Genomic DNA, 72,089 nt, shown 5'->3' with positions numbered 1-72,089 from the left:
TTGTGATAAAATCTATCCATTTTTAATTTAAATTATACTTGGTAAATATCACTATTTCTTTAAATTTATTGTGACACGTGTTTCGATGCATTCCGCATCATTTTCAAACACCGTATTAAGAAATTGTTGTATTTACCAAGAAAAACTCACATAAAAATCTATTTGTAGCTTTAGTTGTAGTTATTTATATTATAGTTTATAAAGGTAATGTACTGAATTTTTAAAGATTTATTTATTTTTAAATGAAAATTAAAATATTTCATGTTCAATAAATTCAAATTAAATTAGATGTAAACAAATCTTATTTTTGTACTTTTACTACTGCTCATAAGAAGCAGAAAACAAATAGTTATTTTTTATGTCGACAATAACTACATAAATATTACTCTTGTACATTTGGGGTTCATTCGAGCCATCTATGAATCAGTAGATTGACGAATAACATTGTATCAAAGTTTCAAACCATTATTTTTCATGGGCACAGAAAATTTGAATGCGCTTTAACATTTCACCCATAGATGTCTTTTTTTATTTATGGAAAACCTAATGATATTTTTACGAAAATTTGACAGATGGCAGTAGTAAAATAAGATTAGTTTATCGTCGTTTTATTTTATTGAGATTATTTGAAGCAAGTACATAATTTTCCAATTAATTAAATTACTACTACCGTCACGCCGTTTCTTGCAAGGGTAGACAGAGAGGATGGAGCGCCAAACTCTTCTTCCCTGATATACATTCCTAGTTCCTTCCATCCATACATCCAGTCATACATACCCTCATAGATTGTCCTCGATCTGTTCTCCCGTTCAAAAACGCCAAATATACATTCTAAGTCATTCTCTTGTTATCCATTCGCTCCACATGTCCACACCACCTTAGAGAACTTTTTTTGTGTTTATAAAAATAATTTATTAGTACTTAATGAAAGCTAATGTGACAAGCCAAATTCTAAAAATCCGATTATGATAAATAATTCAATTTAGAAAATTTTTGTTTGTTTTTTGCGAATTTCGACAAAAACTCTAAAAATCAGTGTTTGATTTTAAAATTTACTATATAAAGTAAGGATTAAATAATATTGAACGTATTATGTTAATATTATTGGTTTTTAACTCTAAAATATATTTATTACTAAAATGGACTACTTACCTAAAGCGCAATCTGATCACCTAACCTTCATGTTATTAACGTCAAGAAAACACTACGTCAATGCGGTGCAGTGCCCTATGCACCAGTGGGTGCGGATACAGGTTAAAAGAAGTAGTAGTAAATCCCTCACAGGAAGCCTCTTCTTACTAAATTATTATATTATCTAAATTGTTTACCTAAAGTGATTCCGTCGATTGCATTTCAGTGATGACGTTTGAATGCCGTGCGTCATATATGCGCAGTGGTGGCGTGACGATATGAGTAATATATTATTAACCACTTCTGTGGTCAACCTGTTGGAAAATGGGTAAAAAAAAGCCACCCTTTTTTCACTATTATGTTTTTTTTATGATATTTTGAAATATAACAAATAAGTAGTTATAAATCATTAAAAAAAAACTTTAAAAAATGATATATCTAGACTGGTTACTGAAATGGGTTTGGGCAAATCACTGTGTCAGCAAAATACCTACCCGAATTGTATTCGGGCAAATCACACAAGGGGTTAAATGATGTTTACCACTTGAAATTCAAATTTAAAAAAGGTATTCACTTGTCCATATACTTGTTTACAAATTTGGGTTTTCTCTCCTTTAATTTAAACATTTTTTTGGACATTTCAACATAGAAGAGGACACTAGATTATCCCTCTTGTTCCCAACACAAATTCAAATAAAAACATATTGAATTAGCTAGAAGAAACAAAAATCCATTAAATGATCCATAAACCTGGCACATAAAAATCAAGGTAAATAAAAAATACAATTCTTATCTAAAAAAACGTAGAAGAAGAAGAATATGTAAGTCTTGACAGGGCTTATGCTCTGTCATAGGCTGGTTAAGTGATAAATTTACACACGTAATTTTACTACACTACTCATATTTTGGAAGTCATACAAATGTATATGATCAATGATTGAGTTCACAACAGCCATCTATGATTGGATTAACAAAAGCTTTCATTTCGCAGACACCCTTCCTTACCATTTGGTTCGGATCTTGCATACATCTAAAAATGGTCTTTGCTGAATAAAAGCTTTCTCAATGCAACATAGATGGCATTTGTGAACACATCGCTCACTCCTTTCAAGAACGTCATAAATAAAAAAAAACTTGATTTTTCAGGAGAACGTTTTTGGAGAATGTATTAAAAATAAATATCAAGCCACTTACTGAACTTTTTACGGTACAACAGATCTTTTTAGGTAAAACCTGAAGGTTTTTTCTCCATTTGAAAAATATTTAGTATATTTAAAAAAATAATCAAACAATACCTTTTCTTCAAAATCCAAAAACAACACTTTCTGCCCCGTAGCGGGAAAATATTAAGTTAAAAATATGCCTCTTTTGCTGGGATATAGTACATTTTCTGCGGATTCAGAGAACATGCACAACTGAAAATTGTAGATTTTTTATTTATGACGTTGTTGAAAGGAGTGAGCGACATGTAAAACGTCATAAGACTAATGATATACTTATGTAGAAGTGTTGTTGTCAATCATGGGTAGAATAGTGAATTTTGCACTTCTGTAAAGTGATCACTTAACTAACCAGCCTATGACAAGTCATAAACCCTGAAAGTACCCCACATATTCTTCCCTATTTATATTGAGATGTAAAAAGTGAAATACTTTTTTTAATTTTTTTTTAATTTCTATTATAAAATATTAAATATTCTCTTCCACTCCAATGGAAAAATAATTCTAATGGTTTATAAATAGGTAAACACGTCAAATTTATTAGACAAGTTACATCTAGAATCCACTTACAAATGGTAGAAACATTTTTTTAAGAAATTCTTTAAATGTGTGTGGGCCACCCTAATGTAAATTCAATCACAAATATATCCAAGTACCATTTTTTATATATATATATATATATATATATATATATATATATATATATATATATATATATATATATATATATTTTTATTACTTTATTATTTGACCTGATGTTATTTCTTTACATAAATTTATGTTGAACTGACTTTGTTCCTTCACTCTAACATTTATTCAATATTACCTTGGACTGGTACCTGAAACGAAGGGCTGATCACCTTTCCTTCATTTGTTTTGATCAAGATAACACTGCGTTTACATGATGCAGTGCCCTATGCACCATCGGCTGCGGATAAGGGTTGATGATGATGAATTTGATTCTGTTTATTTTCGTTTCGCCTTCTTTTGCGTTTTCGAACGACTAGTCGTGATCGGTAGCCTGGAGGTGAAGAGAAGGAGAGGTAGATCCCCACACGTCACGATAGAAGAAATTGCCACGATAGTGAGATACTTCCATATATAAATAAGATCTGATACGAACTACGCACGATGGAATGTTTTTTTTTTCTTTATTTTAAATTCTTTTGCATTACATAAATTCAAAAACAAAAAATATTAATAAAAAAATAAAAATGAATACAAAAAAGATCCCACAAAGGCATGGCCTGTGTGTGGGTATACAAAATAAATAGTCATAGTACAGGGTATAAGGGTATAGGTTTCTAAGTATAATTAGTCAATACAAAATACAAAAAACTTAATATTAAATACAAAAAAAATACTTGACTCTCAGTAAGCAATTTTTTTTTAAAATTAAAACTTAAAAAACATAAAAAAGATTACAAAGTGAAAAAGTAAAAAGCTAGCGATCATGTGCTAAATGAAAAAGGAGCTTAAATCTGTCTCTTCTATAAATAATCCAAGCAAATTTTTAAATTTAAATTTATTTGTTCTTTTGGTGGTTTTATGTACACTTATAGAAAAATGTGTGATTTGCTCCGGGGTCCATAAGAAGACACCCGGCGGGCCGCATGCAGCCCGCGGGCCGCTGGTTGGCCACCCTTGGGCTTCATTTTGAATAACCTACCCTTTACGAAGTCAACCAACTGTCTTGCAAGTTCCTCGCCAATGAACTTGGTATAAGTAAATGACCCCACCTTGTTCTGAGAAAAAAAGATCATTCGAGTCCAAGGCGATTAGGTTTTTTTTTTAAATATTTTGAGAAAAGACCTTCTTTAGCAAATCTAATTCGCGACCCTCAAATTTTTGAGACATTCCTAAAGCACCTACGGTTACCTACGTATAATATGATGTATTCCCATTCCTGTTCCCAGTCTTCCCGGTGGAACAGTGGGATGGATGGCTAGCGACTAATGCATGAGCACGATCCCGTCATATTGGTATCGATATGGCGCCGTCTGGCGTACACACACATTCTGGATATTATCCAGATGCCCTCGGAATGGAAGCGATCTCCGAATGCGCTTTGCTATGGGATAAAATCGATTCTTGTCCAGTTTTTCAACAAGAGTTTTAAAAAATCTCTGCGTAGATTTTTTGATTTTTTAAAAGGAATAACCCCCAAAGCCTGTACATTAAGAGACTTGTTTTCTGGTGTAAGGATAAGGTAGGATAGGGGAGGTAAATATTATGAAGAATAGATCACAAACACCCAGACCAATTGAAAATAAATCTTTCTTGAATTTATTTTGCACTCGGCGGGAATCAAACCCGCCATTTTCGCATTCGAGCGTCTACGTAAATATATTTACGAATTTTAGAATATTTAAAGCACTAACTTTGTGGATAATTGTAATAAATTATTTGCAGAAATAAATCAATGTTTTTTTAAGTGAGTGGATCAAAAACAAAATTATTTTATTTCTCCAAATAATAAAGTAATAAATACTTCAAGTTCGTTGGTTTCATGAGAGCCATTTAAAAAAATATTTTTGCAAAGGCGATGTATTCAAATCATAATTCTACAATATTTTGAGTGCTTCTAAATTTTTGTTCACATATTCGGGTTTGTCCACTAAAGTAATATTTATATTGATATTCTAACAAGGACGAAGAAGAATGTGTAAGTTTTGGTAGGTATACATGTGTAACTTTCACCATTCTACCCATGGTTGAAAATGTATTTATTCTTCTGTTGACACCTTCTTTTTCAAGAGAATTCTTGGTACTATTTATGGTTGAGTTGAGTAAGTTCAAAAATATGTATTATAATTAACATTAAATAAAATCTTGTTTTCAGGCATTTCCTAGTACGTAAAATAATTCGGGGAGAATCTTACATCCATTTTATGGAGTTCTCTGCTAGATGAAGAACATACTTAACTCAACCATACATGGTATTGAGAGCTCGAATGTAAAAGTAGGTATCAAATAAATGATAAAACCTCTGGAACTTGAGTAGTGTAAATGGGTAGAATGGTGAATGTTACGGGTGTATGAAGTGATCACTTAAACCAGGTCGAAAGCCCTGTAAATACCCAGAGATCCATATCCTTCTTCTTCACATTTTGAGACATCAATACAAACTTAATTCTTATTCTAGCTCTCGACAGTCAAACAGACTCCTAATACATCCCAAATACAAAACTTTAAAATTTCGACATAAAATTTGTAACTTTAACAATAGAAATGGATAAAAATATTAACAACAATAAACCCATAATTACGACAATGACTAAAGCCTCTCCTATATTGTCTATGTTCCATGTGATAAAAAATTAAAAAATAAATAAATGAACATAATTAAGTTACAATTCCAACCCAATCTTCATAAATCAACGTCCCAAGGACACAACATACTTTAAAACTTAGACTTGGCTTTACATACAGTATTTGCAAATGATGCAGAATGTATCGAAACACGCGTCACAATAGATTTAAAAAAAATAGTGGTAGTAATCAAGTGTAAGTTAAATAAAAAATGGATAGATATAACCACAAACTGACTACGGAATCAATCAATGAAAAAAATATTTAAAAAATTAAAAACTTCGTTTGAAATTCCTGCCTCACTCAATGCCAGAGTTCAAATTTCTTTAAAGAAAAAGTAGAAATGATTATACTGCCTTACTGTATGTATATTCAATTGATCTGCAAAATGAGAACATTTTTACTGAGAACCAATTATTTCTAATGAGTTCCATAGAATTTTTATGACGAATATAACTGGAATATCACATGTTCAACTTACACACATAAATATGTCGGATTACAAATGAGCGTTGTTTTAAATTTGTAAATTTGATCATAAAAAGCAAGTAATTTTTTTTTTATAATTGGTTGAATTTGTAAACTCAGTTTTATGTCTAATACACATTTCAAACGAACTGTAATAAAATATTGCTATTACATAAAAATGTCGAGATTTTTAGACATATCGCTCACTCCTTTCAAGAACGTCATAAATCAAAAATCGACAATTTTCAGTTGTGCATGTTTTCGGAATGCACAGAAAATCTACTATATTCCAGCAAAAGAGGCATATTTTTAACTTAATATTTACCCGCTACAGGGCAGAAAGTTTCGTTTTTGCGTTTTTAAGAAAATGTATTGCTTAGTTATTTTTTTAAATAAAGTAAATATTTTTCAAATGGAGAAAAAAACCTTCAGGTTTTATAATTCAGGTAATATAATTACCTAACTAAAGCTAACTAACCATCACGCCGCTTCCCCGCAGGGGAAGTTAGGTTCTAAAGGGTCCGCCAAATAACTTTTTTTTTTTGAAAATGCTATAAGTGCTATCGAGTGTAGCTTCGGCTGTGTGGCACGTAGCGCCGTCCTGTTGAAACCAAATGTTGCCAATATCCTCCTCTTCAATTTTTGTGAACAAAAATCCGTTCAACATGGCCCGATAACGATCGCCATTGACTGTAACGGCCACTCCTTGCTCATTTTCAAAGAAAAATGGCCCAATTATGCCTCTGGACCAAAATCCGCACCAAACAGTGACTCGTTTTGGGTGTACCGGCTTTTCAATGTATGCGTGCGGGTTTTCTGTGCCCCAAATACGACAATTTTGCTTGTTTACATACCCGCCAAGATCAAAATGAGCTTCATCCGAAAAGATGATTTTTTTGGCAAAATCGGCATCTTCTGTAAGTCGATCGCAGGCCCACTCAGCGAAGCGAAAACGCATTGGATGGTCAGTTGGCTTCAACTCCTGAACCAATTGGACTTTGTATGGCGTCATACCAAGGTCTTTATGCAAAATTCGTCTCAATGATGTCTCCGAAATGTTCAATTGTTGAGAACGACGGTGAATTGATGTTGATGGCGCTTCACGCACACTTTCTGCCACAACATCGATATTCTCGGGTGTACGCACTGTTTTTGGCTTTTCACGCTTTGGTTTATCGATGAGGATGCCAGTTTCTTTCACTTTTTTCACAAGATAACGAACATACGGAGCTGACGGTGCTTCTCTTCTTCCAAAAACCGTACGCAATTTTCGCACACATTCTGCAACATTACCATGATTTTCAAAGTAATGTCGCAATATTTCCCAGCGTTGTTCAAGCGTATACACAACCATATTCGCTCAGCGGAAGGATAAAACTAATTATCTGTCAAATCAAACATGAGCTAAGTGTTACCATTCACGAAATAAGCACTAGTTGAAAAAAAAAACTTTAGATGGCGGACCCTATAGTTAAGTTGGCTTTAGTTAGGTAATTATATTACGGAGGAATACAAACATTTTGAGCCCGTATCTATTATATTTTATATTAAAATTCTCATTTTTAAAGTCAAGTTGTAGTAAATATACATATATCACCAGCAGGGGAAGGTTAGTAACGTATTCATAGTTCGTTTGTGAACTACACATAAAAATATCGAGTTTTTTCGATATATCGCTCACTCCTTTCAAGAACGTCATAAATAAAAAAAAACTTGATTTTTCAGGAGAACGTTTTTAAAGTAAAGAAATACAATCCAATGTATTAAAAATAAATATCAAGCCACTTACTGAACTTTTTACTATGCAACAGATCTTTTAAGGTAAAACCTGAAGGTTTTTTCTCCATTTAAAAAATATTTAGGATATTGAAAAAAATAATTAAAAAATACCTTTTCTTCAAAATGCAAAAACCACACTTTCTGCCCTGTAGCGGGTAAATATTAATTTAAAAATATGCCTCTTTTGCTGGGATATAATACATTTTCTGGGCATTACGAAAACATGTACAACTGAAAATTGACGCTTTATGATTTATGACGTTCTTGAAAGGAGTGAGCGATATGTTAGAATATTAAGATTTTTACATATCTACTTAGAAAATATAAATTTTAACAGAGTTTTTTCAGAAATGTGTTGTATTCATTGGAATGACCAGACAGAATCCATCAAATAAATACCTAGCCATGAGATTTATAGTGGCGTCTATTAAAATGCCCATAAATATTACACCATGCTTTCTAAGGTTATGGTTATATATGGGTAACTCAATCCCTGAAAGGTCCATTCAAAATATGCGTATCCTTTTCAACGCGCATAAATGTCACAACATGAATTTGTAGTTAAGGACAGGTCACATTACAAATCCCATGTCTGACCCATGGTTTAGTAAAAAAAAACTCTTGGACCCTTAGATAAAAAAAATATTTGGCTATTTGTATATAGCGCTATTTGTATGAAATATCATCTAAAAAGCACATTACATTTTATTTTTTTACTAAAAAAAATAAACAGAAAAATAACTAAAGTCATTGTAAAAAGAAAATAAACCTATCCAAAAAAAAAATATTTTCAATATTCCTAGTCCCAAAAGTAGAAAACATAAAAATACAGCAATTTTCCAACCATCTAATACTTAAATCTGAAGAAAAGTTCATCTTCGTGATACCAACATGACTTTACAATACCAAAATGCAATACCAAATACTTCCAGCAGAACTTCAAATATTTGGGAACCAAGTACTTATTGAAGTACAGATATTAAAAATATTTAATAAATAATAAAAATAAATCCCTTACCGCACCCCAATGGTGCATAGGGGTGCGGTAAGGGACATATAATTATACTTCATATAAACGCAGTGTTATCTCGATCGATTACACATGAAGGAAAGGTGATCAGCCCTCCACTTCAGGTACCAGTCCAGTGTAATATTGAACAAATATTAGAGTGAAAAAATCCCTTATATTTTTTAAACCCCCCTAGGAATCGAACCCGGGACCTCCAGAACGGTAGGCGAGCATGCTGACCATTACACTACGGAGGCGGACAAATATTTAAGACATTTAATTAATTAAATGAATTATATACTAAATTTAATGAATTATGTACATGTCAATCTAAGAAAGAAAGAAAAAACAAACACAAAAAATAGTAAATAATAAGTCTAAGTCCCTCTTCAAGCACAAGAGCTAATTCTTTTTATTTGAGAGAACTGCGTTATTAATTTTAAGATTGAAAAAATAGAAATGTCTAGAAAATGAATATTAATTATTAAAAAACCTTTTGTTACTACATATCGCTCACTCCTTTCAAGAACGTCATAAATCAAAAATCATCAATTTTCAGTTGTGCATGTTTTCGGAATGCCCAGAAAATGTACTATATCCCAGCAAAAAAGGCATATTTTTAACGTAATATTTACCCGCAAAATGTTGTTTTTGCATTTTGAAGAAAAGGCATTGTTAAATTATTTTTTTTAAATATACCAAATATTTTTCAAATGAAAAAAAAACCTTCAGGCTTTACCTAAAAAGATCTGTTGCATAGTAAAAAGTTCAATAAGTGGCTTGATATTTATTTTTAATACATTGTGTTATATTTTCAAACTTTAAAAACGTTCTCCTGAAAAATCAAGATTTTTTATTTATGACGTTCTTCTAACCACAGGACTACAACCCGACACCATTAATTTTTCCTATAACTTATTTTTTAATGAAATAATTTGATTTACTACATTTTGAGTGTTTCAAAATATTTGTTCACAAATCTGGATTATCTGAGTTATTTTTATTACATTTCTTCATCTATGTCGAGACGTCAAAAATGTAATAAAAAGTAGAGATAAATAACTAATAATAATAAAAATAATAAATTTGGATAGCTTATATAGCGCCATTTTCGTAAAAAAAATATTTGAACACCCTCAAAATGTTATTGTGCATGGAAACTAGTACATTAATAACAATGTTGGTACAGTCAATTTGACAAAAATGTATATTTTCACCTGTCAACCTACACCTGTCGTAGTGACACGTTCTCTTTCCTGATTGGCGGAGTTACAGCCAATGAGACGATGTCGTATTCCAAATAAACATATCAACCGTGAAAGGTCCGCCTCGCGTGGATTAATACAACATTCACGACATTTTAGTGTGTCAAAATCCTGGTTAACAAATTTGGATTTCTTAGGAGTTTAGTTTACATTTTGTCATTTCAACATAGATTAATGTGTAAGTCTGGGTATTACAGGGCTTACAACTCGTCATAGGCCGGTTTAAGTGATCACTTTACACACGTGTAACACTCACCAATTCTACCCATGATTGAAAAAACCACAATATTCTTCTTCATCTATGTTGAGATGTTAAAAAGAATATGAAAATTACTCCTTTAATTGGAGATAATCCAGATATCGCTCATTCCTTTCAAGAACGTCATAAATCAAAAAACTTGATTTTTCAGGAGAACGTTTTTAAAGTTTAAAAATATAATACAATGTATTAAAAAAATATCAAGCCACTTACTGAACTTTTTATTAAGTAACAGATATTTTTAAGTAAAACCTGAAGGTTATTTCTCCATTTGAAAAATATTGAGTTTATTAAAAAAATAATAAAAAAATACCTTTTCTTCAAAATGCAAAAACAACACTTCTACCCTGTAGCGGGTAAATATTAAGTTAAAAATATGCCGCTTTTGCTGGGATATAGTACATTTTCTGGGCGTTCGGAAAACATGCAAAACTGAAAATTGACATTTTTTTATTTATGACGTTCTTGAAAGGAGTGAGCGATATGTAAACAAGCATTTGAACACACAAAACGTTGTAAATTAGTCGGTTAAATTACCCTAAAATTCCATGTTTTTTATATGAAAATAATGTTTATATCTTGTCAATTTGGTATGTTTTGTAGGGTGGTACTACGTATGTATTTAATATCCCCGATCAATTAAATGAACACGCCCAGTGTGGGCGAAAGAAGAGGTCAGATGTATTAACCGGGCATTAAGATAAAATGAGATAGAACGCTCGGCTTGTGGGTTTAACTTGAGGAGCGTTCTGTTCGTTAAATTTATTTTAATAATATACTAACAAAAATAATAATCATTTTGAATAATTTATATTGCATCATTTTCGGCAAAATATGATCAATTAATATTCCTTAAGTTTACAACAATTTAATGAAAACTGTGTGCGGTGTTTACAAGAAAAAGTTTTTTTTTTGCAATTGAAATTATATAAAATAAAAAAATTAAAAATTAAATAGAATAAAATAAAAATAATATATATAATCGGCCCGATATAAAAAATAAAAATATTTTAAGAAATCAGAAAAATTTCAAAAAAGATTTCTTAGCTCGATAAAGTCCAAATATATTTTAAAAAAATATATATATTTCTGTTTTTATTATTTACACAAATGTTTCAATTTTATACTATTTCTGTGAGCCTTAGCGGCTCATTATTATAAATAGGTATCAATTTGTAGTATAGTGGATTCGAACCGAGGAACTCTGACTTAAAATTCCGCGATACTAACCACGGGATCTCAACCCGAAACTTTATAAAAGATAAGAACGTATACCTGATTTGGGGAAAATTGAAAAAATAATAAATGTTCCTTGAGATGGTTTATACATTTGGAGGAAATGGATGAAGAATGAATGATTGAGAGAGTAAATTTGAATTTGTGAATTAGAGAATGGTACGAATACGGCCAAGAAAGACTTGGTAAGACCAAATAAATCTGATCGTCTCAAAAGTCCTTGTAACTCAAGAGCATATATGACTAGATGTATGGATGTAGAGGAAGCTAGGAATGTATGTTAGATCAACAGGGTTCAACCCTCTCTGCCTACCCTTGCAATGAAGTGACATGATGGTATAAGTGGTAGTAGTAGCAGTAGTAGTAATAGTAAAATAAAAATATAAATAGGTAGTAGTTGTAGATTTATGATCAATTATTTAACCAGTTGCTAGTTTATCCTTGACGTGATTCGGGTAAGGAGTTTGTGTGTTTGAGTTTAAAGATCCGAGTACTACTTGGGCAAATAGTATTCAAACATGGTGGTATTGTCCGCCCGAGACAAATATATTTATGTATTTTTTTATTGACTAACCCGAGCAGTGTTCGGGTAGTCTTGTTTCAAGTTGTATGGTGATGATTTCCTTCACCGACGAATTTTCTCGCCAAAATTCGACTGTTAAGTGGTTAAAAAAATATATTTCTAAATGTTTGTTATATATTCTTCAGAATTTACTTGTTTTGTTTGATTACATGTAAAAGATTAAGTAATATTTAAAAAAAAAAAAACAGAAATACTTTTTCAAATTTGTTACTAATCAGGCACCCCTCTCATATTTGCAATGGAGCGAGTGAGACGAAACTTCAATATTCTCTTAAGAATGAAAGAGACGCAGCAGGTACGATATCTCGTTTCAATATATTTACTGGTGAACTCTGGCATAAGACCCTGTTAGACCTCTAACACCCCAATTAGTCGACACCTACCAATCGTAGAACAACCACTAAATAATAGATAATCCAATCGATTATCCGATCCGGTGAGATTCAATCGATTGAACGGTAATTCGATATCGAAATAATCGTACGAATAAACATACGATCGCGAATATTAACAATGACTGAAAAAAGTGAACAATTGTTTTGTGAAATTTGTGAACAGTGCTGAAATAAACATTAGAAATTTCAGAATGATACATCCGCCTGCATATTACGGAAACAGACATATAATTTGTTCAAATAAACTAGAAAATCAGTTGTATAATCCATTTGTTCATACCGAGGAAAACATCGACATCTTTCCGGAAAGCCAACAGCACAGCTTCAACAAAAAACAGCAAGGCCAAGATATCTCTTTTTGGGTAAAACAAAATGGTATCATGAACCGAAAAAATATCCCCTGTGACAAAATTTCTCCTAACTACGAAGAAGAAAGTGAAAATATCTTAAATTCCAGCGAAGATCTTCTGGATTCAGCCGCGACAGAATTGATAACTGGAAATAATCTCACTACGCCATTTTCTGTCAAAGACATATTGAATATAGTTGATCAGACAACGGAAAGCTACACAAAAATGAATCATTTCAACGCAAGCTTCGAGACCGAAGAAGATGAAACAAAAAATATTGATGCTATGGTTGAGGAAGCTCCCAAATGCTATGCGGAATCTTACCCATATCCGAATCAGTACCATTACCCTTCAACGTATGATCACGTTGATTATTACAACTTCCACAGTGCCCAGCATCCGAGCTATCAATTCTACGGTTCCCAAGACCACTCTGGTGTATATTTTCCAAATCAGTTTGAAAGCAATGCTTACCATCCGCAGATAATACCAGATTACTGTCCGCCTTACTCATCATCGCCGAATCTGCCTTCGTGTCCATACACCACAAACGTCTGCTATAATAGTTCGTTCAATGGATACCAGGGCGATGTTTACAGCCAGAATATTCCAATCTCCTCCAACGACTCTCCATCCAAACATACGACTTCTACAGTCTCCTCTTCCGCTTCTGTTGACTTTTTTCTTCAGGAGGATCTTCCAGGGAGTGATCGGTCTTCCTGTGCAGTGGCGACTTCCTTCCGGCACGGTTTGGAGACGGTCCCTTCTAATGAGGCTAGTTCCGGAGGCTTGACATCGCCTCATGTCAGACAGCTGAATTCGCTTTGTAATCCTTACATCAAGAAGGAAAAGATTGCAAAGAATGGAGATTCTGAAAGCTGTGACTCCATGCAAAGTAAGTACTTTTGTAATGAATGAATATGTACCTCATTTTACTAGAGTAAATTTTAAGTATTTTTTAACAATTTTTTAAGGTAATTTCAAAGTATTTTCAAACTCTAAAATAATCAAAATAAACTCAATTTCTTCTTCAAATATACAAATGTATTATTACCCTAAGAGACCATTGTATTTAATAAAATTTAAGACTTCATTGGTAAACTAGATATTAAATTTATGTCAATATTTACTAAACCATATAAAGATATAAAAAAGTTATATTTAGAGGATTGAACGCCACTCTTTCTCGTCTCTCCTAACATACACCCTTAGCTTCCGCTACATCCATTTATCTAGTCAAACTTGCCTACAAACAAAACAGAAATCTGAATTTTAATAAGATTTTTTTTATATTCATAATACTGATTCGGCTGTCTGTTTGTGTTAATATATATTCAAATTAAATTTTACTACGTAAATACCACAATTTCTTAAAACGTATTGTTACCCTTGAAATATTGTTTACATCCAAATTGGTTCAACGTGTGCATTCATTTGTACATAGGAAATGTGTAGGTACTACTGACATTACAACAATAACCAATGAATCGAAAATGCTAAGGTTAATTATTTATTTATATTATTTACTTTTAATTATTTCAAAATAATTCAAACTAAATTAATTCTGTATTATTTTATCATAAAGTATACAACGTGTGATATAAATTTTTACCAATTGGCTACTGCCTTTAATATAGGGAGATAAAAAAATACGTGTTTCGATTCATCCAACGTCGTTATACGGTGTTTGATAATGATCCTGAATCCGCTGAAACAAGTGCCACAATATATTTTAAGAAATAGTGGTTTTTACCAAGTACAATTTTAATTACAAAAAGCTGTTTAAGTCTGATTTTCCACTAGTCACCCACTTGATTTTTTCCAAGTTCTTTAAGAAGCTATTTATGTTTGGTATTTTATGAATAATAATTTTAAGATTTAAAATAGCCTGGAGACAGTTTGCGGACTCCATATGCTCCACATTGGGAATGGATATGGTTGAAATAAATACCAAATAATAATTATAATATTGATGTTTTTTTCAGAAGATCATGTGACCAGCTCAAAGACCGAGCTGAGGAAGAACGGAAAACAGAGATGCAAAAGAAAACCCAGGATCCTATTTTCCCAAGCTCAAGTATATGAGTTAGAGAGAAGATTCAAGCAGCAGAAATATCTGTCAGCGCCTGAAAGAGAGCAAATGGCCCAGTCTCTGAAACTTACATCAACGCAAGTCAAAATATGGTTTCAGAACAGAAGATACAAGAACAAACGGCTGAAAACCCCTGAAAACATTAAGATCAACGAAAATCGTACAAATAATTTAGTTACGAACGATAAAATCAACTATTCAGGTATCACCAATCCAGTGACAGCTACCGACAGCAGGTCAGATCAAAATAAAAATACAAACAAGAAAACTCAGCTTCACCAAATATCGAATTCACTAGAGTCAAACACCAAAAAATTAACAGGCTCAAATTCATTCAAAAGCGGAAAATTTTCACTAGGTTTGAATACTAATTTTGATTCTAAATTTGGCAATACTGCAAATGAAAAAACAAGTAAGGATGTTGAAAAAAAAGTTTCGGATAAGCAGAAGCACAACAATTTGCGGTCTTACGTAGTTTCATCAGATTCTTACCTAATTGATAGAAAACCTGTTTTTCATTCGTCACCGTATTTGCTGCAAAGCACGACTAATTATAATCTGGATAGAGAATACTTTGCTAATTCAAAGCCTGAAAATACTGACTATTGAAAGGGTTTTTTTTTCTGAAATATTATACATATTAAAATGAAATTCATACAAATATTATACCACAATGATTATCGTTGAAATTATAATGATATTCATTATTTGAACATCGATTAGAGATGATTTAGTTAGAAAATAACTTCAACTTTACTTTTGTTCGGTAAAAAACAAATGATAATTAAAAATTTCGATAAATTTAACTTCCAGACAATGTGGATTGACAATTCTTAAGTTATCTTTTTAAAATACGTAGTAAAGAAAATTTTATATTGACGAATTTTTTAAAAAAATATTCGGTAATTTTAACTTCCAGACAATATGGATTAAATTTCGTAAGTTATCTTTTAAAACTATAGAGTGAAGATAGCTTTACTTTGGTAAATATATATATATATTTTTTTTAAATATTCGGCTATTTTAACATTCAGACGATACGAATCGACAAAGTTTCGAGTGTTTTCCTTTCTTTTTTTTCGATAAAAATCCGTGAAATATTTTTTTCGGTAACTTTGACTTCCTTAAATCGACCACAAAACCAAAAATGCCAAAGATATTTTATAAAAAGTCAAAGTTTGAATCTCCTAAAAAATAGCTGTCTCATTTATGAACAGGGATCGTTTTCACAAAATATCGTCTAAAAAGTACGATAAAAATCCGTGGATTATTTTTTTCACTAACTTTAACTTCCTTTAATCGACAAACAAACCAAACATGTCAATGATATTTTATGAAAAAAAGTCAAAATTACCCCTTTTTTTATAATACTCTAATAGTAATTTTTATACAGGGGTTATTTTAATTAAATATCGTCACAAAAAGTGAGTTACATTTTTCTTATCACTGTGAAATTCTTTTCTGAAATTTGAGTAGTTAGGAAGGAGAAAGAAATATAAAAATGAGAATTTCTTAATTGCTAGGATATACGCACAATGCATACTGTACTCCTCCAAGCTGTATCTTTATAAATAATATCTAATTACATATTTTAAATAAATAATGATTGTAAAGAATTAAACATATATCGCTCACTCCTTTTAAGAACGTCATAAATCAAAAATTGTCAATTTTCAGTTGTACATGTTTTCGGAATGCCTAGAAAATGTACTCTATCCCAGCAAAAAAGATATATTTTTAACTTAATATTTACCCGTTATAGGGCAGAAAATATTGTTTTTGCATTTTGAAGAGAAGGCATCGCTTATTTTTTTAAAAATTATACTAAATATTTTTCTAATGGCGAAAAAACCTTTAAGTTTTACATTTTAAAGATCTGTTACACAGTAAAAAGTTCAATAAGTGGCTTGATATTTATTTTTAATGCATTTTATTATATTTTTAAACTTTTAAAACGATCTCCTGAAAAATTAAGTTTTTTGATAAATGACGTTGTTGAAAGGAGTGAGCGATTTGTAGATACTTAATTCCAAACTTAAGTTCAGATTTTGTTTTATATTTTATAATTATACAATGTTTTCTTTTAAATAGTCCAAATTTTCTGTTTAAGTTAATTGATTATTTTTTTATTTTTAAGATTACTTATGTTTAGTTTTTTTAATTGTATCTTGTTACTGAATATTATGATTAAGTTTTTACACGTACTTAAAATATGTATATATTTAAACCATGTACAACACCAAATTATGAGAATAAATACTGATATTTTAATGACAATTTTGCTGGATTTATTTATTTTAAATTAACTTATTACCAACATACATTGTTTCTGTGCAAACGGAAGAACGTCACATACGTTCGTCTAGACTTAAGCTTCCTTCACCTCCATACATCTAGTCACACATGCCCTCCGGTTCCAAAAAACTTAATTCAACCACCTTTGAGGCTCTGATTAATCTGGTCATGCCGGGTCTTTTTGGCCGTGCTCGTTCTGATCTGCCGTTCACGTTTGCCAAATTTTATTTCTTCGTCATTCCTTCGTTATTCATTCTCTCCATATGTCTTTATCACCTTAAATAAATTTCCTTTACCATGCTAACTAATATTTAAATTTTGTCACTGATCAATTTTCCAAATATTCGTAGAGCATTTCAAATAGCGTACCCCCTTTACAACATTTTTCATCGACACAATTCTAAAATCTAGATTTTTGCTAAATCTAGATTTGGCTACACATACGGTGTTTGAAAATGATGCGGAATGGATCGAAACACGTGTCACAATAGATTTTAATACATCGTGGTATTTACCAAGTAAAGTTAAAATTAAAAATGGACTGATATTAGCACAAAGTGACTGCCGAATCAATTTACGAAACAATGTTTTATCCACGGGTAAGTATGACGTCTGGCTTTGTCTATTTCCGTAGTGTAATGGTTAGCATGTTTAGCTAGCTGGAGGTCCCGGGTTCAATTCCCAGGGGGGGGGGTGAAAATAAATATTACTGATATTTGATTCTAATTTTATTTACCTTAGGCTGGTCCCTGTGATCACCCTGCCGTCATAAATCATGTAAGTAACGATCAAGATAACACTGCATTTATACGATGCAGTGCCCTATGCACCATTAGATTCTGATAAGGGTTAAAAGAAGAAGAAGAAGTAAGACCTCATATGAGGTCTTACTTAACTATATAGTTACAAGATAAAGTAAGATACAAGATTATATGGCGGTACGTGTAATACCTGGCGTTTCATCCTCTCTGCCTACTATGGGAGTAATAGGAATCAGAAACGGTACCTGTTTTAAGCATTTATCATGTTTATTATGGGACGTGAATAATTAGTTTCCATTTAGTCTCCTTTATGACGCTACACCGCTAAATGAAAAAGCTCTCATATCTGTGTCGAGCTTTAAGTTCATAGGCTAAGCTTTTAGGGTTATCGGTGAATCTCTTAATGTGCGGCGCTTTGGGAGCCAGGCCCGGACGCGCGTCGCCGTCCCGACGCTGGATTCATTCACACAGCTTTTTAAGCTTTTAATAACTAATATTATTTCTCATACATGAAATAAAAAATTAATTACACCTAGTACCACACAAAGGCCAAATAATAAACAATTTTGAAAATTTAGAAATAAAAAAAAATCTGCTAATAATTTAATAAATAATATATCGTTTCAAAATTCTTCACCTTTGCTTTCTATTTTTCCTTTATTTTCCTCCTTACTTAACCTTCTCCTAATTTATAGAAAAGATAATTATTTATTATGTTCAAGTTTACATTTAGACCCGAAGATGGAAACATAGCTACCGAAACTAGTTGTCATATTAAAGTAAAAAAAATGTGTTTTTCTTATACAATTTCAATACTTAAGCTTAATGAATTTTCATATTATTATTATAATTTTTTTTTTTTTTTTTGACATCTCATCAAAGATGAAGAAGAATATTGAAGTCTGGGCATTTACGGGGCTGACGACCGTCGTAGTGTGGTTGTCAATCATGGGTAGAATTGGTGAATGTTACAAGTGTGTAAAGTGATCACTTAAACCAGCCTATGACGGTCGTCAGCTCCGTAAATGCCCAGACTTCCATATTCTTCTTCATCTTTGGTGAGATGTCAAAAAATAATATGAAAATAACTCCTGTAATTTGTGAACAAGTCACACTCAAAATGTTGTTAATGAATTTTATTCAACCCTACATTACGGGACATTAGCAAAATTTGTTTAAATACAAAAACCGATCTTTCTTCTAGTGGAATGGAAGGTCTGTTGACAGTCAACAGTCCAGCTTCTCCTGAGGAGTGTTACTTGGTTTCCTCCCATCAATGATTAAATGCTGAGATGTTCCTGATTAACCTAGTTTACACTAGTTTATATAGTTGCCAATACAGATTAGAATAAACATGTTTTCAGCTAGATCTGCTGATCGGCTGATCAATAAACCTTGTACATAATAATCAAGATGAATACTTAATGACGCTCCCATCTAAAAAAAATATTTGCCATTTTTTTCAATTCTTTATGAGACTCTTAAAACTGTTTCAAAAAATTTCTTCTCAGTCTTCCTCTATTCTTTTTTGACATCTCAGCACAGACGAAGAAGAATATAAAATTCTGGGCATTTGTAGGGCTAACGACCTATCATTACCTGGATAAGTGATCACTTTACACAGGTGTAATATTCACCATTCTACCTATGATTGACAATTTACACTACTAAGTTTTGAAACTCCTCTTACAAATATCCAAATAAAAGGATATCTATCTCCTTAAAAAAACTTTTTTTTATCAAAGTCAAATTTTGATAATTACACATATACGATTAATCTCATGGCGTTTCATGATTGAGTTCACAACAGCCATCTATGATTAGATTTGGAAATCCCTGTATTATCTTCTATTTTCCATTATTTTTATTGTTATAATTTCATAATCTAACAGGATACATCCTTTTATCGTCCCATTTCTGTTTCCACTTTTTCTAGTATTTTTTTCACCTTTATTTAAATCATCACTCCTCTCCCATGCCCGGAAGCCAAGCAAGCGGTTCACAACGGCGTGCTAGTACCGACACTAATGTATGGAAGCGAAACATGGAACTGGCAAAGGAAGGATGGAAGCAGGATGAACGCTGTTGAAATGCGCACCCTCAGACGAATGTGTGGAAAATCATTGTATGACATAATTGAAAACGGAGATATAAGAAAGGAATGTAAGGCTGAACGAGGAATAATTGAAAAGGTTAGGAAGAGTTCTTTGCGGTGGTATGGACATGTGGAGCGATTGGATAGAGAGAGAATGACTAAGAAAATATATGTGGCGAATGTGAGAGGGAAACCAGAACGTGGACGACCGAAAAAGACTTGGCACGATCAGATCAATCAGAACATAAAATCTGGCGGTTTCAAAAGTCTGCGTAATCGGAGGGCATGTATGACTAGATGTAGTGATGTGAAGGAGGCGAGGAGTGTATGTCAGGACAGAAGAGTGTGGCGTTCCATCCTCTCTGCCTACCCCTGCGGGGAAACGGCGTGATGGTAGTAGTAGTAGTAGTAATAACTCCTCTCCCTTTTCCAGTGGCGGTACTTCCCTAGAAGCCCAAAAGCCCGGCTTGCCTAACAACTCCAAATAAAAATGACTAAATCTAGACCAAATGATTTAAAATACATAATTAATGTATGACTATTTTTAAATTATTGCGCGCTTACATGATTATTAAACACTATGCGTGCCATTATATGGTGATGGTACTTATTGGTTATGGTTAATATCTGAGGAAGATATTTTATTTCAGTGAACATTTTCTTTATTTCAAGGTGATGGCTATACCTTACAAAAGTTACATGTTAGCATATTTTTACAATGATTACAATACATTGTTTATATTTATAATACTTTCTGGGTGCTTACTATACTGGGAATGAATGAGGTGAAGAAATTATAGGTACATCATGTATTCACGAATGTGAAAAATAATAGGCTTGCCTTACTGGTAAACCCTAGGCACGCCACTGCCCTTTTCCATCCAGCTAGTAATTTCTAAACTCCTCCAACACTACAGTTCAACAAAATAAATCCTTCAAATATTAAGGGTCTCATGGATTCTAAGGGTAGACACTTCATTCTCTCATTATTATATATAAAGGGATGTTTTATTTATTTGTTTATGGGACAATTTATAGAGAGCCGTTTTCGTGAGAAATCATCTCAATGTTGCTTAAAAATTTACGGTGATTTTAACATTTTAAAATGACATAAGTAAATAATTATTTTCAATCACAAAATACTAAATGATAATACAAAATGAATATACATATACAAATATAAAACTAAGTAACTAAATTACCATCACACCAACCAGAGAATAAAACGTCACACCAACTTTTCTTTGCACACAATTATCGCCTTTTCCACATTCATGCATCTCCTCCCGACCGCTTTCTAGTATTTGACATACCTGATCGTGATAAGTTATCCTCGGTCTTCCTCTGCTTGTTTTTCCAACTACTTTCGCCTCATAATTTTTTTTACCGTTCTATCCTCACTCATTCGTTCCACATGTCCAAATGTCCAAACCATCTCTACCCACCTTTCTTAATTTTATCCATAACGCTTATCTAAGCCTTGCATTCTTGACTTATTTCACCATTCGAACATCTATCATACATCGTTTTAACGCACATTTGTCTGAGGGATCGCATTTCGACTGCATTCAGCCTGTATATTAAATCTGAAGAAAAAAAGGTCCATTAATGCAATTTCGTTGTTGCTACCGGAGTATAATGAATCGGAACAAATAAGGTATTCCCACGTATGAATAAAATATACGAATAAATATAATTTATATTTGAAGCACTAGCTTTGTGATTTTCCATTTTATAATTAAAATGACGTATTTTAACGTTTAGCAGTTTTATTTTCTTATGGCCCTCACGTCATTCTGTAAGCTATTAAAATATATCCTTTAGCGAGTCAAGGGTTGCCAGTAAAAGTTTCGTATACAGGTGGAAAAAAGCTTTAAAAGCTCATTACTATAAATCTTAAAACCCTTAGTATTTCCCATACAGGGGTTGAATTATTAGTTGAATATTAATTTTTGATGACAGATTTGCATGACGCACTTTCAGAATACATATTTTAGGAAAATTTCGATATTAAGTGATCAATAAATAATGAAATGGAATAAATATATCAAAAGTTAAAAAAATATTCCCAGACTTTTGCAGGTTTCAATGAATTTGTCTTCGGGAACATTTAATTCTGGCCAGGGAACCTCAATCTGCGTTTCCTAAATTATCAATTAAACTAGAACGATTTAAATTTTTTTCATTTGGTTAAAACAAACATACCAAATTACTTCAATAGTTGAAAGATCGTAAAAGCTACTGCAAATAATGGATATTATGAATAAAACCTAACCAAATAACCGTTTTTGCCTAGAATTTTCACTCATGAATAACATGAGATTATAGTAACTTTAAACATAAAGAGAAAATCCACTCACAAGTAGGCATAGGCCATGAAACTTATAAAGTTGAAGCCTGAGTAGGGACATGATAAACGGTGTTGCATAAGCCGTAGCTAGATTTCAGAGTCACTTGGACGTTAGGTAATTCTATTTTTTTTTATTCCATTTCCCCGCAGGGTAGGCGGGGAGAAAAGAACGCTACACCTTGTCTTCGCAAACAAACCTTGTCTGTGCAAACAAACTTGCCTCTTCCACATTCATGCATCTCCTCATACATGCCGGCCGATTATTTCAACTCCTGACCTGACCACTGTCACATACAATGGTCAAGTCATGAACAAATTTGAAAATTTAGAAAGGCATAAAAAAATTAATTCTGATAAAATTTATTTTAGTTTTTTTCTTTTCCAAAAATTGAAATCATTAAAAAAAACAGTTTTTTGCTCATTAGTATTTGTAATCAACTGTCATAGAAATCATCTGTGGTTTTTGAAACTAGTCATGTGTAATGAAATAAAATTCAGTAAGTTGTGTTACATAAGTGTTTAATTTTGAAAATAATCAACACGTCAATCCACAAAGTTAATGCAGAATCAATCAATATTTCAGACGAAAAAAAAACTAGATTAATTAGACAGTAGAAGTACATAATATAAGGGAGGACAAAAGAGTCGTCGGAAGACACCAAAAAACCGACCGTCAGTCCGTTTAATCTTCACATTTGTTTGAAAATACCACAACTAGGCAAAATTATTGTCACAACATTGATTTTTTTGTTTTTTTTAAACAATAAAATACACCTTCATTCATTCATTCAAACCATTTTCCGCACTCCAATGGTGCAAAGGGCACTGCGTTATAAACACAGTGTTATCTTGATCGTTAACATACGAAGGAAAGGTGATCAGCCTTCCGCTTCAGGTACCAGTCCAGGGTAATATTTAATAAATATTATTCATTCGAACCCTTATCCGCACCCCAATGGTGCATAGGGCACTGCGTTATAAGCACAGTGTTATCTTGATCGTTAACACACGAAGGAAATGTGATCAGCCTTCCGCTTCAGGTACCAGTCCAGGGTAATATTGAATAAATATTATTGTGAAAAAATCATAAATATTGATAAGACCCCCCTCTGGGAATTGAACCCGGGACCTCCAGAACGGTAGCCGAGCGCGCTGACCATTACACAAAATATTTGATTTAACATTTAATACATAAATTGAAATGGAGTTCTTACAAATTAAACGCCAAATTAATAAATAATGTTTTATACCCCTGCCTATAATGGCTGACCTGTGACCCAATACATTCCTAAAAAGTGTGGCGCCTGACTCGACAAAAAAAACGTGTAAACAATAAATTAATCCCGACAAATGGTTCTGGGCGAAGGTGCCTGCCTTGCGGGATAGTTTCGGGAACATTTTTTGTGCGGATCCCGTGACATCGTTGCTTTTACAAGCTGATAACACAGTTCTTCCATTTTCTCCCTTAGGATCTTTCTAAGTAAGGAACCTGACGCACGAAGGCCTGGGAAGCGAGAATGGGTAGTTCACAACCTTTTTTGGGGATGTTCTGTATCATTGGTAATATTATTGGTTAGATTTATTTATGTCCGCCTCCGTAGTGTAATGGTCAGCACGCTTGGCTACCGATCTGGAGGTCCCGGGTTCGATTCTCAGAGGGGGTCAAATAAATATGTGATTTTTTTTCACTCTAATATTTATTCAATATTAATCTGGACTGGTACCTGAAGCGGAGGGCTGATCACTTTTCCTGTGTGTGTAATCGATCAAGATTACACTGCGTTTATATATTTAACATTGCGTTTATGTGATGCAGTGCCCTATGCACCATCATGTGCGGATAAGGGTTGGAATAAGAATAAGAATAATAAAATGCAGTGCCCTATGCACCATTGGGGTGCGGATAAGGAGTTGAATAAAAAATTGAAAATTTTATTAAGCGTTCTATTCTCTCTAGCTGACTTGGTTAATTTTATATTTTTTACAAAAATGCAAGAAATATTAATAATATAGGTACATATAACCACTCACCGATATTTTTTGTCTACTGTTATTGTAAGTGTGTGAATAGCGCTATGGTGGTGACGTGTAGTAGGTATTGTTTGCATGCTGTAGTAGTAATAGTTCTGACGAAGAGACGGGTACGTCTCGACATCGGTAGACAAAAAATATCGACGTACTTATATTACTAACATATTTGTAAAATAATTTTTACCTAACGTCCAAGTGACTTTCGTCTTACTACGGCTTATGCAACACCACTTATGGTGTTCCTTCTAAGGCTCCAATTTAATAAGTTTTAAGTCTTTTCCTACTTGTGTGTGAGTTTAATGTTTATGTTTGATGTTACTATAATTTTATGTAATTTGTTAGTAAAAAAAATCTTGGTACAAAACCTAGATACTACTAATTGTCACAAAATAGTGATATCTTACCTACTTCCACTAACTAACCTGATTGAATTTTTAAAAATATGTATGCTATTGAGAAGATTAGTTAAGTTAATGAAGCTACTGTAAACGATAGATTTACAATAATTTAATGTGATTCGTGAATGAAAATTCTTGGCAATAACACTTTCTAAAATGTACGTTGACCGACGTTATAGTATCGCTGATATTAGATACATGTGTAGGCAAGAATCGAACCGAGATGCACTCTAAGCGATGCACACGTGGCTGCGTTATCAGAAACACATCACAGATGGCACGATCTTATCTCTTGCAATTACTTACGCAAACCTTCTTCTTCTTCCTGGCTTCATCCCAACTTATCGTCTTTGCAGACTGATCGACTCTCCTCATCCTCAGGTTATAGGTCTTTCTATCGTGGACAATGTCACCTAGGCCATGTCTTCAAATCATGTTATCTTTCTGTAGCATCTATGAATCCTTTGGTCTTCGTCTAGATGTCTTTTCAGGAAGATCCATGGTGATTGCCTGGTTCACAATATGATCAGGTTCTCTGTGTCCTATGTGCCCATACCAACGGTAGGCAGAGATAATGGAATGCCACACCACTCTGTCTTTGCAAACATTCTTCGCTCTTCCACGTTCGTGCATCTCCTCATACATACCCGCCGATTGGTACGACTCCTACCCTAACCACTTTCAAGTATTTGGCATACTTGATCGTGCCATGTTTTTCTCGGTGTTCCTCTGCTCCTTTTTCCACTTACATTCGCCTCATAAATTTGTTTTACCGATCTTTCCTCACTCATTCGTTCTACACGTCCAAACCATCTCAACACACATTTTTTAATTTTATCGATAATGCTTATCTCAGCTTTGCATTCCTTCCTTATTTCACTATTCGCACATCTATCATACATCGTTTTGTCGCTCATTCGACTGCATTCAATCTGCAATACTTTCATCCTTCTTTTGCCAAATCCATGTTTCACTTCCATACATTAGAGTTGGAACCAGGACTCCGTTGTGCACTGCCAGTTTGGCTTTAAGGTTTAAAGTTGCTAATTGCCTAGAGTAGGTGTTATAGCATAGAGGAGTGCGGATCTGATAATTGTTTGGAAAATTTTTCCCAACTTGGCTTTTATTTTTGGGACACAAAATTTATTAAAAAATATTTAAAAAATATACATACAATAGATAATTTTAAAAAAACCCCTTGTTAGGTACAGGGATGTTCATAATTTATGGGTAACTGGGCGCGAAGATGAAAGGGTCGGTAGAATGAGTCTCTTTGAGTTTTTTTTTTTGCTGTAAATGGCCTAACTGTTCCTTAAATTAGAGTTTAAAAATCAATTTTCAGGAATGCTCGAATAGTGGTAACATGTGACGTAATGTAAAAGGATAAGCATGTTAGTTTTTTTTAATCAATACGTAGTCCTTTTTCTCAAAAAAATGTCGGCAAATTTAAAATTATCCTTTATCGTGTCGTAAAATTATCCTATGTCGTGATTTTAGCTACATTTACTCTTTGGGTTGCATAAAATATTTTTTTAGAGATTATAGGATCGAAATAATCGTCGGGTATGTATGTGGAGATGAATGAATTTGGAAGAGGCGAAGAATGTTTGCAAAGACAGAGTGGTGTGGCGGTCTATGCTCTCTGCCTACCTACCTACATATGAGATACGATTTTGAAACATATATCGTGGGTATACTAGCAAAAAACGTTAATTCTAAAATACCATTTTGAATAATCCGTTACTTAAAGCTTTAAGCCTGAATTAAATACCCCCTATTAAACTTAAAGTTAAATTTACTTTTAAAACCACATAAACATAATATTTCAAACTATTTAGTGTATTTTTGCCAGTTTATAAAACGCTGAAAACTTTGCAATACACATCATTAAGTAAAAATTGCATTTTTTCGAGTTGACGTTTTATGCCAGTAATCCCACGATATACTTTCTTAGTGATTCTCCGCACGTCCATACCACTTTAAAAACCTCATCTTAATCTTTTCAACTATCCCAAGTTTATTTCATACATATTTTCATTCATTCGTGAAACGGAGATGCTCCATCTGTGTGTTGGGTAGTGTAATGAATATGTTTACTCTATGGGGTAATCAGTGTCAGGAAAAAATCATCGTTCAGCTAAATGACTAGGGTTATTGATAGTACAGCTACCCTCCAAATAAAAAGGATATCGATATCGACCCTAAATATAGGGGTTGGTAATTGAATGTTTAAACACATCGGAAGGGATGAACAGTTATATATTGTAGTATACCTCGGTATACGACATAAAGATAAGCAATACATGAATAAAATTAAAAAAAAAAGTGTTAATCATAAATATAAATAGGATTATCTTTGAAATAAAGCTATGAAAATAGAAAAATAATGAAAAATAAATAAAAAACTGTAGAAAAAAGGGAAAGGAACTCAATTGGTTACCTATAAAACAGACACTAATATTTAATATGGTTATATTTATATATTTCTTAACGATAAATTACATAAATATTTTAAGTTGTATAAAGAAGTAGTAGTATAAAGTGTAAAATTATATAAATAATAAAATAAAATATTAACCCTAATTTTTTTTTATTTTTTAATATTAATTTTTAATATTTTCATTAATCGATTTTCCACACATTCGGCTGAGGGAACGCATTCCATCTGCTTTCATCCTTTTTTGCCATTTTTCCATTGTTCCATGTTTCAGTTCCATCCATCAGTGTCAGTACTAGCACTCCGTTGTGAACTGCCAGTTTAGCTTCAATATACGATAATATCGCAAATAATATTTAGCTGACATTTATACAAAAATCTAAATACTGAATTAATTTAATTTAAATTTTACTTGGCAAATATCACTATTTCATAAAAAATATTGTGAAACGTGCTTCAATGCATTTCGAATCATTTTCAAACACTGTATACGATGTTCGTTTTTTTTTTAAATTTGATGCGGAATGCATCGAAACACGTATCACAATAAATTTAAAGAATTAATGGTATTTATCTAGAAAAACTTAAATTAAAATGAATAGATATTAAAACAAAGTGACTGCCGAATCAATCAAAGGAAATAATACAAATATTGCTTATTTCTATAACACGTATAATAATAATAGTAAAACCCTTATCTGCATCCCAATGGTGCATAGGGCACTGCTTCATATGAACGCAGTTTTATCTTGATCGTTTACACATGAAGGAAAGGTGATCAGCCCTCCGCTCCAGGTACCAGTCCAGGGATATATTGAATAAATATTGCAGTGAAAAAATCACTTATATTTATTTGATCCCCCCTGGGAATCGAACCCGAGACCTCCAGAACGGTAGCCGAGCGTGCTGACCATTACACTACGGAGGCGGACACGTATAACACTTATAGTCTATTCATTTAACAAATGTTATTTTAAATATTCTTGTCGGTGTGTGAATAAAATAAAACCTCTTGTGTTAGAACCCCAACAGGTCATATCCTATTACGTATGTAAAAAAAGGATATGGTTTGTATAAATAGTGGATAAACGCATAATAGCACTTTGTTGATTTTATACAATTTATGTACAAATACAATGGGATATTTTTGTAATTTCAAGTTTCAAATTTATTAAATATAAAAAAACTCATATTTTCAAATCAATAGCTTCAAATACTTTAATAGATATCTGAACTTGATATGAAATATCTATCGGTCCTCTGTATATGAAAAAAAAAAGATTAAGAAGAATATGGAAGTCTGGGCATTTACAGGGCTTACGACCGTCATAATGTTGGTTAGATGATCACTTTACACACGTGTAATATTCACCAATTCAACCCATTTTTGAAACATCTAGATATATTGATCAACTCAGAGAGTTAGAAGCTCGACTGCGAAACTGGCATCGAGGGTTCGATTCCCGCAATTGCTTAATTAATTCAAGATATATTTATTTTCAACAGGTATGGGTGTTTGTGATGTATTTTTCACATTTACCTTCCATATCCTTACTATCCTACCTGCAGACAAGCGTCTTAAATAGAAGTTATGCTGGTTTTTCCTTTAAAAAAAATTGTAACACAGCATGTGAGTGCTCACAACATATATAGTGAATGTTAAACGTGTGTAAAGTGATCACTTAACCAAGCCTATTACGGTCATAAGCCCTGTAAATGCTGTGATTTCCATTCTTCTAAATCTATGTTGAGATGTCAAAAAAAAAGAAAAGAAAAAACTCCTAATTTGAGACAATCCAGATTTGTTAACTTGTATTTGGACACACTCAAAATATTGTAAATAAATCAACTGGTCGAATTATAAGCCAAAATAAATTAAAAATATGTTTTCAAACGTTTCTCAAGTATCTGAATGTAATCCATGTTTCGGACCTCACATACAAATGGAAAGAGACTCTGCTTAATAAAACCTTTACTCATCCCACCATAGATGGCTGTTTTGAACTCGCATATGCTGTGTTACGAGTTTGATCAATATATCTAGAAGTTTCAAAAATTTTAATAGTGTGGTTGTCAATCATGAATGTAACACGTGTGTAAAGTGATAACTTAACCAGCCTTTGACAGGCCATAAGACCAGACTTCTATGTTCTTCATTTATGCTGAAATGTCAAAATATCATATTTATGATCAAACTTATTACATATCACTTTCAATAGATTCGGTCGCCAAAAGTAAGATGTCCCCTTAGCGGTAAATCTAGCGATCGCAGTATAATTATTGACAGTTATGGTAAACACGGTCGCCGTGCTTACCATTACCGTGCAAGGCGTCGGCAGCTCCAACTGTTCGTCAATCACAGTGGGGGCCGTTCATCCGTCGGCGAGCAATCATTCTCGCCGTGTTGGATGTTTACCATTGGCTGAGAAATGTGTAGGGATGTGTGTCGGGTGACGGCAGGCTTCGAGGGGTCAGAGGCCAGTGGGGTAGGTGGCAAACACATCGCATATTTTTTAACGTGTTTCAACTTGATATCAAACAAATTTCCTTATTTCTTTTTTTTTTAATGTGGAAGTCTGAAAATCCCAGGGCTTACGATCGCTTACGATCTGGCATTTGACTGGCCATATATATATATATATATATATATATATATATATATATATATATATATATATATATATATATATATATATATATATATATATATATATATATATATATATATATATATATATATATATATATATATATATATATATATATATATATATATATATATATATATATATATATATATATATATATATATATATCACACCGTTTCAGGTATTCATCATGTATGATAATCTAGCATTCTTGATTATTTAAAAAAAATAAACACTAGTTTAATTAATACCACTTGAGTTTTATTTCATAATACCCAACTAGTTTCGTAAACTACAAATGTTTTCATCTACAGGTGGAAAGTAGTTTCAATTTTCACCTGTCGATGAAAACATCTGTAGTTTTCGAAAGTAGTCGTGTGTAATGAAATAAAACACATTGAGTTTTATAACGCAAATGGTAATTTAAAAAAAAATCAAAATGTCATTCAACAAAGTTAATGCCGAATCAATAAATAATATAATATTTAATTAATGTTTTACTAAGCAAATATCACTTTTTCTTCAAATCTACTGTGACACGTGTTTCGATGTATTCCGCATCATTTTCAAACACCATATGTGTAGCTACTTCTAAATTTTAGAGTTGGGTCCTTGGGACGTTGAAGGTTGAAGAGGGAGTATTTACTAAGTAAATAAAAAAAAAAATAATCCAAAAAAAAGTAAGTAAAAATGGACAGATTTTACCACAAAAAGACGAAGAGCCGAATCAGTTAATGAAAAAATAATATAATCTTACATTCTATTGAATCTTTTTCGCTTTCAAATTCCATTGTCATTGACTTACTTTAATTTATTGCTAGCTCATTTTCCATTCATTATCGAACATTCATGACACTTTTTGCTGCAAATCGTCTACACTGCTAGCTAGCAAAAGGGTTTTACATTTACACACATCCATTATGCGATTTCAATATAACTCACTCCTTTCAATAACGTCATAAATAAAAAATCGTCAATTTTCAGAATGCCCAGAAAATGTACTATATCCCAGCAAAAGAGGCATATTTTTAACTTAATATTTACCCGCCACAAGGCAGAAAATGTTGTTTTTGCATTTTGAAGAAAAGGTATTGTTTAATTATATTTTTAAATATACTAAATATCTTCAAATGGAGAAAAAACCTTCAGGTTTTACCTGAAAAGATCTGTTGCATAGTAAAATGTTCAATAAGTGGCTTGATATTTATTTTTAATACATTGTAATACATTTTTAAACCTTAAAAACGTTCTCCTGCAAAATCTAGTTTTTTGATTTATGACGTTCTTGAAAGGAGTGAGCGATATGTGTTTTCTACGCCACTGGTGTTAAGACGTATGTAGGTATACCATATTATAAGTGGTAATAATATTCCTTAGGTAGCTATTTCTACTTCCTCGACGTGTAATATTATGAAACAGATCGTGGGCAGTCTTCAGTAAGTACCCCATATTTCATAATAATGTTTCAGTTCACGTCAGAAAAATAAATAAACTAATAACTCCATTTCGAAATGCTTGAACCAATTTATTTATTACGTTACTGATATAAGTTATATGCAGGAGTTACACATATGAATTTGTATAAATGTAATATGTTTGTTCATATTAAACAAAATTTTTCTAAATTATGAAATAGTTTCGAATTTTTGTCCTAGAATTCAATACTAATTACAACCTTTATTGGTTCCAGTTGATTGATTGAAAATAGTCACATTTAGAAATTAACTGTAGAGCGTTACATTTTCAAAACAAATTATTTATTTATTTACAACATTATGAGTGTGTCCAAATACTTCACAAATCTGGATTATCTCCAATTATGGGAGTTTTTTTTTCAAATTATTTATTTGCACCTCACATACTAATAAAAGTGTTTCTGCTCAATAAAAAGCTTCTATTCATATATCTCACCAATAGATGTCTCTAGTGAAGTTTTAGTGGTTCAACAACAATGTTTCGAAATTGGTTAATATATATAGAACTTCCAAGAATTTGAGTAGTGTGGTTGTCAATAACGGGTAGAATTAGTGAATGTTACACTACTGTAAAGTGATCACTTAAACCAGCCTATGACGGTCGTCAGCCCTGTAAATGCCCAGACTTCCTTATTCTTCTTCATCTTTGAGGAGATGTCAAAAAATAATATTAATTTATTTTGTAACAAAAAATATATTATTGTTAATTGAGTATTTTACATACTAATAAAAATCTATGAGAATATTGAAAATTATATTTTCATTAACTAAATATGTATATTTTACATTAAAAATTAAGTTCAAAAAGACTTGGCACGATCAGATCAATCGGAACCTAAAATCTGGTGGTGTCAAAAGTCTGCGTAATCGGAGGGCACGTATGACTAGATGTATGGATGTGAAGGAAGCTATACGTGTATGTCAGAACAGAATCCTTTCTGCCTGGCCCTGCGGAGAACGGCGTGATGGTAGTAGTAGTACTTGTAATACTAAACTAACATTTATATTTTAAATGAAATTACTTTAAATGGTTTTTCATGCAAACTTTTTTAAATTAACGTTTAACTATTTATTGTAGTGAGATAATATTACATACTTATATAGTTGTAAAAAGCCAGTTTTCAGTTTTCAAATATCAGAGAATCAAAAGCGTTGATACTGAAAATGTGTGCCATCTATGCATTGTTCTTGGAAGCTTTTACACAAGTTACCTGAAATATGAATCGTTACCACCAATAAATTCACAAAATAATTAAAAATATCATCTGCTATTGTTATCAATTAATGTTTTTTTGTGAAAATAAATAAATTCCTGCCTAAATGAAGTGTTTGAAAAAAAATTTAACGTTTTTATCATGTTTTTTTTGCATTTTCCTGTAATTCTTCAATGAGAAAATTGTTAGGTTTGAGTCTTTGATAGATAAACATGGTTTTGTAATCGTTCTCTAGATGGCAGTAAACTATTGAGAAAATAAATTTAAAAAAAAAAACAAAACTAGAGTAATTGAAATTAAAAACTATTAGCTTTTTAGCATACTGTAATCATATTTTTTAAATAATTTTTGTTATCTTCTTTCTGCTTATTTTCTTCTTTACTGAATAATTTGCATACAATAGTGCTGAGGGCACTTTTTCGTATAGAAGCATGGAAGCAGTGCTATCTTGATCGTTAAACACATGAAGGTAAGTTGATCGTAAAAATTACGACAGCAAAATGACGATTCATGGGGAAAACAATGTTCCTTTTTAAAGTATCTTTAACTTTTTTCATTATTACTTGAGGTTTTAAACCTGAAGAATGTTACTACATATTACGAATACTTCTAAAATAATGACAGTTTTTAAATATATTATTTATTTCCGTTTTATTTATATGCCGTATTTTTAACGAATATTTAGTATTAACGTCACTTGTTGGATAGTACAGTAATCTAGAGTTATACATATCGCTCACTCCTTTCAAGAACGTCATAAATCGAAAATCGTCAATTTTAAGTTATGCGTGTTTTCGGAATGCCTAGAAAATGTACTATATCCCAGCAAAAGAGGCATATTTTAAACTTAATATTTACCCGCTACAGGGCAGAAAGTGTTGTTTTTGCATTTTGAAGAAAAGGTATTGTTTAATTATTTTTTTAAATAAAATAAATATTTTTCAAATGGAGAAAAAACCTTCTGATTTTATCTAAAAAGATCTGTTGCACAGTAAAAAGTTCAAAAAGTGGCTTGATATTTATTTTTAATACATTGTTTTATATTTTTAAAAGGAGTGCGAGATATAAGGCTCTCTGTCATGCGAAAAGTTTGGTACGTATAAAACATACCTATCAATAATCAAAAATGTATTTCGTGGGAAACAAAATACATACTTAAAAAGCTTTTTTCCTTTTCATTTTTAAATTAGAATTTCTGATAATGCAAAGCGGACTTCCGATTTAAATAATGGAACAATGAAGTAAGAATGTGGCAATAATTGGTCTATTCACGGAAGGGTAGTAATGACAACGCGACACCATCGAAGCGTCAAAGGCACGTGTGGTGGGGGTAGCGACCCGCCACGCCACGTGGCCCATTCAATACGGCGAAATAAACAATTTGTCCTACCAAGAAATACTAATAAAAATGTAATCCACTTAAAGTCATATGTGCGTTAAAGAATAGACGATCCCTTTTTTCAGGAATTACGTAATTTTTATTTATTTATTTTTTATATATTTCATATATTTTGTCCGCCTCCATGGTGTAATGGTCAGCATGCTCGCCTACCGTTCTGGAGGTCCCGGGTTCAATTCACAGGGGGGTTTAATAAATATAAGTGTTTTTTTCACTATAATATTTATTCTATATTACACTAGACTAGTACCTGAAGTGGAGGGCTGATCACCTTTCTTTCATGTGTAATCGATCGAGATAACACTGCGTTTATATGAAGCAGTGCCCTATGCACCATTGGGGTGCGGTAAGGGTTTTATTATTTTATTTTATATATTTACATTTTTATTTTTAACATAATACATTTGAATCATTTATACATATGAAGAACTTTTATGTTTCGATTCGCTGTGCCTCTCCATAAAAGAGACTGTGCTCTTATGCTTGGAGAGGGACTTACACTCGTGGTTTAATGTTATATAATAAAAGATAAAATAGTATTTTTTTCAAGATTTAAATGTAATGAGCTTTAATTTTTTTCTTAATTTTTTTTTATATCATCTATTTTTTTAATTTCTTTAGGGAGTTTATTGAAATGTTTGATTGCCGAATATTTGAAGTTTTGCTGAAATTGCTTGGTGTTGCATTTTGGAGTAGAAAAATCGTTTGAGAATCTCGATGATAAATTTTATACAGTAAATTTAATACAGTAAAACCTCTATCTATCGTTCCTCGAATAATCGTTTTCCCGGATGTGTCGTATATTTCTTCTACCACGAATTCATTTCATACAAAAATAGATCGCATCGGTCGTTTCTATCCACGATTTCACCACATTCACTGTTTGAATTATGCTACATATTTGATATGAATTGTCTGTTTTTTACGTTTTTTTTTTTAATTTTCTGAATTTTGTTAAATTCGACGACAATATTTCTACGTGTGGGATACAGAATATCGAAAGCTTGTGTGATGGATGCAGCAGAAGAGGTCTGAAGATCTTTGGGTTCAGTTCAACTTTGTAGTTTTTTTAAATAAATACATTTATTAAAATCTAAAACTTGTATTCTTGAAATTTCCACCTACTAATGGTTATGCAGATTGGCAGGACTATATCTTTACTCGATCGTATATCCTTGTATATTGCTTCTTTATCCCGCATTCATTGTTTTCCCGCGTTCAAAGTTTATTTCAATAGGTTCCTTTAAAAACGATAGATAGAGGTTTCACTGTATCTGAAAAATATTTTCAGGAGGCATTCGTTGTAAAACATAATATCGTAGTCGTACAGGAGAAAGTGACCAACTAACAAAACGTAAAATGTTCCGAAGGGCCAATTAAGTCACTTTTGCTTGGCAAGATCATAATAATCAATGCAGGTAGTCATTTTCAACAAGTCAATATACTGTACTTCCATGTTTGGAATCACTTTGGGATTTTTTCAAGGCAATTTAAAGCTAGTAAGATATCAAATAGTCAATAATCACGTTTTTGTACAAAATGCACTTGTTCACTTTCTCCCGTACGACTACGATAAAATTCAATTCAGAGACTCATCCATACCCGATGGGCAGTGTATCATATAAATGTGTTACGTATCTTGATCGTTAACACATCAAGGAAAGGTGATCAGCCCTCCGCTTCAGATACCAGTCCAGGGTAATATGAAATAAATATTTGAGAGTAAAAATCACTTGTATTTATTTGACTCCTTCCCTGGTTTCAGTAAGTAATTATTAAATATACGAGATTGGATGGGATCTGGACCATCGAGGCGCTGTTTAAAGCTGCCCAAGACAAGGACAATTACTCTCAAGTGATAGTCGATATCAGGGACATGACACGCACAAAAAAAGGAGTATTTTTTTAAAGGGAATAACCCGCAAAGCTTCTATTGGAGGCTTGTCTGCAGGTAGGATAGTAAGGATTGGGAAAGTTAATGTGAAAAATACATCATAAACACTCATACCAATTGAAAATAAGTATTTCTTGAATTTATTTTGCACTTGGCGGGAATCGAACCCACGACGCCAGTTTCGCAGTCAAACGTCTACCCAACCACGTCACGGAACCTGCTATTATTTTTGTAAATCAATGAAAATTCAACAATCAGTATCTCACATTTTTTTAAATCTGTTTCTACACAAACCACTCACAGCATTTTACCATGCACTGCAACTTTGTGTCCTGTTTTTTAAAATATCCATGCTACCTTTTCCTCTAAGTTGCTTTATTCCTAGAAGCCCATTTACTTCCATGAACAGCAATTTACCACCATAGACGCCATAAGACAGACATTATGATTTAATGTCCTTAAATCGCTACTACTTCCTTAGCCACCCAACTCTTTACGACGTTTATACTCCTGCCAGCGAAAAGGCATCAAAATTATTATATACTTCTACTACCATCACGGCGTTTCTCTAGAGGGATAGACAGACAGGCTGAAATGCCAATCTTCTGTCCTGACATACTAAATGAGATGTCGATCGTCGTAGTCACGTTCCTGGTAGAGGAATGAGATGTCGATCGTCGTAGTCGCGTTCCTGGTAGAGGAATGAGATGTCGATCGTCGTAGTCGCGCTCCTGGCGGAGAAATGAGATGTCAATTGTCGTAGTCGCGCTCCTGGCGGAGGAATGAGGTGTCGATCGTCGTAGTCGCGCTCCTGGCGGAGAAATGAGATGTCAATTGTCGAAGTCGCGCTCCTGGCGGAGGAATGAGATGTCGATCGTCGTAGTCGCGCTCCTGGCGGAGGAATGAGATGTCGATCGTCGTAGTTGCGCTCCTGGCGGAGAAATGAGATGTCAATTGTCGAAGTCGCGCTCCTGGCGGAGGAATGAGATGTCGATCGTCGTAGTCGCATTCCTGGCAGAGGAATGAGATACTTCGTTCAGCCCGACAGTCCATCTACGCTGCTATGACACCCTTATGACGCAGCCACGTCATCGCTACACCACGTACACGACACCGTAGCGTAGCGTCTATATATATATATATATATATATATATATATATATATATATATATATATATATATATATATATATATATATATATATATATATATATATATATATATATATATATATATATATATATATATATATATATATATATATATATATATATATATATATATATATATATATATATATATATATATATATATATATATATATATATATATATATATATATAATATATATATATATATATATATATATATATATATATATTTATATAAATATATATATTTATATATATATATACATTATAATATATAATATAATATATATAAAAAAAAACCCTTATCCGCACCCCAATGGTGCATAAGGGCACTACGTCATATAAACGCAGTGTTATCTTGATCATTTACACATGAAGGAAAGGTGATTAGCCCTCCGCTTCAGGTACCAGTCCAGGGTAATATTGAATAAATATTACAGTGAAAAAATCACTTGTATTTATTTTACCCCCCTTGGGAATCGAAACCGGGACCTCCAGAACGGTAGCCGAGCGTGCTGACCATTACACTACGGAGGTAGACAATTATAATTATTATTTTATTTTTGTCAGAAGACGTTTGTTGTTGGGAACACTATATTTCCTGCTCCCTTCAACACGTGACCGCGATGGAGGGATGTCAGGTTAAAGGTAAATATTTACTTTCCATCCATTCACGGTGATTCAAATTTAACTAGGGATATTATTACTCCAAATACAGGTAAACTTGTTTACTAAACTTATTCTACCTCTTCTTCTTAAGCTAGGATATTGTCCTGTTATTCTTAGAGTCCACTCCTGGGAGGTGGATGACCAGCTGTCTTTCCATCGTTCAAGTCTTCCTGGGGGTCTGTTACCTCTTCTGTCTGCTGCTATCCTCACCACTTGATCAGAACATACTCTTCCCACATCGCTCACTCCTTTCAAGAACGTCAAAAATCAAAAATCGTCAATTTTCAGTTGTGCATGTTTTCGGATTCTCCAGAAAATGTATTATATTCCAGCAAAAGCGGCATTTTTTAAACTTAATATTTACCCGCTACAGGGCAGAAAGTGTTGTTTTTGTATTTTGAAGAAAAGGTATTGTTTAATATTTTTTTTAAATATACTAAATATTTTTAAAATGGAAAAAAACCATCAGGTTTTACCTGAAAAGATCTGTTGCACAATAAAAAGTTTATTAAGTTGCTTGATATTTATTTTTAATACATTGTATTATATTTTTAAACTTTAAAAACGTAATCCTGAAAAATCAAGTTTTTTTTATTTATGACGTTCTTGAAAGGAGTGAGCGACATGATCTCTCCAGAAACATTTTCTTACTCTTCCCACCGCACAACATCTTTGACATCGCAGATTCTTCTTATTTCAGATTTTCTAACTGTGTTGCGAAGTGTAAGGCCTGCAATGGGTCGTAGGTCTTCATTTCGGTGGTTCTGAGAAGGCTATTTGTTCTCATGGTGTCAGCTCTTGTTTCTATGCCGTATGTCATGATCGGTATTATGCAGGCCTTATACATTCACTTTCTACATATATAGGTTTACTAAACGCTAACCAATATTTGGAAGTAGGAAAATCTCACAAATCTCAATATAATTACTTTGTAAGATATTATTTTTTGATATTACTTTGTAAGATAAAATCGTTGCTGTCTCTATCCTAAATTAAAATCACAAATTCCTCAACTGATGGCGCTACAATCACCCATATGTGACAAATGTATTAAAAAACCTTATCTGTACGTGATGGTTAAAACATAAAAACAAAATTTTTATATGAATGTGTGGTGGCAATAGTAGTCGAAAAAGATCGAGTATTTCATGATCAAGTATTTTAAATACTTGTATGAGGATATGCATGAATTTGGAACAGGCGAAGATTGTTTGCAAAGACAGATAGGTGTGGCGTTCTATTCAGGTTACATTTTTAAATGGCGTGATGGTTAGTAAGTTTTTTATAAAATCAATTTAGTTAACCTTCTCTTTTCCCATTCTCTCGATACCTCAATTAAAACAGTTTTTTTTTTTCGTTAAAAATATATCATGAATAATCGTTAAAAGAAAAATATTTGAAAATTATCTACCAATGATGATTTATGCTCCCAAAATTAAACCGGAAGTCAATTAAAAGCCATTACATATATGCTTAAAGGTTATTAAATATAACCTACCTAACGATAACATTTCTGGCACATAGAACCCATACAAAAACTATCGTATAAACAGAAAAATAAACAAATCTCCAATAGCAGTCGCTAAGAGCATCCTGTTTATACATACATATTTTAAAAAATACATATATATTTCTTACAATTTATGAAGAAATTCCTATAAAATTTCTTGAATGCTTCTTGCCAATACTTTGTGGCATATTTTATGAACTGAATGGAATTAAACTCAAACTTTTTTTAACCACTTTTATTTATTTGAAATAAAAGTGGTTAAAAGTAAATTTTGACTGATGAGCCATAGTCTGATGATGTCGGTAACAATAGTACCTGGTTGCTGGTCAAATAAAATATATTTGGAAGAAACTATATTTTTATAATTTTATTATATAGTGAACAGTTCAACTAAAAATATTAGTACAAAACTTTAATTTAAGTAAACTTTAAGCATTATTTTATAAAGAAAATTAAAAGTTTTATACAATTGCTAGAAAAAAAAAACTATAATAAGGTAGTTTCATTAATTGATTCGGCAGTTATTTACCAATTTTAATAAAAAAATTACTTTGTATACGATGCGAAATACATCAAAAACACTTGTTACAATGGGTTTAAAGACATAATTTTTTATACCAAGTAAAAGTTAAATTCATTTCAAAGAAGGTAGTATAATATATGAAAATATTGAAAATATTTATGATCTCAAAATATGAAAATTAATTAATTAACAACCAAATTTTTATCATACCATTAGAAGTTTTAGTCACTTAGAGCTAAAAGGAATAAATGAAAACATTTGAAGTGTTTTTGAATTTTTTTATAACCTTACTTATTATAAATTGATCCTTGAGATGTTCAGAATTTGGACCGTATTATTTCATATTAAGAGGAATGATTGCTGTTTCATATTAAGTTGAGACAAAGATTTATTGTTTCGGCATTTACTTTGTGGAAATTATTAGAGAAAACACTTGTTTTTTTACCACTTGAGTTTATTTTATGACGACTATGTAGTTTCGGAAGCTATGCTTCCAACCTCAGGTCTAAATGTAAACTAAAACATAATAAATAATTAATTAAGGAAAGGGGTGAGTTAGGGAGAGGGGGTTAGTCAAGGGGGTGGAGTTTGAAAATAAAGGAAAAATGGAAATCAAAGGTGAAGAATTTTGAAACAATATATTATTTATTCAATTATTATTATAATTCACGTTTTTTTGGATTACTTAATTTGAATAAAGATGGAAGCTTTGCTTTCGAAACTAGTCGTCATAAAATAAACTCAAGTGGTAAAAAAAACAAGTTTAATCTATAATAAGAAAATTTTACAACATTTTGAGTGTGACCAAATACTTATTCACAAAATCTGCATTATCTCCAATTACAGGAGTTATTTTCAAATGATTATTTTTGGACATCTCATCAAAGATGAAGAAGAATATGGAAGTCTGGGCATTTACGGGACTGACGACCGTCATAAGCTGGTTAAGTAGAATTGGTGAATGTTACACGTGTGACTTCCATATTCTTCTTCATCTTTGATGAGATGTCAAAAAATAATAATAAGAATATTTTAGTTAAAAAGTGCCAATAAATTATAATGTTATGATAATTTTTTTGCAGATTTGAATTGAAAATAGCTGTAAGCAAGAAAATACCCATCGCAAATCGGAGGAGGGTTTACAATGGCTCTTTACTTGCCCACTTTTGTCAAGTAGTGCCGTAAGTATCCTTGTTTGCATAACAATACGTCCTAATAGAGTTTATTCTCAGTCGACGTGCGCCGGATAAAGGCCAGTCAAGTGGAAAAATCGCGGACGTACTTGCACAACTAGATACATACCTATCTAGAATATTCTCATAAAGCCCGATATGGCGAGGTAGAGAAGAAAACATTTTGAGTGTGTCCAAATACTTTAAAAAAAAAGTTTATTAATACGAAAAACGTATTTAAATAACATAAAACAGTTGGTAAATACACAATACATTTCCAATATAACTTTTCTACCTCTCTAATAAAGTAGATACTTGTGTTTAGAGAGGGAGTTCTTTTTACATTTTTTTTTAAACAAAGTGAATTAAAATTGAAATTAAAAATAAACAAAGTAAATAAAAAATAAAAAAAAGTATTCTTTCGTATGGAATCTAGGCTGGGGTGAGTCTTATATGTTTTTTATTTTAGTTTTAAGGATTTGATAATTTTTCTTGTTCACAAATCTAGATCTCCAATTAAAGGAGTTATTTTTTGTCATTCCAGTGATTCAAGTCTTTTTTGTCCGCCTCCATAGTGAAATGGAGGTCCCGGGTTCGATTTCCAGGGGGGTCAAATATATATAAGAGATTTTTCATCTAATATTTATTTAATATTACTTTGGACTGGTGCCTGAAGCGGAGGGCTGATCGCCTTTCCTTCATGCGTTAACGATCAAGATAACTCTGCGTTTATATGATGCACTGCCCTTGCACCATTGGGGTGCAAATAAGGGTTTAAAGAAAGTGATTCAAGCACTATATTTCGAATTCGAACAGTAAATATAGAAGTTCCAAGAATTTGAGTTGTGTGTGTGTGAATTTGAGGCTTGTCAATCATGGGTAGAATTGGCGAATGTTACACGTGTGTAAAGTGATAACATAAACCAGCCTATGACATTGCAACTCTGGGCATTTACTTGGCTTATGACCGTAATAGGCTGTTTTAAGTGATCACTTTACACACATTTACGCGTGTAAAGTAATAAAAACAAATAATTATTTCAACCAGCCTATGACGGTCCTCAGCCCCGTAAATGCCCAGACTTCCAAATTCTTCTTCATCTTTGTCAAAAAAAGATGTACTTCTAGGTATATTTCCTTCGGCGATGAGTGTGACAAGGCGCTAAGTGCGACATACTCGCTGAAGTGGTTTTAATACACATTAGACCTATTAATTGACACTGTAATATGACACCACGATTCACTTGCAGGCCACTTGATCTGAGAACCCTCCACTTGCGTCCATTAAAGCCAAGTGCGCTAAGTGCCAGAACATTACTGCAGATTATGAACCATATCCCACCGGTGAGTAAATTCACTAACCAGCAATTTTAGTATGATTTATATTTGAAGCACAAACTTTGTGATTTTTCATTTCATGATTAATACTATTTAACTTCGTATTATTTTTCGACATCTTATCAAAGATGAAGAAGAATATGGAAGTCAGGGTATTTATGGAGCTGGCGACTGTCATAGGCTGGTTTATGTGATCACTTTACACACGTGTAACATTCACCAATTCTACCCATTATTGGCAATCATACTACTCAAATTCTTGGAAGTTCTATATGTCGCTCACTCCTTTCAAGAACGTCATAAATCAAAAATCGTCAATTTTCAGTTGTGCGTGTTTTCGGAATGCCCAGAAAATGTACTGTATCCCAGCAAAAGAGGCATATTTTAACTTAATATTTACCCGTTACAGGGCAGAAAGTGTTGTTTTTGCATTTTGAAGAAAAGGTATTGTTTAATTATTTTTTTTAAATAAACTAGATATTTTTCAAATGGAGAAAAATCCTTCAGGTTTTACTTAGAAAGATCTGATGCACAGAAAAAAGTTCAGTAAGAGGCTTAGTATTTATTTTTAATCCATTGTATTATATTTTTAAACATTAAAAACATTCTCCTGAAAATCAAGTTTTTTGATTCATGACGTTCTTGAAATGAGTGAGCGATGTATGAACTAATTAAGAAACCTTGTTCTTGAATAATATGAGAATAATATGAAAACAACTCCTATAGTTGGAGACAATCCAGATTTGTGACACGTTCAAAGTATTTGGACACATTGAAAATGTTGTAAAAACTCTTTGTTTTAAAATCGCTATAAATATTTTATTACAACTTAATTAAAATATCTACCGGTTTTGAAACTAACCGGTTCTTTTCAAGACTGATTAATACTAATAGTACCTATTAATCAGTTACTAATATAAATCAGTCTTGAAAAAGAAGCGGTTAGCTTCAAAACCGGTAGAGCGTTTGTGCACTACACAGAATTTTACCGTCTGGCACTTCAGTTAGCGTGATAAAACTATGATTGGCCCTGATTGGCTTGTGCATTTGTCCATCTTTCTTCGGATCGGTGCTCTTGATCGGCGCGTGAACTGTCGTAGTCGCTTATATTTTTCAAAACCGGACTGCCGGACGGTAAAATTCCGGCAGTGCACAAGCCCCCGTTGACATTGTAACTTAATATTTATAGTGATTTTAAAATCAAAGTTACCACACTACTCAAATTCTTGGAACTTCTAAATATAATGCTCAAATTCGAAACATAGTGCTTGAATCACAAGAATTCCACTAGAGGCATCTATGGCGAGATGAATGCAACCCGTATTCCCCGTAAATGCCCAGACTTCCATATTCTCCTTCATCTAATGTCGTTGAAACGACAAAAAATAATATAAAATATAAATAACAATGAACAGTAGACATTTGCTTTTCTTCTTTAGTAAATCTTCACCACCCTATTTCAACCCTCGGCGAGCAGTGTTAACAAAATATGTCAAACCCCAACACATTAAATAACCAAGGGTGGATTCTACCCCCTAGATTTAGGGGATGTCCACAAGTGATCATTTTACAGTTGGTCGGTTAGTGGTAATGCCCTTAATGGTGCTTCCATAGGAACCCCAACCCCTCTGTAACAAGAGGGATAAATTATTAGATTATTGTCTTAAATCCGCAGATAGAACAAAAACTTTTTTAAACTCAAATATTTGAGTTGTTTTTTCTTCCGTTTTTAGAGTGAAAAAATAAAATAAAATTAATTTTACAAAAAAAAATTACTGAACATCACATCGTTTCACTATAGGGGTAGGCATTTACGGGGATTACAGCTGCTTTCATCTCCAGTGAAATTCTAGTGATTCGAGCACTATGTTCTGAACTTGAACAATATACAAATAGAAGTTCCAACAATTTAAGTAGTATGGTTGTCCATCATGTGTAGAATTGGTGAATGTTACAGTGTGTAAAGTGATAATTTAAACCAGCCTATGATGGTCGTAAGTCCATTAATCTTCATCTATGTTCAGATGTCAAAAATATACGTAATATAAAAATAACTCCTATAATTGAAGATAATTCAGATTTGTGAACAAGTATTTGGATATAATCAAAATGTTGTAATTTGTATAGATCTCATTAAAAAAAAAAAGAAAGGTGTGTTGAGATGGTTTGGACATGTGGAACGAATGGCTGAGGAAATAATGGTAAATCAAATTTATGAGGCGAATGTAATCGGAAAAATAAACAGAGAAAGACCGAGAAAAACTTGGCTCGATCGGGTATGTCAAATACTTAAAAAGTGGCCGGATCAAAAGTCGAAATAATCGTTGGATATGTATCAGATGATGGGAGATGATCAGGAGATGGATAAATGTGGAAAAGGTGAAAAATTTTTGCAAACACAGAGTGCTATGGCATTCTATCTCTCTGCCTACCCCTGCGGTGAAGTGGCAAGATGGTTAGTTTTGTAATTAAGCTAAGAGTGGAAAACTGAAACCATTTTTTTGGAATATAATACAGACATAATTCAATACTTTCCTTATTATTCATCGTTCACATTGTGTAATACCACTTAAAAACACTACTTCATGACAACCGTTTTCGGAAAACTATTCCACCATCAGGTCAAATGTAGACTGAAGTGAAATTGACATGGACTTTTTTTAATGCAATCAGTTTCTTATAAGTAACCAATTAAATTTAACTACTAAAAATTGATATTTGTGTTTTTATTATTTATACTAATATTTAAATTTCATACTATTTCTGTGAGCCTAAGCGGTTCATTATTGGAAAAAGGTATCAAATTGTGGTTGATTGAGTTCAAACCGAGAAACTCTGACTTAAGAGTCCGCGACACTAACCACGGGACCACAAGCTGACACCTTAATGTTCGCTTTTAAAAATATTCCCATTGTGATTCCTTTATCTTCATTCTCTCTTTTTCAAAGATTAATAATTGTTTTGTATAAAAAGGGGACCGTAGCTGTTTCACTTTATTTTTAATTTGGCCAGATGATGAAATGGTTATTTCGATACCGGTAGTCATGAAGCAGTGTTTTTAAGTGGTATTACATAAAGTGAACGATAAATTATAAGGATGGAGTTATATTACCATACCACAAAGTTAACAATGCTTTTAATATATAAAATGTAATATAATTCCTTTTAATATCGATCCATATTTTATTTAATTTTTATTATTAAATTCACTTTTAAGAAACGTCTGAGACATTACTATTTATCATTAGAATCCTTACTGTCCATCAAACCTCCTCCTTTTGATTTTCCCTCTACCTTCTTCCCCAAACTCCCTTTTTCCGTTACCCTCCTTAATATCATCTTTTGTTATTTATGTTTTTTTAATATTAATTTGTAATTTACGTTTTTTTAAATGTTAAAGTACTATCTACCCTCTGATTGCAAACAGCTATAAGTATATGGTATCAAACGTTTTGATCAATATCACTAGTCTGTTTTTGGTTGGTTGGAAGATATTGCTTTTTAGCAATAAGCCCGCCAATGTATTTATTTCCGTCCGCCTCCGTAGTGTAATGGTCAGCACGCTCGGCTACCGTTCTGGAGGTCCCGGGTTCGATTCCCAAGGGAGGTAAAATAAATATAAGTGATTTTTTCACTGTCATATTTATTCAATATTACCCTGGACTGGTACCTGAAGCGGAGTGCTGATTACCTTTCCTTCATGTGTAAACGATCAAGATAACACTGCATTTATATGATGCAGTGCCCTATGCACCATTGGGGTGCGGATAAGGGTTTTATTATTATTATTATGTATTTATTTATTTTCTGTACCTGAAGTTTAAATAAATAAAAACCACTATTTATTAAAATCTATGGTGACACGTTTTTAGATGCATTTCGCGTCATTACGGTATTTGAAAATGATGCGGAATGCACCGAAATACGTGTCACAATTTTTTTTTAAAATACTGGCATTTACCAAGTAAAACAGTAATATAATTAATTTATATGAATTTGATCAAATACAAATAAAATTCAAACACATATAAGTAAATGTTTTCTATACATACAGCTATGTTCTATATTCTCAGTATAATTAAAGGATTTCCCATAAGAAATCAGTGCTGTGGAAAAATGAACTGTATTCATTGTGTACTTAAATATCAAAATCCCCTTTGTCACCCCTAAATCTTAAGTCTCTCTTATCGTGACAAAATTTTCCTCCCGCTATTTTACCTGAAACCTCACAAAGAAAAGAGATGGACGATTACTAAGTCATATCACCTCTCGAAGAAGTGAAAGAGATAAAAGTAGCATCTCCCTTCAACTATTCACGAAGCTTTTATGCTTGAAATTTCACGAAATACAGAACGGCTTAAGGTATTATTAACGTTTAAGCAATAAAAGAGCGTATGTTGATAAAATAGGGGTTATTTTACTGTGAATAATTTAGTACACATGGAACTGGATTGAAATAATGTGTTTGGTTGTTAGCTCGTTAAAGAGAGAATGAGACAACGATTAGATTTGCGTTAAGCGACGTTGTTGGAAATTGAAAAGGTTTTAATCGAATTATTAAAAAAAAATACTAATTCTTTATTATTTCCAATGCTTTATAATCCAATATTAACAATTTATTTGAATACCAATTTTAATAATCCATTTTATACAAATTTTTCCAATATTCAACTTAAAAATTAAAATATATTACTACAAAGTGACTGCCGAATTATATCTCTTTGAAAATCGTTACTTTTGTTTTGATTGAAATGTTTTCTTTAAAAAAGTGAATTCAAAAGACCAAATTTATAACTTTATCGTGAAAAAAATTTGCCAATAACTGTCAAGAGACTTGTAACTGAACGTTAACTTTTAATAGTTTGTGGAAAATAGAAACTAAGTTATTACTTAAATACCGTATAAAAATTACGATCAATATAACGGTGCATCAATTATGCAAAATATCTTTAAATAATTATCTACATACCATTGTAATATTGAAAGTGTACAAACACAAAAGATTTTAAACTTAAAAAGTAAATAACATTTTTTTTGCAATTTTTTAGTGATACATATCTTACGATTTAAATACTTCTTTTATGACTGGTTAATCTTGATCTTTATAATTTTCAATGCAATATTTTATTTAGATCATAAATTTAAACTTGTAAAGTATATATTAAAAAAAATGTTTTAAGAATACAAATATTAATTTTTCATCTTTATTAATTTAATCATATTTATATTTAATCTGATATTTTTAAGCCGAAAAAATGTTATTTTGTAATATGAATATCAATTTAAATATCCGTATTTGTTAAATATACGAGTATATATTTTTTACAATAATATTTTTCGTTAGTTTAACTCGTATTGTATGAAGTAGGCCATTTTCATTTTGTATCATAAATAAGCTTTTAACTTCCCATTCAAACATCGAAGGCGAAGAATAGAAAAAAAAAATGTCGTTATCCTTTTCCTACCAATGTGATTCCAGATGATCTTTCTTCTTTTGTCTCCCTTCAACCCTTGACGTACGAGCTTTCAATGCATGTGCGCTTTACTATATCACAATCAGTAAATACACCACGCAGAAAAGTAAAAAAGGAAAGACTACTTGGTTGAATAGATCGAATGAAATGATTTATACATTTTGATGTGTGGTTTAAAATTACCGGAATGTTGTGTTCGGTATTCAATGCACGTCAAGCAATTCTTTAACAATGTTGAAATAGCTAAATCAATTACGTTTTGACTCTTGAACTGTGTACATCGTGGGTGATTTATTAAATATATTTGTAAAATCAACAAAAAGTTTTCCTTCTGGAAATAAGTGCAAGAACAATAAAAAAGTTTAAAAAGGGTGATTTAATATTTGTTTAAGTTTTCCCATTTTTGGAAAATGGAAAATTCTATTCGATCTGATTTTTTGTTGAATTCTACATCTACAAGAAAATGCGCGAATTTCTCCTCGAATACAACACCATTTTCCATCAACGATATCCTGACGAAGGACAAAAATTTGGAAAATCTTTCTGATTCAACAAACGAAATGGAGTTGGAGGAAGATTTTAATAAAGTGTCGCATCCCAAATGTAATAAGATACAGAAGTATGTGAGTGTCGACATGTGTCAAGGTGATGAGCTGATCAAGGATAGCAGAAGGGAGAAGAGATTGGATGAAGACAAGGAAAGGTGTGATGATGGAAACTGCGAGGAGTACTTTGAAGAATCAAGACACGGTGACATAAGAAGACAAGGGAAGAAGAGTTTCAGAAGTTCCACGGAACAAGCTTTGGATATGACGAGGAAAAATGAATTGGACAGTGACTCAGGTAAAAAAAATACACTGCTACTTCTACTATTACTAAAATGACGCTGTTAAATAAGATAGAACCCACACTCATCTGTCTTGACACATACTCCTAGCCTCATATTATTTTTTGACATCTCATAAATGATGAAGAAGAATATGGAAGTCTGGGCATTTACGGGGCTGACGACCGTCATAGGCTGGTATAAGCGATCACTTTACACACGTGTAACATTATTCAATTCTAACCATTTTTGACAATCACACTACTCAAATTCTTGGAAGTTCTATATTTATATATTAATCAATTTCGAAACGTTGTGCTTGAATCACTAGAACTTCACTGGAGACATCTATTAGTGAGATGAAAAGAAGGTTAGTCGTAATAATCGTCGGATATGTTTGAGGAGATGCCTACCCCTGCGTGGAAGCGGCGTGATAGTTACTTAGTCAGCTATTTATTTAGGTACATTGGGGTTGTGAGTTATATTTTAAATTAGCGTGAGATATTGAAGATTTATGCGTTGGTAGAAGTATGGTAAAAAAGAGAAAAGAATTCGTGTACAGCTCTTTGTACATTGATATGTGTAATGTAATTTGAAGAAATGGGTATTAGAAGGCTACTTCAATTTTCAGGGGATGAGAATCTGAAATTTCATCGCCCGGCTCCTGAAAGAATACAAAAATAGAACTTTCAGCTGTCTAACGCGACTTTACCACGTCAATAAGCAATAAACGTAACAAAAGATACATTAAGTAAATTAAGTAATGGAGAGACAAGAATTTTAAGCTTAACTGAAATTCAGGGGCAGTCAACAAAATGAATTTAAAATTTAAAAAAATAAACACTTGTGTAATACCATGTAATGAGTTTTATTATTAAACACGACTAGTTTCGAAAAATAATAGATTTCATCTAAAGGTGAAAACTAAACCTGTAGAAAAAAAAAACCTACATTAGTTTTCGAAACTGTAATGAAATTAAATGTGTAATAAAACTTATTAAGCGGTATTATACAAGAGTTTAATTTAAAAATAAAAAAAATATACATGTCATATCGCAAAGTTAATGCCAAATCAATAAATAATACAAAAAAACGAATAGTTTTTACAAATAAAATTAATTTAACAGCAAATAAGATGGATAAGAATTTATAAGTCTGATTACAGGGCTTACGAGCTGTTGTAAGCTGGTTTAATTATTTATTTATGGACAATTTATAAAGCGCCATTTTTGTGAGAAATCACCTTAATGGCGGTTTACGATTTGCGGTGATTCTAGCATTTAATTTCAACTAAAAACAAAGTATTCACTATAATCCATGAATAACAACGACACTACTCATATTCACTTTTGTGTTATTACACTTCGCTTCATATTTGAGTTCGCGACAGTATCTATGGTTGATTTGAGAAAGCTGTTATTAAGCAGGGAGCCTTTTGTGTTGAGATGTCAAAATGTTAAAATAACCGTTAAGTATATAGATACACTCAAAATGTTATAAAATCTGAATTGACAAAACCAGTGAAAATTAGGACTTTTATTTTTTCGGGTGTTTAAATGTTTGATAAAGAAAAATATTATGTTTATAAGTAACCAGCCACGCGATGCTGTGTCTCAGTCTGGTAAAATAGAAAAGATAGAAAATAGAATGCAAACATTTGTAATATGGTTCATTTCACAATAAAAAAAAATGAAACAAGAATGCGATCGAAAAGTCATAGCTGAAGCACGCCGTCTGCCATAAGTAATAGATGTCACTGCAACTGAACATATAATAGTAATTTTGTATAATTTATGTAGCGCTTATAAGTTATTAAAAAAACCACATGTAATTACCTATCATAAGTACGTATGCAAACATGGCATATAAAAATAAGTACGTATTCAAATTTAACATTGTGTCAAAAATTCAAAATAATCGGTGAATAGTTTCAGAAGATTCAAAATTGTGAACAAACTAACAGTTGTACATGTTTTCGGAATGCCCAGAAAATGTACTATATTCCAGCAAAAGCGGTATATATTAACTTAATACTAACCTGCTACAGGGTAGAAAGTGTTGTTTTTGCATTTTGAAGAAAATGTATTGTTTCATTAAAATACAATTTTATTTATAAAGATTGTGTTTGTTTTTAGCTGGATTAATTTGAAGGAGTTTGTTACTCATGGCCATATAATTTCATAGTCATAAATACGTGGCCTAACCAAGCTCTTAAAAAACTTGAAAACGTGTATTAGTTTGGAATGATATCGAAGTAATTTACTTAAAAGCAAACCGTTCCTCAAACTTTGGGAACAATAAATTCAAAAATAAATTAAAAAATATCATTAGAAATTACATGCCGAATTCGTAAAGATTTTTTTCGATCTGATATTCAACTAATAAAAGACATGTGAAAAATGTATCCATATATGTATTTCATTCAAAGTAAGTAAAAATGTTACTTCGAAAAGCTTGTGTTAAGAATCTTAGTCGAACATTAAAAATATTTTATTTTAAATTTTTATTACAAGTATGCTTTTATAATATTACACTCAATATGCTTTGAAAAATAAAGAAACGACATTTTAAGTTATTGAGTCTCTTTTAAAAACTGACGTTATATCAGTCTGTTAGTTTATATATCGCTCACTCCTTTCAACAACGTTATATATAAAAAAAGATTTTTCAGGAATTTTTTTAAAGTTCAAAAATATAATAAAATGTATTAAAAATAAATATCAAGCCACCTTTTGAACTTTTTAGTGTGCAACAGATCATTTTTAGTATAAACTTAATGTTTTTTTTCATTTGAAAAATATTAAGTATATTTTATACATATTAGGTATTTCATACAATTATGGTTGAATGTAAAATATCTAATGAAAACATCTAAAGAAACCTTCCTTTTACACTTTTTTGTGTATCGCACAACTACCATATATAAGAACTGTGAATATTTATATAAATAACTTTCAAAACATCCCGCCGCTTCTCCGCAGGGGTAGTCAGAGAGAATTTAAAGTCAATTGTATAAACATTAATGTGTTAGCAAACGGTGGTAAGTTTACTTCAATTCGACGCGTGAAATATAATGCTCTGAATTTTTCTTGAGCAAAATTATTTGCATTTTTTATTATTTTAATTGAGGGTACCCTAGATTGAGAAGCGCCGGCTCATCACACCGGCAATATAGTAAAGTGTTAAAAGTTTAGAAATCCGTGCCTTGGTACCCATTGTACGGCGATGCTCAATCAGTGAGCCGCCTAACCTACCCCTCTCATCCACCCTCGTTCTCTACAATGCACAGGATGTTCTGATATGACATAAAAATAATAATTTTACAAAACATACCAATTCTAGCATATTACGATGCTGATAATTCTGGAGAAAAAATTACGCTATTTCCAATAGAAAATTCGTTATATAGAAATTGCATAATTTTACTGTTACTCGTACATGTAATTTTTTACGTGATAGTTCGGACATATCGCTCACTCCTTTCAAGAACGTCATAAATCAAAAATCGTCAATTTTCAGTTGTGCATGTTTTCGGGATGCTCAGAAAATGTACTATATCCCAGCAAAATAGGCATATTTTTAACTTAATATTTACCCGCTACAGGGCAGAAAAATTTATTTTTGCATTTTGAAGAAAAGTATTGTTTAATTATTTTTTTGAATATATTAAGTATTTTTCAAATGGAGAAAAAACCTTCAGGTTTTACATAAAAAGATCTGTTGCACAATAAAAAGTTCAGTAAGTGGCTTGATATATATTTTTAATACATTGTGTTATATTTTTAATCTTTAAAAACGTTCTCCTGAAAAATCAAGTTTTTTGGTTTATGACGTTCTTGAAAGGAGTGAGCGATATGAAACAAATGTGTGAAGCAAGATATGTAAAAAAAATATGAGACGAATGTAGTAATAAATGCAATATTGTCAAATATAATACTGGGTCGTGGTCAGGTCATGAGTTGGGATAATCGGCGACCATATCGCTCACTCCTTTCAACAACGTCATATACATATCAAAAGTCGTCAATTTTCAGTTGTGCATGTTTTCGGAATGCCAATAAAATGTACTATATCCCAGCAAAAGAGGCATATTTGTATTATTAATATTTTTATTAGTATTAATATTAGTATTAATATTTTTCAAATGGAGAAAAACATTGACGTTGTTTTCTTCATAATGCAAAAACAACACTTTCTGCCCTGTAGCGGGTAATTGTTAAGTTCAGCAGCTTTTGCTGGAATGTAGTACATATTCTAGGCATTCCGAAAACATGAACAACTGAAAATTGACGATTTTTTATATATGGCGTTGTTAAAAGGAGTGAGCGGTATGTGGAATGTTGTGAAAGAGACATTTTTGATCATCCTGTATATGGATACCACTTTGGTCATTAACGCGTGGGAATGGGTAGCCAAAAACTAAAATCAATCCCTTTATGCGTGCATAAGTTTTCGTAATGACAGCTTGAAAGGTCGCCCATTTTACGTAAACTTAATGACTATTACGGTGTCAGTTCGTAGCTTTCAGCTATGACATTAGGTAATATATAATAGTACGGGGTATTTTCGGAGGTAATTCATTATTTTAAACGGTTTTCAATCAAAACGGAAAGGTTCGCTTGCTCTATAGTACGGAGGTGTCTACCAGTTTTGGCATATTTTAAAATAGTTTATTAAACATTGCGAGACATATCGCTCACTCCTTTCAACGTCATATTTCAAAAATCCTCAATTTTTAGTTGTGCATGTTTTCGAAATGCCCAGAAAATGTAATATATCCCAGCAAAAGTGGCAAATTTTTAGCTTAATATTTACCCGCTACGGGGCAGAAAGTGTTTTTTTTTGCATTTTGAAGAAAATGTATTGTTTAATTATTTTTTTATATAAGTACTAAATATTATTCAAATGGAGAAAAAACATTCAGGTTTTTCCTAAAAAGATCTATTGCACAGTAAAAAGTTTAATAAGTGGCTTGATATTTATTTTAATACATTTTATTTTGTTTTTAAACATTAAAAACGATCTCCTAAAAAATCTAGTTTTTTGATATATTACGTTGTTAAAAGAAGTGAGCGACATGGTTTTTAAAAGAGAATGTATATCTGGGTGTTAAATATTAATGAATGGGGAAATTATGGATGATTTATATTTAGGTACGTAGGTTTCTTCTTAAGTTTTGAGGTATGGCAACACCAGTGTGAATATGTCAAATCTTACATCATGATCGTAAAGTTTGCCATTTTCAAAGTTAAACGTACTCAGAACGTTTTATCATATGGTGATATTTGTGTTGTTTACAGATGATACTATATTTATTTTGATAAAACAATGGAACACAATCGTGAAAATTTCTGTGCGATGATTTTGTATGACGTAGTATATTTTCCAGGGATGGATTAATAAAAAAAAAAAAAAAGAGTGAATGATTGGAACAGGGAAAAAATATTTGAAACAAAATTCTAAGAGAAAATTTATATTATATAATGTTAGATTTATGTTTGGTACGAACATTTCGTAGTGGAACTGCATTTAATATCATAAAATTGGCGACATACCAGTCTGATGATGTCGGTAATGATGAAACCCCGGTCACTGGTCAAGCGAGCGTTTTTGCCTAGAATTTTCACTCATGAATTACATAAAAGAGTAAATCCACTCACGAGTAGGCATAGGCTATAAAACTTATAAAGTTGAAGCCTGAGTAAGGACATGATAAGCGGTGTTGCATAAGCCGTAGCTATATTTCAGAGTCAATTGGACATTAGGTAATTTAAAAAAAAAGGTCACTGGTCAAATAAAATAAATGTGGAAAAAAGTAAAAAAAAATCAATAAATATGTATATACTTACCTAAAATTAATACTTCGCTCCACATGCTGTGTTCAAAACTGATGCGGAATGCATCGAATCGTGTGTCACAATAGATTTTTACCTTTTTTGTATTTATAAAGTAAAATTTGACTTACAAATATATATTTTTATTGTTTCAGATGACTATGATTCACATTCCTCCAATGGATTATCTCCTCCTCTATACCTCCAGTCTGACATGGCCAACTATCCGGGGTCACACGCATACAGCTCTGCAAAATCCATCATCAATTCAAATCAATCTCTTCATCATTACGTATCCCAGCAAAAGATTCCAGGATCAGGACTCTTGACGATAAACCCAGGAAGCGGCTCCCAGCTTTCTTCGTCCAGCGCATCGCTAATGGACCAATTCAGCCCAACCCAAAATAGGAAGAAGCGATCAAGAGCCGCCTTCTCTCACGCTCAGGTTTATGAGCTAGAACGGAGATTCAATCAGCAAAGGTATCTCTCAGGACCCGAAAGAGCTGACTTGGCTGCCAGCCTTAAACTGACAGAAACTCAAGTCAAGATATGGTTTCAAAACCGTAGGTACAAAACCAAAAGAAAGCAAATACAGATGCAGGAGAACGGACTCCTCGCTGCAGCAGCAGCTGTAGCTGCCAATCACCACGCCAGAAAGGTGGCAGTTAAGGTTTTGGTTAGAGACAGTCAACAAATGGGCTTAGAACACTTCGGGAATCCATCAAACTACCAGCAGTCATCACAGCACCTTGGCAAGTCCACAATGGCTCTAAACCCAGCACTTTTTCCACCAGGCAATCCTCTCCAATCTTCACAAACACCAATTTTAAAACACTTTGCTGGTATTTACAACAACGCCGACTTTCCGAAGAGCCAATACAAACATCTCTTGCAAGAGTCATATAGTCAGATGTCGCATCAAGCGATGTTGCAATCAATTTACGGACAGCATTTAACCAACAACTATCCATCAATACCTCTATCTTACTTCTATTATCCCTCTCACCCTTTATTTGGGTCCAATCCTCTGTCGACAATTAACGAGGTATCAAGAGATGACGACGATATCGATATCCAAAATGAATTACAAAACATTGCCAAGAAAACTGTTGGAGATGCTCAAAAGAATAAAAAAGATATTGATTACTTGAAGAAGCGAAGACGAGATACTTTGGAGGACGAGTCGGAAGACGATAAAAACAAGTTTTCTCAAAACGTAACAATAGAAAGAGTTTTTGATTGTAAGCCTTCGAGTAGAGCAAGCAGTTGTAATGAAATTGAAATAGAAAATTAATAAATGAACAAAATAGCGTTTATTGTAAATACAAATTATGTTTATTTTTTAAATAGTGTAAATTTGCACACATTCACACACTCGTACATAGATTTACAAACAAAAAACTTTGATTGTTAGCTCGATTTAAATCATTTCAAATTTGCTTCAATTTCCAAGTTGATTATAAATGTGCGTTTCTCTATGAAGGAACACCCCTCACAGTAAACAAAAGTGTCGAATTAAGGCTATAACTGCTACTACCATCACGAAGTTTCTCTGCAGGGGTAAGCAGAGAGGATGGAACACCACACTCTTCTGTTCTAGTAAACACTCCTAGCTTCCTTCACATACTTACATCTAGTCATACATGCTTTCCGATAACGTAGACTTTTGACACCACAAGATTTAAGAGAATTGAGGTGAAGTGTGGTAAAACGGTGTCAGTGTTAAATATACGACAACCATTACTTATACCGTAAAAACCGTACCTACATTTTGAGTTAAAATAAATCATTATTAAAAAAAAAACTAGACCTATGTAAAAATAATAGGGAACGATACTTACGTATACGCAATACATTATATACTAGTTTTTAAATGTATAGTTAATTTTTTTTTGCCGTCGTAAAATAAACTAAACAAAACTACATTTTGATATCTCAACATAGATGAAGAAGAATATGGAAGTCTGGATATTTACAGGACTTGATCAGTTTACACGCGTTTGACATTCACCATTCTACACATGATTGATAATTACACTAGGTACTTAAATTTTCGGAGCTCCTAGATATATTGATCAATCTCATGACATAGTACATATGAGTTCACAACAGCCATCTATGTTGGATTGCGAAAAGCTTCTATTAAGCAGAGACTGTAACATATCAAAAGTACTTACATATTTTTCTTCATCTTTGTCAACATGTAAAATAACTCCTTTGTGGAGAAAATCCAGATTTGTGAACAAGTATTTGGACAAAAAAAAAATTAGACAAAACTTGAATTGTTAGTTTACCATAGTTTTCTTATCGTAAAGTTTATGACACTTAAATTAATTGTAAGAAGATTAATTGAGAAATTAATGTTAATATAAAAATTTATATTATTTTACTTTTATAACAGACCAAAGAAATATTATACCAAGTTTTACTATAATTTTATTTATCAATAGCATCTAGTTGAAAAGAAACCAAAGAACTCTTTGTGTACTATATATATATATATATATATATATATATATATAATATAATATATAAATATATATATATATATATATATATATATATATATATATATATATATATATATATATATATATATATATACATATATATATATATATATATATATATATATATATATATATATATATATATATATATATATATATATATATATATATATGTATATATATGTATATATATATATATATATATATATATATATATATATATATATATATATATATATATATATATATATATATACATATGTATATATATATATATATATATATATATATATATATATATATATATATATATATATATATATATATATATATATATATATATATATATATATATATATATATATATATATATATATATATATATATATATATATATATATAGCTATATAAATTATTTTTAAGTAACAATTAAGGCTGTACATAAATCTATAAAACACGTATTTGTTTGGTAATAAATTTGTAATAATTGATGTTAGAAATTGCACAAAAGTTTGTAAAATTATATGTTTCAAGACCACGTTCAAACAAGTTTTTACTTTTTTATCCATACTGTCCCTACCCATTTTGCATACATCCCTTCATTATTAAATTATATATTATTTTTTGACATCTCATCAAAGATGAAGAAGAATACGGAAGTCTGGGCATTTACGGGGCTGACGACCGTCATAGGCTGGTTTAAGTGATCACTTTACACATGTGTAACATTCACCAATTCTACCCATTATTGACAACCACACTACTCAAATTCTTGGAAGTTCTATATATATGAACCAATTTAGAAACCTTGTTCTTGAATCACTTGAACTTCACTAGAGACATCTATTGGTGAGATGTATAGAAGCTTTTTACGAAGCAGAAACTCTTATATTAGTATGTGAGGTCCGAATCCTGGATTATAATCATACACATGAGAAACGCCAGAAATTTTTATATTTATTTTTATTATTTAAGCTTATAATTTGATCAGATAATTTATTTACAACATTTTGAGTGTGTCCAAATACTTGTTCACAAAATCTGGATTATCTCCAATTACAGGAGTTATCTTCATATTATTTTTTAACATCTCATCAAATATGAAATCTTATTCTTCTTAATCTTTGATGAGATGTCAAAAAATAATATGAAGATAACTCCTGTAATTGGAGATAATCCAGATTTTGTGAACAAGTATTTGGACACTCTCAAAATGTTGTAATTAAATTATATTTATAAATTATATGAAGTGCTAAAAGTAAATCAATAACTTTAATGAACACGGTAAGTTATATAAATACAATAAAATAACAATTTATGTTTTTTTGGATATGTTTTATTTGACCAGTGACATGGTTTTGTCGTTACCGACATCAATATACTGGTAGGAGGCTAGACATAATTATATACACAAAAAGAAAGGGTTCAAAACCGTGATTTTATTTGGTTTTCTTTTCTGATAAAAGGAATTAAAGCTGGACGAATTTAAAAAATGTATTAATTTTTTTAATAAAAGTTTTACCAAGTAAATACTACTGTTTCTTAAAATCTACTGTGACACGTGTTTTGATGTATTCCACATCATTTTCAGAAATCCTTTTTACTCAGTAAACCATTATTCAAAAATGGATAGATTTTACCACAAAGTGACTGCCAAATCAATTAATGAAAGTAGTGTATTTATGCTATAATTACATATTATTTGTGGTAAGGGTTTGAACTACGATTTTATATAATTTTATTAAGAAATAGATTTATATAAATGTAAAATTAAATAATAAATGTAAGTTTATTTTTACATAGAAAAAATCATTTATAAATTGAATTTTGTCTAGCCCCCCACCAGTCAAACTACTACTACTACTACTACCATTACGCCGTTTCCCCGCAGGGGTAGGCAGAGAGGATGGAACGCCACACTCTTCTGTCCTGACATACACTCCTAGCCTCCTTCACATCCATACATCTAGTCATACATGCCCTCCGATTACGTAGACTTTTGACACCGCCAGATTTTAGGTTCTGATTGATCTGATCGTGCCAAGTCTTTTTCGGTCGTCCACGTTCTGTTTTCCCTCTCACATTCGCCACATATATTTTATTAGTCATTCTCTCGCTATCCATTCGCTCCACATGTCCATACCACCGCAACTCATTCATATGAGTTCATTATAAATCTCATGTCGCTTCATGCTTGAGATTTGAGTCAGCTTTTATTTACCATAGACCCTAATTTTTATATACATACAGCCTTAATTTTAAAGGTTTTTCCGCATACAGGATAATAAGGAAAAATCACGACACATTCACGATTCCCAGGTGGGGGGTAAAAATGAATATTAGTGATATTACACTCTGATATTTGTTTAATATTACCCTGGACTGGTCCCTGAATCGCAGGAATAAACGCCTTTTTTTTCATTTGTATCCATTTATTTAAATCACAATTTATACATACTTAGAACTTTTTTTTGCAAGACCCACCAGAAACCTTGTGTGTCTTGTCGGTGTAGTTCTTTTAAATACATTTTTTATTGTTTTTAACGATTTTAACCTAATAAAGACACAAAAAAGAGAAAAAAATGAAGAATATAAACATTCTACAATTTTTATAAAATTAACTCTTGATCATTTACCCATTCCTTTATTTTGCCTTTGTTCCATATTTTATTTTGACCTCTAACATCTGTCGGCAACAAATTAAAAATGTTCGGAACGATATATTGCAGTGTTGGACTCCCATATTTATTGTTAATTCTTGGGACTATCAAACCTTCGTTGTGTGTAAATCGTGTATCATGGTTGTGTACTAAAGGATTTCGATATTTTTGTCTAGTTTGTTGTTCAACGATGAAACTCATCCACAATATTCCACGTACCGACAGTAATTTTAAATGTTTATATATCAAGATTGGATTGTCCCTTTGATTATCTTATATATATATATATATATGTGACTGTTTTTGATTTTGAAATATTGCAGATTTTGAACCGTTTTTAAATTTGTTTTCGTCGAATGTCCCCAAGACGTACTTCCATATCTTTATTTTTTTTTATTTATTCGGGAATTGTACAGCTTACATATAAAAAAATTATATAAAACAATAGCTACATTATCAATAATAAACATTACATTACATTGACAAAAAATAATTACGTTAAAAAAAAGCCAATTAAACAATTCCACATTTATGTTATAAAACTATTAAAAAACATTCAGAGATTAAACAAAAAACAAAAACAAAAAGGGTATTATATAAAATAATAGATTTAGCAGGAAGGAGAAGGAAAGGAGAGGAATTAGAAGGGGTGGTTTAAGGTTTTTTTTTTTAGGTAAGAAGTTTAAAAATATCTTAATATGGATTCTACTAAAGAACAGTTTGTTGAACACTTGCTTTTAAGTAAGTAACGATCAAGATAACACTGCGTCAATACGATGCAGTGCCCTATGCATTGAGGTGTGAATAAGGGTTAAAAGTGAAGAAGAAGTAATGTTGGACAAAAGAATTTTGATTATTATGCAATTTAGTTGTGTAACCTGCTTCCACTATCCATAAAGTCATTTAAAATATAAATTAAATAAAGAAAAAAGACCTGCAGCGTAGGCGTAGTAGTGATCTCTTTCTTGTAAGTAACAATCAAGATAACACTGCGTCAATACGGTCCAGTGCCCTATGCACCGTCGTTTGCGGATAAGGATAAGAAGAATTTATTAAACGTTGTTTTTGGGAAAAATCACCTCAAGAGCGCTTAACATTTTATTTTATTTTGTTTTTTTTTTTTTTTTCGTATTTCACAATTTTTAATATCCAATCTTTTTTGTAAGACCTATCCAACTTCGAAAAATCTTTCATTTTCTCTAACTCGTAAACTTTGATCGTTCGAAGAGTACTCCGAGCGCTTTTTAGAATATAATACAGCCAAGTAGCAGTCCTGGAAAGGCAATTGCGAGCGAGCGCTTTCGCACAATTGAAATGTAAATTTTGAAATTTTCCCGACTTCTCGGCGCTTCTTCGCACACTTCTGGGGAAATTTTATCCCTCCGTTTCCCCAAGTTTGGGCGAATTAGAGCCATCCTGGCAACACTATGCCCCGAGCGCGAAAATTGGTAGAGTAATTTGAACGAGTGGGAGATTTTGTAAGGAATGATCAACGGTGAGGAAATTAAGTTAATAGGGGTGAAAAGTTTATTCGCAAATTATGCTGAGATTTCATTTAAATAATTCTTTGACGCTTTCAACACTTTTTTACTCAGGTTTTGGTGATAAATTTACAATGAAAATAGGCGAGAATAAGATTATTATTATTTTCAGTTTTACTTGGTAAATACAACTTTTTCTTAAAATGTATTGTCACACGTGTTTTGATGCATTCCGCGTCATTTTCAAACACGGAATTTTATACCAGTGTTTGTAAACGTTACAGAATGCATCGAAATACGAAATACGTGTCATAATAGATTTTAGAAATAGTGGTATTACCAACGAATAAATTAATGTAAATAATCAAATTTTCAATTTACGATGTAAAACACATATGTTTTATTAAATGTTTTTAAATACTTGTTTTTCTTTAATATTTTTGATATCTTAACACGGATAAAGAAGAATATGAAAGACTTGGTATTTACGTTGTACGTTTGTAGAGTGATCACTTAACCAGCCTATAACAGGTTGTAAGTCCTTTAAATAGAATCGGGGAAATACAGATTTGAGAACAAGGATTTGGACACACAAAAAATTGTGAAATAAAACTGTTTATGACGTAGATTGAAATGCGATACAGTTGAATGATGCGATCCATTTTAGACCTACTACTTCCTACATCCATTTCCCATTTATGAATAGCACTTTTATATTTAGTTTATATTTTTATTGAATTTGTAAATAATGGAAGCAGGTTGTACAAAATTATTGCATAATAATCGACGAAGTTTTTTCGACCATAAGAGGTATGTGTTTGATATGATTAAGATTTTGTAATTCTACGGACGTTACCATATAGTGTGTCAATTGAGATTTGCGTTATTTGCTGGGAGATGCTTTCTTGAGTTGAGAGTAATTATTAAACGCATATGTATATATCGCTCACTGCTTTAAAAATCGTCAATTTTCAGTTGTGCATGTTTTCGGAATGCCCAGAAAATGTGCTATATCCCAGCAAAAGCGGCATATTTTTTACTTAATATATACCCGCTACAGGGCAGAAAGTGTTGTTTTAGCATTTTGAAGAAAAGGTGTTGTTTAATATTTTTTTTTAATATGCTTAATATTTTTCAAATGGAGAAAAAACCTTCAAGTTTTACCTAAAAAGATCTGTTACACAGTAAAATGTTCAATAAGTGGCTAGATGTTTATTTTTAATACATTGTATTATATGTTTAAACTTTAAAAACGTTCTCCTGAAAAATCAAGTTTTTTTATTTATGACGTTCTTGAAAGAAGTTAGCGATATGTAAGGATTGTTTTAGCATCGTAATTAGTTGAATATTTCCTCTGTGGGAATCTTTCTCGGAACTTTAAGTATTATTTTCTGTACATATTTGGGCAACAATAACACTATTAGATAATCAATTACTTGTACCACCCAAACCAATAATCCCGTACTGTAGAAATACTGATATATGGATTAATCTCTTATTTTTGAATGACTAATTACTGTTTTTATACACACATACGATCATGTTAACATCATATTTCAAGTATGTAACTTAACTGATGAATGGAAACGTTATGAGAAGTATTAAGGCCCTTAGGTGTTACTGACCCTTTTGATCAGCTGAAGCCCTGGTATAATCATTTGTAGACCTTACCCAATATGCTTGAGTCAAGTTATCAAGAGTTCTTACTACCAGCCATAGTTAGTTCACATTGAAGGGTAATCAAGAATCTCACATGATTATGGTACATTATATTTATCAAAACCATGGTTCTCAATATTTTAATTGATTTACGTGCAAACTGTGACATTTAAATACAGTTTTATAATGGAAGGTAAAATGCATTGGATGAAAGATATGTTTATTTTTATTACGTATTTAGATGAATTTTGCTTCCATATTAATTTATTATTATATGAGAGTAAAGACAGTAAAAAGTTTGTTTTAGAAGTCGACATGCAGAAGTAGGCGGAGAGAATAGAACGCCACACCACTCTGTCCTTGCAAGCATTCTTCGCCTCTTCCACGTTCATGCATCTCCTCATACATACACGCCGATTGTTTCGACTCCTAACCTGACCACTTTCAAGTATTATGCATACCTGATCGTGCCATGTTTTTCTCGGTCTTCCTCTGCTCTTTTTTCCACTAACATTCGCCCCATAAATTTGTTTTACCGTTCTTTCCTCACTCATTTGTCCTACATGTCCAAACCATCTCAACACACCTTTCTTAATTTTATCGATAATGCTTATCTCAGCTTTGCATTCCTTCCTTATTTCACTATTCGAACATCTATCATACATCGTTTTGTCGCACATTCTTCTGAGAGATCGCATTTCGACTGCATTCAGTCTACTCTCATCCTTCTTTTGCCAACTCCGTGTTTCACTTCCATACGCTAGGTTATTTATCAAGGCGTAAAAATATTTGAGAATCGCAGTAACAACGCATTAACTTGCACTAACGTCCTTCTTTTATAAACAAACATGTCGGTGTGGCAACATTATACTAGTTGAGTAGCTAAATGCACCTAATACTTGTATGAATTGATCACCATGCCAGTAAATAACACTAAATACTCGCTTCTCAGACGTCCATCTTGTTTCTATCCAAACACCTAATCACTTTATTACGTTTCTCATCGTGTTCTCCACATAAACAAAGAGTTATTATTACCCATACGTAACGGGTTACATTGAAACATCGATTTTGTATTGGAATCACATGTTCTAAGAGGAAAACAAAACGGATGAAAAATTTCATTAATTGATTCAGAAATAAAATATAACGGTATTAATTCAATCACAAAACTTTCAGTAAATAAGCTTGTTTTTATGGGCTAGAATTCGAGATTTTAAATTTTGAATTTGTAATAAGTTATTTCAAATTTGAGAATTAAAATTTGAGTTTCGAGTTTGAGATTTTGCTGTGAATTTGAGATATATATATATATTTATATATATATATATATATATATATATATATATATATATATATATATATATATATGTATTTATATATATAAATATATATCTATATATATATATATATATATATATATATATATATATATATATATATATATATATATATATATATATATATATATATATAAATATATAAATATATATATAAATATATGTATATATATATATTTATATATATAAATATATATATATATATATATATATATATATATATATATATATATATATATATATATATATATATATATATATATATATATATATATATATATATATATATATATATATATATATATATATAAAAATATATATATATATATATTTATATATATATATATATATATATATATATATATATATATATATATATATATATATATATATATATATATATATATATATATATATATATATATATAAATATATATATATATATATATATATATATATATTTATATATATAATATATATATATATATATATATATATATATATATATATATATATATATATATATATATATATATATATATATATATATATATATATATATATATATATATATATATATATATATATATATATATATAAAAATATATATATATATATATTTATATATATATATATATATATATATATATATATATATATATATATATATATATATATATATATATATATATATATATATATATATATATATAAATATATATATATATATATATATATATATATATATATATATATATATATATATATATATATATATATATATATATATATATATATATATATATATATATATATATATATATATATATATATATATATATATATATATATATATATATATATATATATATATATATATATATATATATATTTATAACAAACAAGTCTAACCACCTCAACGTCCCAAGGAAAAGATTCTAAAATTTTGACTTACCTTCACATACGGTGTTTGAAATGATACGGAATGCATCAAAACACGTGTCACAATAGATTTTAAGAAATAGTGGTTTTTACCAACATAAACTTTGGTGTCGGGTTGTGGTCCCGTGGTTAGTGGAGCGGACTCCTAAGTCATAGTTTCTCGGTTCGAACCCACTCTGCCACAATTTGATACCTATTTCTAAAAATCTTAGGCTCAGAGAAAAAGTATGAAATTGAAATATTTGTGTAGGTAAATAATAAAAAAAATACAATATTTCTCATTTTTAATTAAAAAATAAAATAAATGAAAGAATGTTTCGCTTTCTGAATATGTCAAACAAAATCGTTATTTATGCATTTTTTACATGATTGACGACATAATAACTGTTGAAAACAAATAATATAAGAGTTGTATTGAAAATAAAAACTTGTTCATAAAAATTTAACAAGGGTAACAATATAAACAATAACCCCATTAAATAACAAAAGTTTATGGGAGTAATAAAATAATAAATTAAGTATTTTATGAACGCTTTTGTTAACATGTATATTTAAAGTTTATGGCTTTTTTGTCGCTTCGTCATTCAGTTTATGTAAGGCTGTTTATATGACATCCTTAATCGTGTTTACAAATGAGAAAAGGATGCATTAGCTTTGGATGGTAATCTGAGAAGACTGTGAACCAATTAACATGCTAAGTTTAACGTTTGTAGGCACTAACCAGCTCACTAAGCTTTGATAAAAGTTGTTATTGGATGGGATAAAACTTCGGCAAATAACGATTAGGTGTTATGTTGGTCAGTACTTCTATCATCAGCAAATCGCTTACTTTTTTTAACAACGTCAAAAATCAAAAAACTTGATTTTTCAGGAGATCGATTTTAAGTTTCAACATAAAATGCATTGTAATAAAAATAAATATCAAGCCACTAATTGAACTTTTTACTGTGCAACAAATGTTTTTAGGTAGAACCTGAATGTTTTTTCTGCATTTGAAAAATATTAAGTATATTTAAAAAAATAATTAAACAATACTTTTTCTTCAAAATGCAAAAACAACACTTTCTGCCTGTAGCGGGTAAATATTAAGTTAAAAATATGCCGCTTTTGCTGGGATATACTACATTTTCTGGGCATTTAGAAAACATGCAAAACTGAAAATTGACGATTTTTGATATATAACGTTGTTGAAAGGAATGAGCGAAATGTGCTACAAAGAGTAAGAGTAGGGAGACAGTTGCTGACTGATATCAAAGTCCGAAAGGTGACCTATCTGGGGCATGTGATAAGAGGAAAGAAATACGAGCTATTGAAAGGCAAAATAGAAGGGGTAGAAGAGTGTGGGCAGAAGGCAGAACTCCTGGCTCCAGAATATACGAGAATATATAGGACAACAATTATCAGCTCTCAATACCCATGTGTTGAAAACCGATGGTGAACGCAGTCATCATTCGTTATGTGTAAGAAATAAAATAAATTCGCACCGCATCTTAAAGACGTTAAAATAGCACTATAAGGGCGTTTGTGCACTGCACGGAATTTTACCGTCCGTCACTTCAGTTAGCGTGATAAAACGATGATCAGCTTATGCATTTTTCATCTTTCTTCGGATTGGTGCTCTTAATCGGTACGTGAACACGTTGCGCGTAAATTCGATCACGCTAAACTGTCAAAACCGGACTGCCGGACGGTAAAATTCCGTGTAGTGCACAAGCGCACTCAAAATTAATCGACAGCCATTATAATACTCACCCTTTTAATAATATAATAAACTATCAAAATTTAATAAAATAATAATCATAAAAATAGTATGAAAAAAGTAAACAAAAAAATATTTTTAATTCTTCTTATAACCTTATGGCGCATATGGCACTTCATCTTATAGAAGCAGTGTTATCTTGATCATTAAATACACGAAGGAAAGGTGATTAGCCTTGCGCTTCAGGTACCATTCCATGGTTATATTAAATATATATTAGAGTGAAAAATCATTAATTTTTATTTAGACCCTCTTGGGAATAGAACCCGGTACCTCCAGCATGGTGGTCTAGCGCGCTAACCACAACACTATGGAGGCGGACACATTTTACTCTGTAAAAACAAATTTTTGTTAAAATCTTTTTTTTGACAAGAGTTTCGATGCAGTCAGTAACTAAATCAAACAGTGGCGCAATAGATTTTAAGCAAAAGTAATATTTACCAAGTTAATTTTAATAAAAAATGGATGGATATTATTACAAAGTGACCGGCGATTTAATTAATGAATGAAGAAACCACTTATGTTATTTATTTAATATATAAGTTCTTCTTGAATTTCAAATGGTTTGCCGGCGCCTATTATTGATGTTAAATGTCTAAAGGCAATACGACTGACAGGATCTATTAAGGGTCGTCTCGAATTTGTGACATTCTGACTTCAAGAGTATGACCACCCACTGATTTTTTTTAAAAATTCGCCATACTAAGGGCTGGGCCACGCGTTGATGTTGCTCAGTCTTCTTAAATGGAAAAGAAATAAAATATTATAAAATTACTAATTCCTGATACGTTTAATTTCACAATTTTAGCAGATATAATTTTTTTTTGAATCTGTGAAATAACAATGCAATCCAAGGCGATGAAAAGTTGATAACGAGCCAAAAATCTCGTTGTCAGCCATTAGCAATGTTATGTGTTGCGTGCATTGTTGCACGCAATACTCAACAGATGGTGCTGCCATTTAGTAAAAAAACTGTTTTACAAAAAGCATTATTTTCAAAAACACGCTCGTATTCAAATGCAACATTGTGTCAAAATTTATTATTATCATTTTTTAGATTTGGAACAAACGAACATTTACGTTTTTATTTATGCAGATTTAATGTATTATTTTAACTGTATTTATTTGTGTAAATATACACATACACATATAAAAAACTTGGTGATGTCAAAAGATTACGTAACCGGAGAGCATGTATGACCAGATGTATGGATGTGAAGGAAGCTAGGAGTGTATGTCAGGACAGAACAGTGTGGTGTTCCATTCTCTTTGGCTACTCCTGTAGGAGTACATCGTTTTAAAACTGTATGCTTTGTCAAAATTAAGTAGTTAGCGTTTTAGGAGTTCAGTTTATTTCGAAAATTCGATGTAGATAGCGTCTTGTACGCCTGAATACTAATTTTAATTATTTATTTAATAATATAATTCATTTATTTATTTTTTGTTTGTTTATATTTGTAGATCCGCCTCAGTAGTGTAATGGTCAGTTCGCTCGGCTATCGTTCTGGAGGTCCCGGGTTCGATTCCCAGGGGGGTCAAATAAATATAAGTGATTTTTTCACTCTAATATTTATTCCATATTACCCTGGACTGGTACATGAAGTGGAGGGCTGATCACCTTTCCTTCGTGTGTTAACGATCAAGATAACACTGCGTTTTTATGATGCAGTGCCCTATGCACCATTGGGGTGCGGATAAGGGTTTGAATGAAAATATTTGTAGATAACGGTCAGTTGATGACATACACCAAATATCTCAAAATTTACAAAAATGTAGTTGGAGGACTTTACTTCGAATATTATTAAAAAAAAATTGAAATGGCAAAAAATTTAGAGTGAGTATTTAAAGAAACACTTGTTATTTTTAAGACACCACGTTTTTATCCTCAGACAGCAATTTAGTACCACTTAAAGCAAACAAAAAGGTGGTCCTTTAGGCTAGACGTTAAAATTTTGTATACATTGTTGTTGTTTGAATTTTAAGTGATCCATTTCGAGTCCCGTGAGAAAGTTCCCACAGAAATTAAGAATGCTAGTAACAGATTATCTCACATCTCGCCACATATGCTTTTCGCCAGTGTGTTTTAAACGAAACAATGTGGTATGGGATTTGTAACATAACTAACTAACTAACTAACTAGTCGAACGCCACACCACTCAGTCTTTGCAAACATTCTTCGCTTCTTCCATATTCATGCATCTCCTCATACATATTCGATGATTATTACGGATGGTGCATAGGGCACTGCATTGTATAAACTCAGTGTTATCTTGATTGCTGAAGCACATGAAGGAAATATGATCAGCCCTCTGCTTCAGGTACCAGTCAAGGGTAATATTGAAAGAGTATTAGAGTGAAAAAATCACCTTTATTTATTTGATCCCCCTCCCCTTCTGGAAATAGGACCCAGGACCTCCAGTACGGTATTCGAGCGTGCTTACCATTACGCTTCGAAAGCGGATAGAATAACCTATATGTATAGCTACAATAATAACTAGCTAACCATCAAGTCGATTTGTAGTAGGGGTACGCAGAGAGAATAGAACGCCATTTCACTTTTTGCAAACAATATTCGTATTCATGCTCCTCACACATTGCTCACTCCTTTCAAGAACGTCATAAATCAAAAATCGTCAATTTTCAGTTGTGCATGTTTTCGGAATGCCCAGAAAATGTACTATATTCCAGCAAAAGCGGCATATTTTTAACTTAATATTTACCCGCCACAGGGCAAAGTCTTGTTTTTGCGTTTTAAAGAAAAGGTATTGTTTATTTATTTATTTTAATAAACTAAATATTTTTCAAATGGAGAAAAAACCTTCAGGTGTTACCTAAAAAGATCTGTTGAACAGTAAAAAGTTCAATAAGTGGCTTGATAATTATTTTTAAAACATTGTATTATATTTTTATACTTAAAAAACGTTCTCCTGAAAAATCATGTTTTTTTATTTATAACGTTCTTGAAAGGAGTGAGCGACATACCCGCCGATTATTTTGACTCCTGATCCGACCGCTTTCAAGTATTTGACTTGCCTGATCGTGCCAAGTTTTCCTCGGTCTTCATCTGCTCTTTTTTTCAGTTGTGACCGAGATTCGCTGCCTCCTACGCCTTATCTCTTCATTCCTCTAAAAAAATAAGTCTTTTACACCGGTGTAAACATTCAATGTAAGTAAACCAATTTCTCAAGATATGAATTGATAACGAAATCCATTAAAATTTTTACAAAAAATGAAACTGTTTCTTAAAATCAGTGGCAGCCATACATCTATTAACGAACACTTCAGTAGCCCAACGGGTTATCGGGGCTTAGTGGTACTGGCGTCTGCTTTTTGTCACAAAGGTTGGGGTTCAAGTACCGACCACCTTGTGATTTTGAGGGTAAACTACCTACTGTTTTGACAATTTGTCTAAGTGGATATTGGATATTTTAACTCGCTTGTAAAATGTTTATTTTACTACTAAGACTACTACTACCATCACCCCGTTTCCCCGCAAGGGTAGGCAGAGAGGATGGAACGCCTAGCTTCCCTCACATCGATATATCTAGTCATACATGCCTTAATAATAATCACATCTTACCACAAAGTGAATGCCGAAACAATAAGAAAAATAATTTTAATTAAACTTTCATTATTTTAAAAGTACCTACTCGTCTTATTAACATTCTGTGGGTTTAGGCGATCACGTAATAATGAAAAAATTGAAGGTAAATTATTATAAAATAAGCAGGGGGCGCAGGAACGACTCGAATATTGCTTTTCCGAGGAAACGTCATTTTGCTGTCTAAATTTTTACGATTGTTTAGTATTCTAGAGTTAAATGTCTGTAAGATTCTTCTAGAATTATTTCACGAGAAGATGTCCGAAAACATGATTTACTACTACTACTACTACTATTACTAGCACCATCACCCCGTTTCCCCGCAGGGATAGGCAGAGAGGATGGAACGCCACACCCTTCTGTTCTGACATACACTTCTCGCTTCTCTCACATCCAAACATCAAGTCATACATGCTCTCCAATTACGCAGACTTTTGACACCACCATATTCTAGGTTCTGATTGATCTGATCGTGCCAAGCCTTTTTCGGCCATCCTCGTTCTGTTCTCCCACTCACATTGGTCACATATACTGTCTTAGTCATTGTCTCGTTATCCATACGCTCCACATGTCCATACCACAATACATAACTTATCTTTTCAATTGCTAAAATGCTACCAACACATTAAAAATCATTCCTCTTGGAGATTTTTTAAAGATTAACCTAACTACCTAACTTACGATAGTGATTCGATTCCCAGTTGGGTTCATAAAAAAATGTCTCTTATTTTAATTTAATATTACCCTGAAGCGTAAGACTTGTCACGTTGCCTTCATGTAAATAACGATCAACGTAACATTTCATCAATTTGATGCAGTGCCCTATACACCCTTATTTGCGGAAGAGATGAGGGAAATATCTTATTTTCTATTGCTCCTAACACTCACTCCTTTCATATATCAAAAAACTAGATTTCTCAGGAGATCGTTTTTTTAAGTTTAAGAATATGATAAAATGTATTAAAAATAAATATCAAGCAACTTATTGAACTTTTTACCGTGCAACAGATCTTTTTAGGTAAAACCTGAATGTTTTTTCTCCATTTGAAAAATATTTAGTATATTTAAAGACAAAAAAATAAACAATACCTTTTCTTCAAAATGCAAAACAACACTTTCAGCCATGTAAAGGGTAAATATTAAGTTAAAAATATGCCTCTTTTGCTGGGATATAGTACATTTTCTGGGCATTCCGAAAACATGCACAACTTAAAATTGAGGATTTTTGAAATATGACGTTGTTGAAAGGAGTGAGCGCTATGTTAAAAGCGCGCTGAATAATTTATTTTCGGAGGATGCTGAATCTGTTTTTAAATGTCCTAATTGCTAGAAGAGAATTGCAGAATACAATGTTTCTCCTGACGTCAGAAATCTCATTATATAATACCGTTCGCACAAACCACTTACAGTATTAAAATACCTTGTGAATTTATTGAATAAGGGTTAAACAAATTTAATTATCTAATTGATTTTGTATTTTTGCAAATAATTGACATACCATCACGCCACTTCTCAGCAGAGGTAGGCAGAGCGAATAGAATGC

At 31.7% G+C, this 72,089-nt stretch overlaps 2 protein-coding genes across 2 annotated transcripts; both read left to right on the top strand.

Moving 5' to 3' along the window:
- The first annotated feature begins 12,598 nt into the window (after positions 1-12,598).
- On the top strand, positions 12,599-17,189 carry LOC148303157 (uncharacterized). The gene is made up of 2 exons (XM_088270421.1): positions 12,599-13,902; positions 14,993-17,189. The coding sequence occupies exons 1-2, from the start codon at positions 12,849-12,851 to the stop codon at positions 15,706-15,708; spliced, it is 1,770 nt and encodes a 589-aa protein (XP_088126547.1). The 5' UTR covers positions 12,599-12,848; the 3' UTR covers positions 15,709-17,189.
- Positions 17,190-48,184: 30,995 nt separating this feature from the next.
- Positions 48,185-56,860, top strand: LOC148303156 (uncharacterized). Its single transcript, XM_088270422.1, has 2 exons — positions 48,185-48,777; positions 54,750-56,860. The coding sequence occupies exons 1-2, from the start codon at positions 48,345-48,347 to the stop codon at positions 55,886-55,888; spliced, it is 1,572 nt and encodes a 523-aa protein (XP_088126548.1). The 5' UTR covers positions 48,185-48,344; the 3' UTR covers positions 55,889-56,860.
- Positions 56,861-72,089: the final 15,229 nt, after the last annotated feature.

Source organism: Brachycentrus maculatus, unplaced genomic scaffold, assembly GCF_059751285.1.
Source record: "Brachycentrus maculatus isolate JH-2025_06_01 unplaced genomic scaffold, ASM5975128v1 h1tg000385l, whole genome shotgun sequence".
Classification (NCBI taxonomy): Eukaryota; Metazoa; Arthropoda; class Insecta; order Trichoptera; family Brachycentridae; genus Brachycentrus; species Brachycentrus maculatus.
Note: the sequence above shows the minus strand (reverse complement) of the source record. Positions and strands in the feature narration are given on the sequence as shown.

Bases quoted from the DNA above. Each gene is read 5' to 3' on its own strand.
- LOC148303156 (XM_088270422.1), top strand. From the start codon at position 48,345: ATGGAAAATTCTATTCGATCTGATTTTTTGTTGAATTCTACATCTACA. The intron at 48,778-54,749 runs GTAAAAAAAATA...TTATTGTTTCAG, and splicing joins TGAATTGGACAGTGACTCAG to ATGACTATGATTCACATTCC.
- LOC148303157 (XM_088270421.1), top strand. From the start codon at position 12,849: ATGATACATCCGCCTGCATATTACGGAAACAGACATATAATTTGTTCA. The intron at 13,903-14,992 runs GTAAGTACTTTT...TGTTTTTTTCAG, and splicing joins AAGCTGTGACTCCATGCAAA to AAGATCATGTGACCAGCTCA.